The sequence below is a fragment of the Amborella trichopoda genome, chromosome 9 (assembly GCF_054954075.1).
Source record: "Amborella trichopoda isolate Santa Cruz 75 chromosome 9, AtrichopodaSantaCruz75HAP2 v2.0, whole genome shotgun sequence".
Taxonomy (NCBI): Eukaryota; Viridiplantae; Streptophyta; class Magnoliopsida; order Amborellales; family Amborellaceae; genus Amborella; species Amborella trichopoda.
In genome coordinates, this window is record NC_142344.1 from 32,364,051 (window position 1) to 32,436,139 (window position 72,089).

General features: G+C 38.0%; 1 protein-coding gene and 1 long non-coding RNA gene across 8 annotated transcripts; one reads left to right on the top strand and one right to left on the bottom strand.

The window, feature by feature from the left end:
• Window positions 1-9,729: 9,729 nt before the first annotated feature.
• On the top strand, window positions 9,730-13,429 carry LOC148780489 (uncharacterized). Its single transcript, XR_016041521.1, has 2 exons — window positions 9,730-9,900; window positions 13,078-13,429. It is a non-coding gene; the product is annotated as an uncharacterized LOC148780489 (long non-coding RNA).
• A 10,693-nt stretch (window positions 13,430-24,122) lies between these two features.
• LOC18426551 (polyadenylate-binding protein-interacting protein 12) lies at window positions 24,123-51,728 on the bottom strand. Of its 7 annotated transcripts, none has more exons than XM_088848092.1 (11): window positions 51,224-51,728; window positions 50,996-51,106; window positions 50,204-50,248; window positions 49,965-50,037; window positions 49,608-49,720; window positions 49,378-49,437; window positions 49,196-49,243; window positions 49,017-49,085; window positions 24,906-24,967; window positions 24,513-24,619; window positions 24,123-24,388 (listed from the first exon to the last, which is right to left on the bottom strand). In XM_088848092.1, exons 1-10 carry the CDS (start codon window positions 51,719-51,721, stop codon window positions 24,562-24,564), a joined length of 1,137 nt encoding a protein of 378 aa, XP_088704218.1. In that variant the 5' UTR covers window positions 51,722-51,728; the 3' UTR covers window positions 24,123-24,388; window positions 24,513-24,561. The 7 variants fall into 7 exon arrangements, with proteins under 7 accessions (XP_088704218.1, XP_020518204.1, XP_088704217.1 ...); XM_020662545.2 differs by having other exon boundaries at window positions 50,996-51,109; XM_088848091.1 differs by having other exon boundaries at window positions 51,203-51,728.
• Between the last annotated feature and the right edge of the window lie 20,361 nt (window positions 51,729-72,089).

Below are 72,089 nucleotides of genomic sequence, written 5' to 3' on the forward strand. Positions count from 1 at the left end.
AATTGAAAAGGATTTAAGTTTGGCTATAGATCAAAGAAAAATAGGAATAATTAAACAACAAATAGATAAGGAACTATGTAGTGATTTACCAAATGCTTTTTGGGAAAGAAAGAAGCATTTAGTCAGTTTACCATATGAACAAGATTTTGAGGATGGTCAAATCCCTACTAAAGCTAGACCAATTCAAATGAATATAAGGTTATTGGAAATTTGTAAAAAAGAAATAGAAGAATTACTTAATAAAAAGCTAATGAGGCAAAGTTCTTCTTCATGGAGCTGCTCTGCATTTTATGTAGAAAAAGCAGCTAAAAAGGAATGAGGAGTTCTGAGGCTTGTAACAAATTATAAACCTTTGAATAAAGCACTTAAATGGATACGATACCCAATTCCAAATAAAAAAGACTTACTTGATAGATTAGTAAAGGCATGCATTTTTTCAAAATTTGATTTGAAATCTGGCTATTGGCAGATCCAGATAGCCGAAAATGATAATTATAAAACAGCCTTCAAGGTCCCATTTGGTCAATACGAATGGAATGTACTGCCTTCTGGGTTAAAAAATGCCCCATCAGAATTCCAAAGAATTATTAATGATGTATTTAATCCATATTTTAAATTTATGATAGTTTATATTGATGGTGTATTAATTTTCTCTGAAACTCTTGACCAGCATTTTAAGCATATAAAAATCTTTAAAAAGGTAATTAAACAAGCAGGATTAGTTGTTTCCTCAAAAAAGTTAAGTTTATGCCAAAAAAAAATCCGATTTTTAGGCCATAATATCCATTAAGGAACTATTATTCCTATTGATCGAGCTATTCAATTTGATGATAAATTTCCTGATATAATTCTTAATTAAAAAGAATTACAACGATTTCTAGGTTGCTTAAATTATATATTTGACTTTTATGAAAATCTAGTTATATATGCAAAACCCCTTTTTGATAGACTGAAAGAGAACCCACCTAAATGGACAGAAGAACATACTACAACTGTTAAAAGGCTTAAAATTAAAGCCAAAGAAATACCTTGTTTATCTTTATCTGATCTTAATGCATATAAAATTATAGAATGTGATGCATCTGATAATGGCATGGGAAGCATTCTTAAACAAAGAATAGATAACACATAATATTTAGTGAGATTCACTTCAAAAGCTTGGAATATTACCCAGAAAAATTATTTTAATTACACGAATTTATATTTAAAATCTATAGGACATCAGACTATTAGAATAGAAAACCTTATCCAACAACCTCACGAAAAGATTGAGGAAAAGAAAAAGGCAGTATTATTTAAACCACCTCCTGAGTTAAATAAAAATAAATTCAATATCAAAGATAATCATAAGGATTTAATTGATGAATTAATATCAAAATTATCCAATCTAGAATTAAATGACAAAAACGGGAAAAGTCCAATGATAGAATCACAAGTCCTAACTCTTGAAGAACCAATTATTGAAGATACAATTGATAATATGGAAATTGCTTTCAAAGATGAACATACTCAAGATATCCATAAAATTTAATATGGAGCAAAATGGAGACCTGTAGCTCCAGCTAGAATGTATCACACGAGACCTACGCCTGTAGATTCAAATACTTGATACCATGAAACATATGACTATGTATGCCTCAGCCTGTAAAATAACAGGGAACCATGACCAGGAAGTAGTCAAGGCTATTGTACGTAGATTTACTGGCTGGTGGGATTTTTACATGAATGACATAACTAAAAATCAAATATTATCTACTACAAGACAATGGGTAGTAAAAAATGAGCATAACTAAGATATTATCCAAAGTGAAAGTGATGCGGTTAATACTCTTATATATACAATAACATTACATTTTGTAGGTAATACAACCTTACTAAAAGCTACATCGGAGGATCTTCTTTCTAATCTCAGATGTCTTACTCTATCTCATTATAAGTGGTATAAAGATGTATTTTTCTCTAGATTATTAATACAAGAAGACAGTAATAGCGATCATTGGAAAGAAAACTTCATAGCCGGCTTACCATCTTTATTGGCTAAAAAAGTTAAAACCAGACTAAAAAATAAAAATGCAGGTAATATCCCATATTCCTCTTATACTTTAGGTAAATTATCTGCCGAGATATGTGCAGAAGGATTGGCTCTCTGTATTGATTTAAAATTGAAAAAACAATTAGATAAATAGAGAATGACAGAACAAAGAGAATTAGGAGATTTTTGCGAATAGTTTGGTTATAGTGTCAATTTATCCCCTGATAAGAAATATAAAAAGAAAAAATATAAAAATGAAAATAGGGAAAAAAGAAATTATAAAAAGAATAGTAAAGAAAAATTTATAAAAAGATTTTCGCCTAAATACAAAAACAAAAGGGGTAAAAAGAAAATACCCGTTTGTTATAAGTGTGGAAAGGTTGGACATTATAAAACTAATTGCAAAATAAAAAGAAAAATTTATAATATAATCTTAGATGAAAATATCAAAAATAAGATATTTAATATTATCCAAATCTATAATGATAAAACAGATAGCAGTTCTGATAGTGAATCCAGTGAAAGCTCCTCACTTGGAAATATAGAAGATGAAGAATTCATTCTTAGTACCTCTGCAGAAGAGTCAGGCGAGGACATGAAAGATTGTGTTAAGATAATTTCTCAATAGTTGTAAACCTAATTAAATTTCCCAGTCTAAGAAAGTTGGTCCAAGAGTTGAATGTGTTGCCGCCGAGTCCATAAGACCGTTAAGGCCATGAAGAGCCGCTGAGGTCATCAGAGACGTAAGAGGTTGACTATAGCCTATCATCCGCAACTTTATACATGGAAAATTTTATTAGGAATCTGTCTAATAGGATATTACCTTCGTCTAGTAACTCTTTGAGAATAAATAATATAGAAGAAATATTAATATAAAATATGGAAAAAACAGATTGAAAATTGGAATATTCCAAACGTACCCATAACTACTGTTTATAAAAAGGGATCATTCGAACTAAAAAACTGGATATGCTATAAAAACAGTAGAACAAACGATATCTGTTAACCAAGAACAGGAAGATTTTCAATTATTATCAAATAAGATAATACAATCTCATATAACTAAAGAATACAAATACTTACATATAGGGTTAATTCAAATAGCAATTAAACCACTTACTAGATTAGGATTAAATAATTCAATATTATTGTGTCTAAGAGACAATAGACACAATAAATTTTCAGATTCATTATTAGGAATAGTAGAGTCCAGCTTCTGCAGTGGACCAGTATATTTCAATTGTTTCCCAAATTATTCTATCTCACTCAGTGATCCGAATATATTCAAAGTATTAACTCTTAACCTTAAAACCCAAGGGTTCGATATGAATCCTGGATCTCTTAATATAGCTCTGGTTTATAGAATATGTTACAAAGTCATGAATATTTTATGTCCAAATGTTGTACAAAAGGATACTTAAGGAAAAACAATATTTTTTCAAACTAATATAGAAAAATCTAATACAATTATTCCTAAGACAATAGAATGGTCTCACATAAGTTTACCAGAAACTTGGTCTATATATAATGAGAACCAACATTATCAAACTCCAAGTAATAAAAATTCAGATCATATTGTTGAACATCCATCTGGGGATATTGAAATTCAATTTAATAGCAGAAGAATAAGATTAGAAACTAAAGATGATTCTGTCATAACCCCACAGAGGCGTAATCCTGAACCCTCTCGTAGTTCTACGTCTTCCATATGACCTGAATCTAGATTACAGGGTCTAACCAGAACCTCTAGTAATATACAAATACCCCATTATACTCGTATTGATAAGGATCAAAATTTCTCTAAAGTAGATTTTCAAATTTTGACCTCAGAAGAAAAAGAAGAAATAGATTTAGAATATTTAAAAATGATTACTTAGCTAATCATAATACAGAAATAAGAAATTGGTATCTAAAAGAATTTTCAAAAGAATTATTAGGTATGTTCCATAAAAAATATAATAAATTCTTAAAGAAAGAAAAACGAAATATTGGGTTTTTTAATTGGCTTATTACTATACTAAAAGATAAAGATATTAAAGTCCCAAATTTTGAGATAAATGCCCATGAAAAACAATATCAAACATATAATTTGGTTGAAGGAGGACAGACAACTAGCATCCATCCTCCTGAGAAAAGTATAGAATAAAAAGAACTTCTCAAAAGGATGCAGAAGAAATAGTTACTTCAGAAACCAAAGCCACTCTATACAAAATGACTTCAGGTGATAGTACACTTAGGATAGAATTACTACCTCATAAGATTGAACAAAATAATTACACGAACTTATATTTAAAATTTATAGGACATCAGACTACTAGAATAGAAAACATTATCCGACAACCTCACGAAAAGATTGAGGAAAAAAAAAAGGCAGTATTATTTAAACCACCTCCTGAGTTAAATTAAAATAAATTCAATATCAAAGATAATCATAAGGATTTAATTGATGAATTAATATTAAAATTATCCAATCTAGAATTAAAAGATAAAAAGGGGAAAAGTCCAATGATAGAATCACAAGTCCTAACTCTTGAAGAACCAATTATTGAAGATACAATTGATAATATCGAAATTGCTTTCAAAGATGATCATATTCAAGATATCCATAAAATTTCATATGTAGCTCCAGCTAGAATGTGTCACACAAGACCTACCCCTGTAGATATTAAATTTGATGAAGACCTTATCTCCCATACAACTTCATATTCAGGAAGGACTATAATCAATTGGAATATAGATGGACTTTCCGAACACCAAATACTTGATACCATAAAACATATGACTATGTATGCCTCAGGCCTGTAAAATAACAGGAAACCATGGCCAGGAAGTAGCCAAGGCTATTGTATGTATATTTACTGACTGGTTAAGAGGCTGGTGGGATTTTTACATGAATGATATTACTAAAAATCAAATATTATCTACTACAAGACAATGGGTAGTAAAAAATGAGGATAACCAAGATATTATCCAAACTGAAAGTGATGTGGTTAATACTCTCATATATACAATAACTTTACATTTTGTAGGTAATACAGTCTTACTAGAAGCTAGATCAGAGGATCTTCTTTCTAATCTCAGATGTCCTACTCTATCTCATTATAAGTGGTATAAAGATATATTTTTCTCTAGATTATTAATACAAGAAGACAGTAATAGCGATCATTGGAAAGAAAACTTCATAGCCGGCTTACCATCTTTATTTGCTAAAAAAGTTAAAACCAGACTAAAAAATAAAAATGCAGGTATTATCCCATATTCCTCTTATACTTTAAGTGAATTATCTGCCGAGATATGTGCAGAAGGATTGGCTCTCTGTACTGACTTAAAATTGAAAAAACAATTAGATAAACAGAGAATGACAGGAAAAGAGAATTAGGAGATTTTTGCGAACAGTTTGGTTATAGTGTCAATTTATCCCCTGATAAGAAATATAAAAAGAAAAAATATAAAAATGAAAATAGGGAAAAAAGAAATTATAAAAAGAATAGTAAAGAAAAATTTATAAAAATATTTTCGCCTAAATACAAAATCAAAGGGGGTAAAAAGAAAATACCCGTTTGTTATAAATGTGGAAAGGTTGGACATTATAAAAATAATTGCAAAATAAAAAGAAAAATTGATAATATAATCTTAGATGAAAATATCAGAAATAAGATATTTAATATTATCCAAATCTATAATGATGAAACAGATAGCAGTTCTGATAGTGAATCCAGTGAAAGCTCCTCACTTGGAAATATAGAAGATGAAGAATTCATTCTCAGTACCTCTGCCGAAGAATCAAGCGAGGACAGGAAAGATTGTGCCTGCAACACATTGACAAATGAGCAAAACTTAATTATATAAATAATAGATAAAATTTCATATCCAGAGGAAAGAAAAGGAGTAATTGCTCAATATCTTAAAATAGCTAAGACAAAAAATAAGCCCAGTCCTTTAATAAAAACTCCAGATGAATATAGCTTTTTCGAAATATTAAAAAGAGTAAATAAAAGACACATGAATCATAAAGAGCCTACCATTTCTGAACTAAGACATTACGTGAATGAAGTAAAATTAGAAGTTCAGCAACTCAAAAACAGAATAAGAACTTTAGAATTATAGAATATACTTTCAGAAAATGGTATAGAAGGAAATGAAAAATTAGAATTTGATCAACTAATCAACTCTCATATACTTAAACCTGATACACCAGAATCTTCAAATACATAGGAAATAGAAAACAATAATTCCTTAAATTTGATCAATAGAATAATTAATCAAAAATAGTTTACATTAATAAGGATAGTAGTCAAAGATGAATATAGTTTTCAATCCTTAGCATTAATAGACTTAGGGGCAGATCTAAAATGTATTAATGAAGGATTAGTACCATCTAAATATTTTGAAAAAACAACTCAAATACTTAATACTGCTGATGGTATTAGATTACTGATTAATTATAAACTTTTTGATTCTGTTATCTGCAACAATGGTAATTGTCTAACCACACTTTCTATCATGGTTAAGGGATTAAGCCAAGCAGTTATCCTTGGGACACCATTCCTAAGTTTACTATACCCACTAACCATAGATGCAACAGGAATAGAATCAACTAAAGATGGACATCAATTGAAATTTGAATTTATTTATAAACCTAAGATAAAAGAAATAAACAATGTAAAGAGTAATATAGAAAACAAAGAAAAATTGTTGTGCCATCTTAAAGCAGAAATAACATACAAAACATTTGAAAAGGATTTAAGTTTGGCTATAAATCAAAGAAAAATAGAAATAAACAACAGATAGAAAAGGAACTATGTAGTGATTTACCAAATACTTTTTGGGAAAGAAAGAAGCATTTAGTCAGTTTACCATATGAACAAGATTTTGAGGATAGTCAAATCCCTACTAAACCTAGAACAATTCAAATGAATATAAGGTTATTGGAAAAAGCAGCCGAAAAGGAACGAGGAGTCCCGAGGCTTGTAATAAATTATAAACCTTTGAATAAAGCACTTAAATGGATGCGATACCCAATTTCAAATAGAAAGGACTTACTTGATAGATTAGTAAAGGCATGCATTTTTTCAAAATTTGATTTGTAATCTGGCTGTTGGCATATCCAGATAGCCTAAAATGAAAAATATAAAACAGCCTTCAATGTCCCATTTGGTCAATACGAATGGACTGTAATGCCTTTTGGGTTAAAAAATGCTTCATCAGAATTCCAACGAATTATGAATAATGTATTTAATCCATATTTTAAATTTATGATAGTTTATATTGATGATGTATTAATTTTCTTTGAAACTCTAGACCAGCATTTTAAGCATATAAATATATTTCAAAAGGTCATTAAACAAGCAGGATTAGTTGTCTCCTCAAAAAAGATAAGTTTATGCCAAACAAAAATCAGATTTTTAGGCCATAATATCAATCAAGGAACTATTATTCCTATTGATCGAGCTATTCAATTTCCTGATAAATTTCTTGATATAATTCTTAACAAAACAAAATTACAATGATTTCTAGTTTGCTTAAATTATATATCTGACTTTTAGGAAAAATCTAGCTATATATGCAAAACCCATTTATGATAGACTGAAAAAGAACCCACCTAAATGGACAGAAGAACATACTACAGTTGTTAAAAGGCTTAAAATTAAAGCCAAAGAAATACTTTGCTTATCTTTATCTAATCCTAATGCATATAAAATTATAGAATGTGATGCATCTGATAATGGCATGGGAGGCATTCTTAAACAAAGAATAGATAACACAGAATATTTAGTGAGATTCACTTCAAAAGCTTGGAATATTACCCAGAAAAATTATTCCACTATTAAAAAGGAAATCTTAGCCATTGTACATTGTGTAACGAAATTTCAAAGTGATGTTTTTAATATGCCCGTTTTAATTCGCACAGACTGCAACGCTGCTCGTGATATATTACTCAAAGATGTGCAAAACTTAGTTTCCAAATAAAAATTTGCCCGTTGGCGAGCTACCTTGTCCTCTTTTGATTTCCAGATTAAACATTTGAAAGGAACTACAAATTCCTTCCTGACTTTTTATGCCGAGAATTTTTGCAGGGAGGGCCGAGAGGTCTTTGAAGAAGAAGAGCTACCTTTACAATTACAGTTGTTCAATATCATTATGAATAATAGAAATATTCAGAATAAAGGAAAAAGTCCTACGGATATTATTCCAATTGACACTCCAGCTTCACCAATTCCAGCTTTACCAATAATAACCCTTCCACCATCTAGTCCAAATAGCCCAATGACTGATTATCCCGAACATTCAAGCCAGCAATCATTCTCCCAAATACCAACTTTTATACACTCACCTTTCCCAAGAAAATTACCTCCAGCTGGAAAAGCCCAATATGAAGAAACAAACTTTTTGACTGATTAAGTAACTGAAGATCATCATGCCATGGAAAATCCTGTGCAAGTTGCTAAACTATATTTACATAATAACCTTAACCCTTCTCATGGTATCAAAACCAGGGAGTGGTATGAGGCAATACTTTTAGAAACAGGCTCAGTCTCTATTATGCATTACTACGCAAAAGATGCCAATAATATAGCATATTCAAAAATATAGATTAAAAAAATATTATCATATACTGATTGGGGATCAGACCTAGCAAGAGCAAAAAAGTTGCAAAACCCAAATTTCCCAAATAAGTATTATCGATTTGCAGAATATGTTGAAGCCTGGCATAAAGCCTTATATGTCCAAATAGTTATCATTCTCACACTTGGTTTATCCAGTTCAAACTACCTGTAACTGAGCCATTCCCCAACTGGCTTGGTTCTCAGTCTGGGGATCTGGATCCCAAATCCTACCAGAAGATCTCCAGATATCTCAGGCCAAGTTTATAGAACATAATGGTAAAGACCCAAATATTGACTACCATCTGTACTTTATGGCCCTTTATCAAATCCCTTGAATAATGAAGTGGCCATATGCCATATCAGAAAGAAATCCGAATGAATGTGAATATGGATATATACCAAAAATCGGGAAGAAAATAGCTGTGAAATGGTGGGACATTTTTGTGTATGAAAATTTGAAACCAGATTATATAAAAATAAAAAAAATACCTACAACCCTTGGATCCTTTTCTTACAATAACCCAAATAGCCTGTCAGACTATATTAAACAAATGAGAAAGCGCAACCCAAAGGTTGCAAAAGAAGAATTAGAGAAACAACTGCTCCAAATATTTGAAGAAGAAGCAGAGGCAGCTAGTTCTCAAAATCCAAAAGCAGAAGAAGATGAACAAAGGACCCTCCATTACTGTTCACAAAAACAAACACTATATTAGACCCGAAATATGGTCCGAGCCCAACATATAGCCCGAATTACCTACTACCGACAGAAAGATTCCCCACTATCTAAAAGATAGCCACAGTAACCAACTAGGTGTAAAGAAAGATTCCCACTATCTAAAGAAAGTAACAGTAACCAGCCCAGGTGTACAAGAAGACAAGATCCATCTACAGCAAAGATTCCGACAACCTAAAAGCACCAGTCAGAAAAGCAACTCCAGTTGGCCACCACTACAATCCATCTATATTATATTGCCACATGTATTCCACCAAGCGGACCTCCAGCCATCTATTGCCACCTGTAAAGGACAACAAACCTTAGTTCATAAGCATTTGAGATCCGCCAGTTATAAAAGGAGAAGGAAGCAAGCATTTTAGGGGAGGTCGAAGATTTCTTACTCTTGGCATTAGAGCCTCCTTACCCTCTCTCTCTCTCTCTCTCGCTCTCTCTCTCTCTTTGATGTGCGATTATAATCTAACAAGACTTCCAAGTTATTGTCCATCAGAGTGGAAGATCTTTACAAGCTTCTGTATTTGTCATCTGTAAGTGTGATTTACTTTTTTTGGTTTGTTTGCAAGACAGTTTGTTTATTTGTTTGTAAGGCTTGACAGTTGGTCTGAAAGTTTGTTTGTAAGGCTTGACAGTTTGTTTGAAAGTTTGTTTGTAAGGCTTGATAGTTTTTTTGAAAGTTTGTTTGTAAGGCTTGACAGTTTATATATAATAAACAGTTTGTTTATCTATAAAGTAGTTAAAACTAATCTTCAGCATTAAGCAATATCAGACGACTTATACTACCTAGATTTTAATTGATATTGCTCCGTTTTCTGTTATTGTGATATTATATGTCTTAATTTATTTTGGATATGTTAGAATGTTTTATTAAACCATCCTTACAGTTAGAATAAAGTATAAAAGTGCTATATATATATATATATATATATATATATATATATATATATAGAGAGAGAGAGAGAGAGAGGCTGCAGTTTATGTAGAGCTTACCTTCAAATAGTTTATATAAAAGGTTGCAACCTTATATAAATGTTTTTCTAGTTATATATATATATAACATTGCAACCTTGCACCCTTAAAATGTAGAATTACAGATGCACCTATTGGAGAGGTTGTTTTAATATTGAAAAACCCTCTAATTGATCATCTCGACCTTAAGATGTATGAATATGAAAAAAAAAAGGTTTTTGAGTTCCATAAATAGTGCATCTTGCAACGCATTATCTAGACCGTTCATTTTTAAGATTTTTATATGTTCATAGATCTACTTGATTTTAACCATTTTTGGAGTTTTAAATTTTTTAATTAGATATGAAAATAGATTTTCAGATAATCCTAAGAATTTTTTACAACAAAATTACATGTTATGATAAAATTTGAAGGTGCGCCTTAAATGGATTGTTTAAGGTTGCAACCTTATAGAAACCACTATATATATATATATATATATATATATATATATATATATATAAATATATATTAGGGAGACAGTGCGAACGCACATGGGGCATTTTGGTCATTTTTGCTGCCCCTAGATACAAGAAACACTATCATGCAGTACCAACCCAAAATAAATAACCTTGAGCAGCACAAGATATATCTCAACTTTCCTGATACATTGTGTTGCCCCAAAAAAAAAGAGTGAGTGAGGCGCTTTTGTCGCCTAACCCAAATAGAGCGACACAAAGTGTGTCTCCCAAAAATACCAATCGTTGTGCTGGCACAAAAAAAATAAAAAAAAATACAACCCAAAGTGTGTCGTACAAAAAATTACCAAAAAAAAATTAAAAAATTCTACAAAAACTGCGTCGCACAAAAAAATTATTTGCATTTTTTTTAAAAAAAATGGCATCAAGTGTGTCGCAGAAAAAAAAAAAAGTGTCACACAAAAAAAAGAAATAAAAAGAAAACCATCTTCATATGTTTCATTTGGCTCAAAAACCTCATTCCACCATTCAAAGGCTTCAGAGGAACAACTATCTTCTTTCAAAAAAGGTTGATTTGTGACTTGAATGAACTTCAAAAAAGATTTTCAGAAAATGCTCTTTGGTGGCACGAGTCTAAACCGCTAACCACTTTCACATGAACAATCATTTCCATCCAAAACGTCTAGCCTTGTATGACGTTAAAATTCGGACGCATTTTAGAAACCTCTAGCCCTATATGACGTAAAAAGTCTGGTGTATTTTCAGAAAATGTCTATCCCCATTCAACATTAAATTGGCGGGTGCATTTCAGGAAACGTCCGCCACACATGACGTTAAATTTGTTGAGTTAATTACGTCTATCGATGCATGATGTTAAACTGCTTAGAAGGCTCCATGGTTGCATGAATTAGAACTATTGACTACAATTTGTTTTTCAAAAATATCTTCACCTTTTCAATTCTTTTTATATGTATTGTGTTTTAAAAATCTTAATTCCTTTGTTAAAACGGTACACCCCCCTAAACTTCTAGTTTTGTTTAAAAAATTCTTTCTGTTTTCAAAATTTCTTTAAAATATTTTCTAAAATAAGAAAATTGGGCACTCGTACATGATGTTATCGCGTTGCTGCTTCATTTATTCTCTCTAAAATTGATCGAGAAAACCTTTAGGGTAAGCTTTCCTAGTAGGTAAAGCCTTTTTCAAAACCTAGAAAGTCTTGAAGGAAAATCAAGAAAAATGCCAAGTTCATAAATTTGAAATACAAATCAGAACTCCTGAAATTAAGTGGCATGAATACAAAATCCAGTTTGAAGTCCAGGCTAGCTTGAGATAAACATCTCGAGAAAAACTCAGGTCGAAAAGCTTAGGGGCGAACTTGCACTAGATAGATGAGTGGGATGAAAGTGATGTCTCTTGTTATAGCCCTAGAAAAAATAATTGGTGTGTCCTCTGACAATGTGATATCATGATAAAGTCTTAAATGTCGACAGTGTCTATTTATTTGCATCTCACATGTCCCTCGAAGGATAGGGAGTGCCAAAGAGGGGTAACAATAGACATCCCATTTTGAATTTGACAAATTTTATTATTTTCCTGATTCTAGGGATACATAGATAACCCTTAGGACCATATTATTCCAAAGCACCTTTTGACCACACAACACCATAGTCTATAATCTTTATTCCATGATCGCTAATCCCTTTAAAGCCTTATCCAATTTCGAAAGTGATCCCAAAATAGGATAAAAATCGAGTTTAATTTTGAAAATAAGATGATAATTATCCAAAAAGTGCGTGAAATTTATTGAGAAAATCTGCGGATCTAAGACACTTTGATCCACACGACACAAAGCCCAGGCCACACAAAGTGTCGCCTAGTGCAAGACAGAGTTTGTCACCTCGTGCGACACAAAGTGTGTCGCCTAGTGTTCGCCCAGGTTATTTTGGGCCAGTTCATTGAATTTGGTCAATTTTTTCTCCAGCGACATGATCTATGTTGATTGGTCACGTTTGACTAGAGCAACTCACTTTGTGTTGCCAAAGCATTGACCATCAGATTTTTGAAATTTTAACTCTAACTGATTCGACAAGCTTCACAATCCAATTCCCAACCCCTCAAAGGTGTATAAAAGGACTTGAGTCTGACCATTTAAAGGTTATCCATTTAAAGGTTGGTCAATCAAGTCCTGATTGGAGTGTTTGAGTGCAAATAAACCCTTAACCTTCTAGATCCATCTTTCAACCATTTTGAGAAAACCTAAACTCAATCTTCAACCTGTAGCTCAGCAACCCACAACCCTATTTCAACCAAAGCCAAGCCAAGCCAAAGTCAAGCCACGAACAACGTAAACTCAACTGCAGTCCTGATACGGGCGAAACTCCAAAGCTTTGGGTGTCTCGGGCCAACTGGACCGGTTAGGCAAATCCTCTTTCTTGCATTTTCAATCATTTTAAGCTCTTAGTTAGATTCATTTGATAATATTTCTTTAAGTCATTTGTGTAAGGATTAATGCCTGCTCTGCCAATGATCTAAGTGAGGATCTATTCATATTTGAATAGATCAACCCCCACTTCTCTGTTATTCTAAATAACAAGTTTGTAGTGACAAATATAAGGATATTCATTTGGAGATCTCTCTGATTTTGTGTTGTAAATAATTTGCATCATAAATGTTACAATATTTGCATCACATACACAATTAGAGAGGAGGAGAAATCGGTTTAGAGGTATAGCGAGGGAGATAATGTAAAAGTTACTCACATATGCTTAAGCAACTGAAAAAACATTTCTAACTTTTATCCACTTTTTTTCTTTTTTCTAAAGATATGAAACAATTTTAATTTTAATTGGGTGAAGATACTGAGAAAATTTAACTGCATGAAGACCTGCATAATATAAAAACTTAATAAAAAGAAAAGGGTTATAAAGAATATCTTTATTTTTCTTGTAAATGCAAAAGAATACTCAAATTTTTTAAAATCTACATCCATATATATTTTTTTGCCCTATTTGGTCATCATCATCATCAAACATCATATCATCAAAGTATTTTTTTAACTATTTGGGGTTGGTCGCATGAATCCCGGTATGTCATTCTGCTCTATCAAGAGTAATACCCTTAGTGAGGTCATGATGCTTTATTACGAAGCTCCTATTCCTCACTCTCTTGGTCGTCTGGGTCATAAAAGGACCATCGCAGTCCTAATAGGACCATGATGGTCAAAGGGCTTATTCATGGACTGTCACAGTCTTATCAAAACCCTGATGGTCCTTTGAAACACAATGCACCATCATACTCTATGCGAGCATCATAGAGCCATGATGTTTCTTTGTATTTTAAAGGACCAACACGGTTATGTTAAGATGGTCTAATAAAAACACATTCCCCGCCCCCCCCCTCCTCTCTTTCTCAATATGCATCCCAGCCCACTCAAGCAGCTGAAATAAGAGGAAGATAATAGATGGAAGAATTTGATAAGTAGCTGAAATAGGTGGGGAAGATAACAACATGTATAATTGGTAAGAGATTCATGGATCAAATCCTCATAACTGAGAGAGAGTGTGTGTGAGAGAAAGAGATTACTTAACTTGTTAATTATTGATTATTATCCACAATTTGGGGACCATTCTATAGTGAAATTTTTTACCATCATTGATCATTGTCTCGTTTACACTTGTTTTAAATGAGAATAATATGATAAATGATAAATGTTTTAAGCAATGTTATCATCATCGATTAGGAACATTTATTATCATCTATCATTCACTTTAATGTGGCTTCACAAAATCCAGATTTTTCATATAAAAAGAGTGAGATTCTTTACTTTTTTTTATTCTCTAAATTTTTCATATTGTAAGCAAGCAAGCTTCTCAACGGGACATTTATCATCGTTGGTCATTCATAATTATAAGGCTTCAGATTTTTCATAACAAAAGGAAGCAAGATTCGTAAACCGGCATTAAATTTCAATATGATCCATACTTCAAGCGCAAATCAATAAAAAGCTTGCCATCACCTGTCAATCTATTGAGAACTTCTTTCCAAACTTTTCCATTTCCTTACTACTATATCTGAAAGCTCTTAATTTACTTTGCAACAAAGCTTTTGAATTGAATCTGAAAGGCCATTGTTGGCAAGTCGAGATTGTGTAGGTGAAGTTGATCAACTTGTGTTAAAAGCAATGGAATCATCTCTTCTCAGTAGTAACTCACTTGAAAACAAAAATTATAATATTTAGTTAATTATGTCCAAAACTCCTACACTCCTTCTATAGAATGATTTTTGGTGTCTTACATGTGACGGGCGATAATTTTACAAAACTGGGGTTTCCCTTTGGTAATGATTCAAAATAGTGTATTACTTTCTCTCTAGTACTTCATTAAAAGTCTTAAGTGACTAAAGCTGACATGTTTCTTGATTATCCACTAAGTTGAGATTCTTTATTTTGACAATTCTATTGATTGCATCCTTAAAATTAATCAAAGTAGATTCCTTATAATTAACCAGAATTGATATTTCTCTTACTTTTCTCTTAAATTTTTAATAATTTTATGATTTTGTAAACAATGAAGCTGATTAGATTTAAGCTACCTTGGACCACGTACTAGAAAAAAAATTTACATTGGATTGAGCTACCTTGGAAGTGTGCTATATAGCTGAAAACTCTGGTGGCAGTTTTCACCAAATATATAAATATCTCTCCTACGCTCATAACTTATTGGTTTTCAAAATATCTTGCCTCAGTCCAGAAAGAATTGTGGTAATAGGAAGCATAAGAGTCGTATTCATGATTTTCGCCATAGCAACCATATCACAAATATAAAATTTAACAAAAATTATATATATATATATATATACCGTTTAAAGTTTATCGCACGATCACAATTATCCCATAGTGTTTTATTTTTCATTTTTTTCTTACAAATCGGAATGATCTGAAATTTGGAGCATGTATACATCTTAGTGAGGTGCACTTAATAAAAATATAAAAATAATAATTCGATAAAAATTATTGATCAAAATACCCTCAAAACTTTTTAGGGGTATTTTGGTCAATTTTTTAATATAAAATATTTTTTTGATATTTTTTCGTAAATTCACCTATTTTTTATGAACACAAGCACCAAATTTATTGTCATTCAGATTTGTAGAAAATAAAAATGAAAAATGAAACACTACCGGACAATCGTGCCCGTACAATGAATTTGGACGGTGATGAGGGTAGGTGAAATAACTGTTCATTGTCGCCTATAGGCGTTGGGAAGAGTTATATATATATATATATATATATATATATATATATATATATATATATATATATATATATATATATATATATATATATATATATATATATATATATATATATATATATGAAGATACTACAAAACGCTTATAAGCGAAAATGAACAGTGATTTCGTCTATCCTCATCACCGTCCAAACTTCATCGCACAGTCACGATTGTCTGGTAGTATTTTATTTTTCATTTTGTTTTTACACATTAGAATGAATTGAAATTTTGAGCGTGTCTACATCTTAGTGAGACGCATCTAATAAAAATATAAAAACAATAATTCATGAAAACAATATTGACCAAAATACCCCAAAACTTTTCAAGGGTATTTTGGTCAAGTTTTTCATATAAAATGTTGTTTTTATATTTTTCATAGATTCGCTTATTTTTTATGAACACACGTTTCAAATCAGCTCATTCTGATTTGTAGAAAAAATATGAAAAATAAAACAATACCAGACAATCATGACCGTACAATGAACTTTGGATGGTAATGATGGTAGGTGAAATCACTGTTCATTTTCGCCTATAGACATTTTGTAGCATATATATATATATATATATATATATATATGGAAAAAGATGGGATTAGCCCACTTGCTCATACGAACATATGAGCCCAATGGCCCAGATTAAATCTGAGCCGATATAATGATCACAGATGCCTGGTAGTACTTGAATTTTAGTTTGTTTTTCTACAAATCCAAACCACTTAAAAATTTAGGAATGTGTTCTTCTCATCAAGACGCACCTAATAAAAATATAAAAAAAATTATTCGTAAACCAAAATAACAAAAATACCCTCCAAACCTTTTCAGGGGTATTTTGATCAATTTATTTTATGTAAAATACTTTTTTGATATTTTTCAAAGATTCACTTATATTTTATGAACACAAGCCTAAAATTTTAACTGATTTGAATTTGTAGAAAAAAAACTAAAATTCAAAAACTACCGGACATCTATGATTGTCAGATCGGCCTAGATTCAATCTGGGCCGTTAGGCTCATATATTCATATGAGCTAGTGGGCTAATCCCATCTTTTCCCTATATATATATATATATATATATATATATATATATATATATATATATATATATATATATATATATATATATATATATATATAAAATTTGACGTAGGCCCACTAACCTACAACTACATATGGCCCAACGGCTCAGATTCAATCTAGGCTGATCTGACAGTCACAACCTCATTTTGTATTTTAATTTTAATTTTTTGTTACAAGTTCAAATCACATGAAATTTTAGGCGTCTATTCTTTTCATGGCGCCTAGTTATAGGATTTTTGTCTTGTCGCACGTACATATAGGAGACGGGCTTGCCTCAGTTTTGCCTTAGGGTATCTTGTCTAGACAGATAAAGCTTCAAAACTAGCCAATGTCATCATTGGCAAGGCTCACCGATCCCCGATATGTGCCAGTTGAAAGTTATACCTCCTAATAAGCATGGGAAGTTGGTTTCGAAGCGAGGCAAGATTGACCAACGGTTTAACCTCTTGTAGTGATGGACGGAATCCTATTTCTTTTCAAAAAAGGATTTTGTAAAATGATGACTTTTTTATGAGAAAATAAAATGCTACTTCGAAAACTATTTTCAAAAGAGGGACGGGCTGGACAGTTGTTGCCACTTGTGGCTCCTTTGGTGATCATTTTCTTCATTTCCTTTTATTACTTAGTGAAGATGATGAAATGAATTCCTTTGTGAGGTCACAAGGGCCTGAAAAATTTGAAGTTTCCCTTATAGTCTTTGGAACTCTTTATTCTTTGTTTTTCAAAGTCGAGGAGTTATCTAGGTTTCTGCCGGACTTTCTTCTTAAAGAGGGTTCGACATTCTCCTTAGCATATGTCCAAAATGCTCTGGATCACCAAATTATGTTATTTTCCCATATCTTCCCATGGTTGCTTTTTTTAGGAACGTGTAGGGACTTTCATTAGGATGAGCCTTCATCCTCAAAGTTTGCTTATGCAGTATTGTTGTGGTTAGCAAACATCTATTTTGTACATAACCTTTTGGAGGTTTTCCTTTCATTTCAATTTTTTTTTTTTTTTACCAGTGACGCTTTTTTTGGGTTTTCACCACGTCCATTATTCTCCTTCTTCTTTTTTCTTTACCTGTGATACCCTTTTCGGGTTTTCACCACTTCCTTTTTCTTCTTTTTTTTAAATCCTATTACAGGTAGTACTTTTTGAGATATTAATGGGCTCATTGGTTCACACCCCTCCTTATTTTTTTTCTTATAAAAATTGCATGCATGCACTTGGGTTACCACGAATGGTCCCTCCCAAATAGGCTTGAATTTGCCCAATGGGTATGGATTTTCCATATTATAGAAAATTTTCTCGAAATATCATGTCCTATTCTCTGAATTGTTGGGAAACAACCTTCCTTTGATATGCTTTCTTAATTCTACGGTGGTAAACTACAATATTTTGTTCTGCCCATAACCATCGTTCATCTAGAGTATCGAGGGCAGTAACTCACGCTTCAGCTTTTTGTTTTAGGTCTACTTCTTTATGAACAAGCACTCAAGTATCTCGATTTCGATGGGTAGTAGGGCATCCATACCATAGACTAATGAGTACAAGGTCATGCCAATAGGAGTCTTTTTAGTTGTTTGATAGGACTATAGCTCATCATTTAGCGTCTCATGTCAATCTTTACCTCCTTCACTTATTTTGCCTATGATTTTCAGGAGCCCTCTGTTTGTGGCCTCAGCTTATATGTTTCCTTGAGGCCAGCTTTTCATTTTTACAATTGGTCCTATTGTCAGTGATGATTAACTCTGGAATGTCGAATCTGAACACAATATTATTCTTTATGAAATGGGAGACACGTTGAACTTCAAATTTGGCAAATGACATAGCCTCCACCCATTTTGTGAAGCATTCCGCAACTATTAATATATAACAGTGTCCATTTGAATATTTTAGCAAAATCATGAGGATGATATCAAGACCCCATATGGCAAAAGACCACACAGGCGGTCTTGAGTTAAGTGGTACAAATGGGGCATGGATGAGGTCCCCATAGAACTGACGTTTAGGATACTTCTTAACAAATTTCCAACAGTCTTTAGCCATGGTGGTCCAATAGTAACCTTGACGTCTAATTTTCTGAGCTAGAGCAATTGCTCCAGTGTGTCCTCCCTTATTGTGCAGTTCTGTTAAAACTTGGTCAATTCTGGCTGGTCGATACACCTAGGATGATGCCATCAAAGGATTTTCTAAAAAGATAGTAATCTCTTTTCAAAAAGCCCATGGAAAACCTTCAAAGGGCTTTTTTATCCTTTTTAGTGGCTCCATCGGGGTATGATCCTTTTTTTTAGCAGGAATAACACATCATGGAACGACTGCTTTGCTTTGACAGGCATCTGAAGCCACAACGGCCACTTCCCCATTGCTCTCACTATTTTGTTATATTTCCTTTTTCGATTTTTGGTGGGGATGGATCGCTTTTGTACTTGATGTAAAAAGGTTGCATGGTGACTTCTAAGGAAATGTCGACCATTGAAGCAAGGGTTGCTAGGGTATCGGCAAACCGATTATTTTCCCTAGTTACATGTTGGAAGGATATTTGTTTAAAATATTTGATCATGTTATCCACCTTCTCTTGATATGGTTTAAGCTTTTCATGTTTGACCTTCCAATTCCCTTGAACTTCGTTTATGACAAAGAGGGAGTCGCTAATGACTCGTATCTACGGCATTCATAGTTTCAGAGAGTTTTCGAGCCCAGCTATCATGGCCTCATATTCAACAATGTTGTTAGTGCATGGGAAATTCAATCTGACGGTTGTTAGCATCATAATCTTTTCGAGTGAGCTTAGTATGACACCTATACTTGCCCCATATTCATTCTATACACCGTCAGAGTATAACTCCCACGTTGGTCCTCAATTGTGAAGAAATTATCATCAAGGAGATCTGTATCAATGGGAGTATTATCTGGCATAGCGTGTTCAGCTAAGTGGTCAGTTATGGCTTATCCTTTGACTGACTTTTGAATAACATATTCGATTTCGAACTCGCTTAATAGCATTCCCCACTTTGCTAATCATATGCTAAGGACAAGTCTTTCCAATATATACTTAAGTGGGTTTCTTTTTTAGATGAGCCTGACTGTAGGAGACAAGGCGTAATGTCTACAAGTGTCAGATTATACCTCAATTCATAATCGCCATAGTTTTACTAATGTAATACATGGTTTGTTCTTTGCCTTGGTCATCATATTGTCCCAACATTGCCCCTATAGTTTTGTCTTTTACAGCAATGTACAGAAAGAAGGGTTTGTCGGGGCTAGGAGGACTAAGGATGGGAGGTTTGGTAAGGTATTCATTGATTTGATCAAATGCATTTTTTGACATTCGTTGTCCCATACAACGGGGCATCTTTTTTAAGGAGCCTATTGAAGTGTACACACATGTGTACCAGTTGTGAGATAAAACGCCTTACGGCCTGTATGTGACTTTGAAGCCCACAAATTTCTCTGATATTCCGAGGAGGGGGCATCTCAGCGATAGCTCATATTTTTAACGGGTTTACCTCAATGCCTCTTTGGCTTACTATAAAGCCTAGTAATTTGTCAGATTCAACTCCGAATGCAGATTTCTGTAGATTTGAGTTTGAGTTGACGTTTTCAGAGTCTTTCAAAAAATTATTCTGAGGTTAGTGAGATGGTTGGACCTGGCTTTTGACTTGACCAAAATGACATCAAAGTAATCTTCCATGATAGTGTGCATTACGTCGTGGAAGATATTAGTCATTGCCCACTGATAGGTTGCCCCTGCGTTTTTTAAGCCGAAGGGCATGAAACGGTAACAGCAGGTTCCACATTGTGTTATGAAAGATGTCTTGGTTTGATCTTCTTCCGCCATGAGGATCTGGTTGTATCCCGAGAAGTCATCCATGAATGGCAGCATCTCATGGGCCCGCAATATTATCAATTAAGGCATCTTTATTTGGTAGAGGGAATTTGTTTCTAGAGCATGCCTTGTTTAGTCTCTGTGGTCGACACACATTCGGATCCTCGTGCCTTTTTTAGGTATGACCACTACGTTGGCCAACTAATCAGAGTAATTGACGGGGGTGATGAATTTTTCATTGAGTAGTTTATCGATTTCTTCTTTTATTTTAAGCTCAAGGTGAGTCTTCTGACATCAGAGCTTTTGCTTACTGGCTTCGCCCCTTCCTGGAATACTAGGTGATTTTGCATCAAGTTAAGATCTAATCCTGGCAAATCATCGTATAATCAGGTAAAGACATCACGATATTCCACAAAGAAGGAAATCAAGTTCTCCCATTCCTCGAGTGATAGGGAGGTTCCAATCTTGATTAACCTTGGATCCTTCTCGGTTCTCAAGTTGACGTCGATCGTCTCTTCAACAATAACCGTTGGGATACCATCGAATCGCCTCCTGAACTGATCAACATGGGAAGTGAGTTCTTCAGGTTGGGGGATTTCTTCAAACTCTTGGTCATCTTGTTTTTCATCTGGGTTATCTAATTCATCTTAAATGTTTTGCACCGTTAATGGGCTATCACGTATATTTGTTGGTTTTGAAACTTCTTCTTTTTTATCATGTTTATCATATTCTGAATTTTCACCGGCTTTTGTGTTGTTGCAAGAGGTATCTCTTATGGGACTCACAAGAGGTATGTTAGGGACCGGACGCGCAAGGTAGTTTGGTGGCCACCCCGCGCCTATCTGCCAATTGATCATTAACTCAAATAGAAAGTTGTCTGTAACTAACAAAGGCTATTAATTTCTCATCATCATCATCATCCAAACCTTATTCCAATTATTTAGGGTCGTCTATATAAATTATGTTATTTCATTCTTCTATATCAAAGGCCATACCCTCAATAAGACCAAAAGTAATCATATCTTTTTTTACTACTTGTATCTATGTTCTTTTAGGCCTTCACCTTACCCTTATATATCCTTCCATTTGAATCAAATCGTGCCCTTATATAGAGCTACGTTGCACATGGCTAGCCCACTTAAGTCTATTTTTCCTCGTCTTGTCACCTATTGAAGCCATATGTAAATTACCTTCAATGTATTCATTTTAAATTCTATCCTTCAAAGACTATTGATTTTTATTAAATTGCAATTAAAAACAAACATCACCAAGCAACATTTATCACGAAATTTTCTATTCGTACTAGGTGACCAAAAGATGGTGTGCCGCCCACCTCAAAACTAGTACTCTAGGTTGTTGAAGAAACCCAAAAAGGCTCCAAATCACTTTCCTCCATTAAAGAAGCATCCAAAAACAGCAACAATAGCTCCATAACGCCCCAACTGTAGTAAACGCTCCAACCATATCGCTACTCCATAATTACATTTAAGCCCATCTATTTGATTTGAGTAGAGGACCTACTAAGGGTTTTGGACCCAAAAAACCTCCAAATGACTTTTCTCCCATTCAGAAACATTCCCATCAACAACAGCAGCCATAACAACTCATAGACACTCTAACCATATTGCCACTCCTCAGTAACATCTAAGTCATCCATTTGAATAGATGGTGAATAAAGGGGTCAGATCTTTTTCAAGAGTAGCTTTGATTTGGAATTAATTTGATGCTTTGTCCCTGATCCGCCTTGGAAACCATCTTTTTGAGGGAATTCGGTTTCCAAACACCATCCGCCAAGCAGATTTTGACGTATTTTCAGTACGAATGGTTTACATCAACCATCATGTGTCATGATTTATATTACTTGCAGCGTACAAAACAATCCGCTACAAGTATCAGGGATCAAGTTCTGATTCAACAAAGGACAAACATTTTCCCGGAACGGCATCATGCATCATGATATATTTCCGTTTCAAAATAGATTCTTAACAAAAAAAAAGTTTATATAGAGTCAAGGCTCTAAACAATCAAATTAGAGCCCACCTCCAAGAATTCACTAAAAGTGACCCAATATCCTCAAATTGATCATCTCGACATCAAGATATATGGAGATGAGAAAATATATTTTTAAAACTATCACAAAGATATCTAGCATTGAAACCACATTTCTTGACACTATTTCAAAATGTGCTTAGAGCCCCAGCTCTATACAAACCGCACCCTTTTAACTAACCGTGTTCTCTGCTTTATATGCAAGTATAAAGTTCGTGTTGTGTGCTCAAAGGGGCTTGGTTAGCAAACCCTTGAACCCCTCAAGTGGAAATGGGATGCAAATAATTTCGTCAACGTGGAACTTTGGGACTGCCATTTGGAAAACACACGTAATTTTGTAAATTTCTTTAATATGTTCTAAGGTTTTGAAAGATTTTCATGATTCCAACCACTTTGATGTTTATTTGAACTGGACAAGTTATTTTTTGGTTCCAGTTCAATTTTGTTAACATATTTCAGAATTCAGATAATGGAAATCATGGAGGCAACGGGCTATTTCCATTTTAAAAGTACCGACTGGGATATTCAAAAAAAATGGCATTAACGCAAGTACTGGAACATGACTCAACAACCACACATATTGCAAATTAGGGAAAATGCTAAAAAATTTGAAGACAAGAACAAATCAGCAAAAACCATGGGAGCATTGAATGGTAAATCGACCCTACCATTGAACAAGACCAATATTTTATAGAACAGTATTAAATAAGACCGCTTATTTTTGGCAAAAGGAGGTACCTAATTACCATTGACCATTAGATATGAAATCAAGCGCAGTGGGAATGATTGGCACAAAATCAAAATAAAATTTTTCAAACTGTGACACACCTTGCTGTCAGATTTCACATCTGTTGGTTAAGTATGTTTGTGACCTTGTAATTATAGTCTAAAATCCCATTTTCTCAAAAAAAAAAAAAAAGTCTAATCCCATATTTTACATCAATGGCCATGCTATGCAACTCACCCTACCATGGGTGACATTACCAATATATACCATCCAGGAACGAGCCTGTGATTATCAACAGCATAAAACATGTACTTCACCAATTATTTAGAGGCTCTCTGAGGGAAATCAAAATTTTCAACACAACCAAAGCCTAAACGAGAAGAAAGCACAGATAGCCATAATAACCAAGTAAACATGTACAGGTCGGGCGAAACATTCTCAAAAGACTAGCTAAATGAGAACTTTTAATATATTTACCCATTAGGAAATCCCTAAGGAATCCTCTCCATCTAAACATGCTTTAACTTAAGCAGCATAAACTGAAACCCAACACAGTTATCTCTGCCAACAATTCCAACCATCTTAATCTTAATATTCATCAGTCCAAAGCCTCGAAGTTCCAACCGACTCTAGGTGCCTAACACAAAAATTCAGTGTCCTATAGGTTAACAAGTGATAGACTCCTTAAGGAAAATATAAATTGAACGAGGGAGAGAGAGGACAAGGGATGGGGGGGCAGGTGTAGAAGGTTGTTAACTTACAATATATTTATGTATGTACTGATGTACCGATTAAGTTACGTGCTGCAGCTCAGTGCATCGATGGACGGGGAGCACGTGGTCTCACTGGTGTCTTTGATGGGCTTACCCTAAACAAATAACAAACTGCACCTCATCAGAACTCGACGCCCATACTGATAATGAGCTTCATTTTTCAAGCAAAAACATATGCAGAAGTACTGCTAGATTTGCGAAGATCTCACTTGATATCACAAGGATAAATAATATATGTTCAAATGGATGAAGCATTTAGGAGAGCGCACACGCATGCACTCACCCACAGGCACACACACATCCACACACACAAGCACGAAAGCACAGACACAAAATATAGCCTAATGCACAGGGCCATGGAAATCACAATCATATACTCACCTTATGGGCAAAGCTCCCAAGACAGCACCACTACAGTTCAAAGCAGCAATTGCACTTTCTGCCTGAAAGAATAAAAATTTCGCATGGCTGAATATTGAAATGATGACTGATAATAAGTGCCAGGTAATAACAAATACCAATGATTCGTTGATACCATTGGATGTCGGATAATGAATTAATCCAATAAAAGAACAACAATGTCGGCAAATGCAAGCCTATTGGCCTTCTCACATTCTTTTTATGTACAACCCAATGCCTACAATCTGTTAGTAATCATCAGTCTTAAAATACGTCTTTCTATGACCACATATATCCATTAGGAAACCCAACTATAAATGAACACTTGAGAGACCAGCTTTAAATAGTCAATATGAGCACAAAATTTGAGTGCAAAGATGCATATGACTACTATATTCTTTGCAATGTTCGGCTACAATGTCACTTTTGTACGAGGCTTTCCATGATAAAATTTTATGCATTCTTACTCTTTGATTGCCAATTCCAACACAAACATATTACTATTGCTGCCATTTGTTAGAATGTAAGGCAGCACAATGATATTCATACTAGGCCTTCCAATGTCGGATACAGATTCACGCTTCTCTCTCCAAATTATATGCTGATTATAATTCCTTTCGAAATTAATACCAATACAAAAACCAATAACATCAACTCTACAGTGGATTATTGAAAAGAACCTATCCCTAGATCATTACAAAATGGGGATTCCTTCTTTTTGTTGATAACTAACTCCTTGTATTAAATGGCAAAAATGAGGGGTGTGTGTGTCATGCATAAAATTGGTACTAGAAATGGCTATGTGCCTATACAAAAACTGGTACCTAGGGATGATGGTCGATTCACCCCTTCCCTTTTTCTTTTTCTTTTTTTTTCTTTTTTAGGTAGTTTAGCCGTAGAAATCGAACTTGAGATGTATCACAGCTAAATGCCAGCAGCTAACCACACAAGCCCAAGTGTAATTAAGTGATCACTAGCTATCGATCACTAGTTCACCCTTTCCCTAGCTAGGCAATCAACTATTGATCACTTAGCTTCTTGCCAGGTGTAATAAATGAGACCAAGAGATTCTCGCAGCGAGGGGGATTTGTTGGCCCAGGCTATGACATTTTGAGAGTCACCCTCAATGTTGATTGATGGGCCCAATTTCGATTCCAAAATGATGATTTATCTGTATTCTGAAATCCCACCCCGTATTGACTGCCACTCATATACTCAACATAGCCAGTGGTAATCGATTTCAATCTATATCTATTCTATTAAAAGCCAAGATAGAATTCAGCACTTGAATTTATTTTTCACTCACCACCTAAATTTACCGGTCATGACTCACCAGGAACACACAGAAGCACATCACAAGTTATTCTCAATGTTCTTTTCCTGAATTCTTTTTTGGTTCATATGGAAGAGTATCGGATCTTTTATTGACTCCCATAAGAAGCAGACCATGAGATGATTGCCTTTTTTAATACAGCACCTTTAAATTGAACTGCGCAGATCTTCATAGAACTAGACTGCCATTGTTTTTTCTCAATCTTTTGCCCAGTTTCCAAGATCAAGAGCTACTTTGGATCAATTGTTAATAAGAAACATTATTATCAGCTTTAAGTCAGTATTCAATCAAATTTAAGGAAATTTTTAGGCCCCATTGTTGACTCTTTTGTGATCCTTTTATCAGACAAATAGTTGCGGGAACTTTGGGGGTAAAGCCACAATCCCACCTTGGGAACTCGATCCCGCGGATCCTATAAGGATCTTAGAGGGAGTTGGCTTTAGAGAAATAGAGATCTCACTCCGTATAAAATGGGATCTCGATCTACATGCTTGTAGGATCCTTCAGAGGAGATGAGCTTTACTATTAACTGAATTATTGGCCCGCTCGTGGATATTATGGATTTATTTCTTTAGAATATGTTGACTTATGGAATATGTTAACTTATGGTGCATATCACCGTGGTACACTAGAAATATGGTATTAAGAAACTAGAGCTTAATATCATAGTAAGCCAATTTATGATATTATTAAATTGATTTATTGTAGTAAATTGGAGTACTATGACTATGGCATTCATAGGAAAATAAGGTGTACGATAGCGGATTGAGCGGTATTGCTTTGATCCTAATTTTATCATATAATATTAATTGATCTTGTTTTATGCATAGTGGAGCTTAAATCCCTTGAAGTCAAGACCTCAATCCCAGTGTCATGGAATCTCGCTCCCCAATATCCCAGGATTTAGCTACTTAATTTGTTGAATGTAGGGACACCAATCCTAACCCCAGGGAGCTTCCACCCTATGGCGTTGTGGCGTTTCCCGAGCCAATCCCGCTTCCAAACCCACTGCCACCTCAAACAACTATGATCAGACCCATGTACCGAAGATAATTGTAGCAATATTTGGCACCATTAGATGTCAAGTAGATTGGATAGCTACTTCTTCCACATTTCTCAAAGTTCTTTTCTGGTGCATTTTGATGGCTGCTCAATTTGTGTCTGCCAAGAATACCATATTCCCACCAATTAAAAGATACACAAACTCCAAACCATATGGGGGCTTCTTTTACATTAGTCAATGCCCAAAACTGTAGAAGTGTTACTTATTGTCAGTGGAATCGTACTGCGACTTATAAAACTGGATCCTTTAGTTGAAACCAATCAATGCTAAATGTTTGACGAAGAGATGATTGCCTTTTTTAATACATAGCCTTTTTTAATACATAGATACCTAAGGACCTAATTTCTGTTGGCAATGTGCAATCGATCAAACTTCTTTCATCAAATCACCATGGCAGACAGATCTACGAGACATCATGTAAAAAAGGTAATCATGTGCTCAGACTGTCCCACATGGAACGCTAAAGGGAAATTCAGTGAAAGTAAGGAAAGCCTACTCTTAACAATGTTTCGAAAGAAGTCAAAAAGGAAAATTCTCATCAGCCTAAAAGAGGAATAATATCTTTAAATATAAATCATACAAGCAGTCCTTATGGGCTTTGTCCACTGCAACCTATCAAAAAGGATAAGTACCTAAGTCTAGAGCCCTATTGGCCATCTCACAGGGCATTACAAGAGAGAGAGATCAGATCAGGTAACAACCGTTACTATGTTAATGAGCACGAGTTTAAGGAATGGGTGAGAGACTAAACAATTTCTTGGATCCTAATACTGGAAAAATTGAAAGGATTTAGAGCTCGTGCCCTGATAGAAAGTGGAACGCAACAATTCAAGTAAGATATAGAAATCCAAGCCATGTGCAAAGTATGGTAAGCCGCCAACGAGCAATCCAACATAAACTTTGATGGAATTTGAGGAATATTATGGTAAGCCACGAGCAACATGACTCCTTGATGTAAGCTCATCAAGAAGTCCAGAATTGGCACGAGTTTGAGGATTAGTAAGAGATTGCCAAGGAAGAGACCTTGTAAGGTATGTGAGAATTTTCCACTTTACCATGGTGAACTCAAAAACTCATCAAACATGCAATCGCATATGATGGATTTTAATATTTTGGATGAAAAAGAAAGGGAGTAGCAGTTGACAAGCCTATTGTTAGGGCTTGCCAAAGGCTTCACTGGGTTAAGGGGTATTTGTACAGGTAAGTCATGGGCATATATAAAAGCAGCAATCCATGTATCTTTCCTAATCTTAACAAGAACATTGGCATGCATAGTTTGTTTATATATTACTTATTTGTTTGGATTAAAACAAAATTGTCAAGAACTCTGACAATCACCTATGCAAGCACCTAGGATTACGAGGGAGGTGGAGTAGATGATGACCCAATAACTTGAATTACATCAATGACTAACTTCCCCAATGTGCACAACGAGCCTTAACTGCAACCACACATGTTAGCTAACACAAAAAAAAAACACAAGAAGATTATTTGCAGGATAAGATCCAAGAGCTTATGAAGCAAAGTTGAGCATAATGTTGACACATTTAGCTTCCAATGCAATTCACTTTGGGGTTAAATATCAGTTTTGGGTGATCCAATGCTCAGTTGAAGGTCTCATAAAACATCTACAACTGCTATTTCTATGGTCTTTCCACATTTAGGATTGGTTATTGTATTCTCTTCGCATTTGCATTTGCATTTGCATTTGCTTTTGCAGTTAGGAGTTGGATTCCCCATATTACTCCCTAAATTTATTAGGTTTCCTTAAATTTGGTTTCCTTTTTATAAGAGAAGCTTGGTCAAGTTATCGGTTTGCTTAACCTGCAAAAGGAAAGGATTACAAGTTGAGAATTACTATAAATACATGTAAGAGGCCTATGGCTGGAAATTGTTTTCTAGAGAGCTTTAATGGTACCGATTCTATCTTCTTTGCGTTGTCAATTCCAGAGGCCACATGAGATTCTATGAAACCCGGGTACTTTTTTCTTTTCTTTTTTATAATGTTAACATTGTATTACTATATAAAAAGAAAGGAATACAACAGATAGAGGGAGGAGAGGACCGAGAATACCCACGAGCGAGGTATCTCAGTCAAAATATTTAAGCCATAAACCCTATACAACCTATATCCTTTTGAAGTGGCTGTAACCAAAAGACTGAGGTCACAAAAAATTGGGCTTATAAGCACACCCTGTTACAAAAAACAAGAACCAAAAAATCTAGGTGTCCTAGAAGACCTCGAGGGTCCAGTGCAAAAAAGGACGTGGACCATTCATTGTCTTCCATGTGTGGTCGCATCGCACACCATCTTTAGCGAGGAGGTCGGCGAACTAGTTCGACGTCCGCCAAGTATGCGTCCAACCGACATTGGTATCCCTGCATAAGTGGTAAATTTCATCAAAAATTCTAGAAAGGTATCAAGGAGGGGTAGTGGTGCCTGCTGCCCATGATAGAATGTTTTTTGCGTCTCCTTCCACCACAAAAGATTGGCCCCAAGATGGATTAAAAAATTTCAGGCCCATTAAGAGTGCCAATGCTTCGGCAACTTGTGAATCTCCATGTCTGACATATTTTGAGTATGTCATGAGAACATTTCGATTGTGGTCACGGAAAACACCCCCTACTCCTGAAGGGCCCGGGTTACCCAAGGAACAACATCTAAGATAAGCTTTATGGCATTTTCTGGAGGAGGTAACCAGTTGTGAGGTCGTTGTAGCTTGAAAGGCTGGAGTCGAATAATATTGTCCCATTGCCTAAGAAAAGAACTCATAGGAATCCCACCAAAGATACTGTGGGTGGAAGCCCAAAAAGTTACGAGTGATGTAACCTTATGAAACAGCCCTGAAACTTCATTGTTGTGTCCTTGAAAGACCCTCTCATAAGCCACACTGCATTGTAGAAAAAGGTGGGGGTTTGACTCCTCTTTCAAGCACATAACACACCTGTTAGGGCGTGGCAGGCCTCTTGTTTGGAGCTGATCAAGTGTGAGGGGCCGTTGACAGCCAGCTATCCAATTGAACGACTGAACTTTTAGAGGAGCCATTGTGTTCCACACTTTGGAGAGAGGAGAGATGGGGTTTAAAGGGAAAGTAGGAGATTGGATAAGTTTCTTATAGAAAGATGCTACTGAAAACTTACCAGATGGGGAATAGTTTCCATACCAAAGAATCACTCCCTGATGGAGGTAAGAACACCGGGTGAAGAGCAGCCGTAAGAGTGGTGAAAGCTAATGTTTCCTCTTCAGAAAGATTCCTTCGAAACATGGGGTTCCAAGTTCTACCCCCCCTGCCAAGACCATTTCATCTTCAATACTGGACTCCTTGTCGGAAGCAAGTTGAAACAGGCAAATAAGTCCCTCAAGGGAGCATGTCCAATCCACATATCAGACCAAAAGCAAACTCTATTTCCTTGTTTTGGATGAAAACGAAGAGCTTTCTTGAACTGAGCAAGAGAAGAGGGGAGAGATTTCCAAACTCCTGAAGCCCTACTTCGTGATGGCCTCTCAAGTACCCAATTGTGATCCGGAATGTTATATTTATTCCAAATAACCTGTGCCTAGAAAGAGTTTGGTTGGGTGGCCAATCTCCACCACCACTTCCCCAACAGAGCGAGATTATGCTTTCTTAGATCTCTGATACCTAAACCACCATGGGGTTTGGGCCATCGGACTCTATCCCAAGAGATTAGATGATGTCTCGATTTTCGGCTTGGCCAGACCACAGAAAGTTCCTCATCAATTGATCCAGTCTATTAGCCACCGACATTGACATATGGAAGATGGACATTAAGTAAATAGGGGAGTTTGCCAGTGTAGCCTTAACCAAAGTAGAACGACCGGCTAGGGAAAGGAATCTTCCTTTCCAACAGCTAGACGCTTATCAACTCTATCAATCACTTGGGCCCAATGTCTCTTTTTTCGTTTCCCTAAACCTAAAGGGATCCCCAGATAAGTGGTAGGGAGGTCCTCAACTTTACAATCCCAAGAAGGAATCAGGGATCTGATTTCTTGAAGTGTGAGGCCCACTCCCATCATCTTTGATTTTCCATATTTACTTTGAAACCAGTGGCCTTCACAAAGCATTTGAGGAAGATTATGAGGTTCTCGATTTCTGAGGAACCGCATCTAGGAAGACTAGGGTATCATCTGCGTATTGCAAGTGTGATACCAAAGGACCTTGTGAGCTACAGAGGAAAGCCGAAAGTAGTCCTTCCTCGTAGAGGCGAGAGATAGACCTGCTGAAAACCTCAGCTATTATTGTAATAAGAAAGGGAGATAGAGGGTCCCCTTGACAGAGGCCCCTCGAAGCAGCAAATAATCCTTTAGGGCTACCATTTATAAGGACCGAAAAATGGGGGGTAGAAATCAACCATTAATCCATTTTCTCCATCGAGGACCAAAATTCATTCTAGCCATCGCCTCATCCTGTAATGACTAGTCCACGTGGTCATATGCTTTCTCCCAAATGGTTTTGAAAATCAAGCCTGGTTTCTTGGACAGATGCCTAGAGTGGATACACTCATGAGCAACCAACGCACCATCCAGGATCAACCTTTCTTGGATGAAAGCTGATTGGGACTGCAAGATGATGAAAGGAAGGACCTGCTTGAGTCTTGAAGCCAATACCTTTGCCAAAATTTTGTATGAAGAGTTGAGTAAGCTGATTGGACGAAAGTCCTTAAGCTCTTCAGCACCTTCTTTCTTGGGGACAAGGGCTATAAAGGTGGCATTGATAGCTTTGCTGAGGATCCCCCTATGATAGAATTCTTCAAGAAGCTCCTGAAATTAGGTAGGAAAGTACCCAGGAAAGATTTAAAGGGGGCCATGGGAAAACCATCCAGCCCCGGAGCATTGTCTTTAGCTAATTGGTCAATGGCGATTGAGATTTCCTCAACTGTAAACGGTCTTTCCAACTCGCTGGACCAATGATCAGGAACAGTAAGGAAATCCAAAGTGGTCATCCTTGGCCTGTGTCCCACAGGGGCAGTACAGAGGGACATGAAGAAATTTAGGATGGAATTTTCGTTTTCATCTGGCTGGGTAAGAAAACTGGTATCTACCTTAATTGTGGATATCAGATTCTCTCTCCTTCTACAGTTGGCTATACGATGAAAGAAGGCAGTGTTTTGGTCCCGTGATTTTAACCATTAGACCTCGGATCTCTGGTACCAAAAAAGCTCTTCTTTCTTGAGTGTAGAAAGGTATTCCAGCTTGGATTGGGTTCAAACCTGTACTTCAGAGTTTGAAAGGGGCATAACTTCCTCAATTTTATCAAGGGCATAACTTCCTCAATTTTATCAAGGTCTTGGATACAGTTGAGCCAAGAGCTTTTTAACTGAGAATAATTCCTTGGCCGAGACTGGCTCCAATTTTTTAGCAATTGGATTTTGGTTTGTAGCTTGAATCCCTCTCTACCCGAGACTTGGGAAGAGAAAGAATTCCACCAATTGGGGATGAGAGTCGCAAGGGACAGCTCTTCCAACCAAGCCAATTCAAACCGAAATGGTTTTGGCCCCCTACCAATCGCTTGTGTAGCAAGAAGAATGGGGCGATGATCTGAGGTAGGTTTAGGTAGGGTAAGTGCATGTGAACCAAGAAAAGCAACTTCCCAATCCAGGGACAGAAGGAAACGATCTAGGGAGGGTTGAGCAGAGTGATTGGACCAGGTAAAGGCATTCCCTTGAATTGGAATGTCTACAAATTCATGTCGAGAGATGAAGTTAGAGAAATCCAACATTCCCTAGGAAATATTGGTGTTGAAGTTTCTCTCATGAGACCATCGGGTGATATTGAAATCACCACCCAGGCACCATGCAAAATGTGGTAAGGCAGAGAATTTAAGCAGCGCACCATCGGTTGTTTTAGAGAGAATGAAGGAGATCGAGAATTCTCCTATGTGAGACGAGAGGAGATTAAACTTAGTTGGGTTCCAAATTACCCAAATCCCGCCAGAAGCCCCCGTCGCCGGTAATGATTCCCATTGACACGGCGTTCTGCCCCATACGTTGCGGATGGATTGCAGAGTAGGCTCTGGTTGTTTAGCCTCTATCAAGGCAAGGATCGATGGGGAAAGTTTTAAAGAAAAGTCTCTCACCGAATCCCTTTTGGACTTCTGTCCCAACCCTCTACTATTCCAAGAGAGTATCTTCATAAGTTATGAGGAGAAGCAGGGGTGGAGGCAGTCATGGGCGATCGCCTTGGAGTGGGGTAGGTTTGGGCAGTGGTGGGAGGAGGCTTGACATCAGTTGCGATTTGTCATAATCAATAAAAGAAAAAAGGTTAAGCAATTCGCGATGTCCTTTGAGATTCACCTTGAACCTGCTTTGGGCGTCCACCTCCAAGAACCAATGTGCCGGGCCTTCGGGTCCAAGTTGTTCAAATCCCATTACCCTGTACATCTCTTCATCCTGTCAACTTCTCGAGTGTTATCTTTCCCACCAGCTCTCTCTAGATCGCCTTCTACCGAAAGAGAAGAAGAGGATTGGCTAGGGGAAACAGGAGCAATCCCAAAAAATTCAGTGGAGTAGGAGAACTGGCTAGGGGAAACAGGGGGATGCAGGACAGACGGCATGGACACTGGTTCACCAAGGCTAAGAAAATGAGGATATAGTTTCTTCCTACCTGATTACCTCAGGTTTACAACATAAAGAAAATGGTGTTATGGAATGGCACAAGGAGAGATTTATTTTACTCATACTTTCTCAAAATAAAGGTATTGTTGAATTTCTGTCATTGAAAAAAAAAAATTATCAAGTGATCATCAACCCCAAGACAAAAATGGCATCCATGAGGACCATCTTCTCCCCAAGTGAAACAGATCAAGACATCTAGGTTCTCAACATTGCAGCCATACGTTTTTCTTTCATGGAACATCTGAAGCATGTATGCAAGTTAATGAAAAACTATACAATGTAAAGCAGGTACCAAGGCCTTCATACAGTCAAATTGCTCAATAAGTATGGTTTTCTAGCTGTAAAATTCAAGTTTCAGTTGTTTAATCTTGTCATCTATGTTTGCGTCATGGATATGTGTGTCAACTGCTAACACAAACACGTGTGTTAGAATGCCAATATCGAAATTGACCTTTTAAACGTAATACGTCCTTGCGGTATTAAGAATGGGGAAAGTCCGATATTGGGTCAGCATTTCTACAGTGGGATTTCAAGAAGAAATGTTGAGGTGCCTAGGCCTCTAAAGTGTCAAACGAGGATGTCACATCATTAGTGTGTCAACACATGCAAAAACATATACAAAGGAGTGTCCATTGTTTAAAACATAATTTGACAACTTGCCCAAGTTGACTCGGACTTTGGGCTTGTCACTCAGGTTCGGCAGCCTGCTGGGCCCGGAAAAGGCACCTAGGGGTAACTTGTACTACTCACAAGCGTAGCATACACTTTTAAAAAATAGAACGGGATGGAACCCCAAAATTGGTTGAGTTTCTGGTTTGGATTATCTAAACGAAGCTTTGTCAAGGATTGAAGGCATCAATTCGCAGTAAACGCAAAGACTAGTTGATTGGCCCCAACGCTTCAGGTAAATTAACTACTATATACTTTGGGATTATCTACAAAGAGACCATTTATCTTTGGTACATGGAGGTCACAATCATTTCCAATCGTTAGATATCAAATTAGATGGCTTGGGGTATCACGAAGTCCGAGAATTTTCTTTTTGGAACTTTGTGTCTATTCAATGACACTCTTACAGCCGCCCATTTTCAAATTTAAGGGACAAAAATGATTGTGACCTCCATGTACAAAAGATAAATGGTCTCTTTGTAGACAACCCCATATACTTTTATGTTTAACAATTTTTTAAAATATTTCTACTTTTTCTTAATTTTTCCTATATTTTTGGATTTTTACTACTGCTTTTCAAGACAATAAAATCAATTTTTCATATTTCATGGTTTATAAGTTTTTTTATTTTGTACATTTTTTATATGTTTACCATTTTTTTCAGATTTTTAGGGATTTGTCAGAAAATTTCCATTTTTTTGGTCTTTTCAAGCCCTTTGCCTTGGCTTGAGCGTGATTTGTCACCCAAGTAACTTGTCTTGGGCAGGGGCCGCGTCCGCTACCCAAGCAGGGTTTTAGAACATTGATTTGAAAACATCAAGTGATTTTATTACATATCAATATCCCATATCTCAAAAATTTATTACATAGCAGAAGTGCTACAATTTCAAGGGAAATTTTGATTAAGCTAGGTACGATTTATCAGTAGCTAGCCATTCACATCAAAATACTGGATTTAGGGAAAGCTCCTTACTTCAAGGATTACAATTAATGTTGCCACAGAACAATTTGGCATGGAGTGTAACCCATGTTAATACCCATATTGAACAAAATAATAAGCTCCAAATGATAAACCACCGATATGAAGATCACTAATTTAGCTCAGCTAACTCAATCTAGAATACACTTACAAAAAACACAAACCCAAACAGACCAAGTGATGCATGGCCCAAAAAAGAAAGAGGCTAATGTTGGTCGAGTGCTCAAAGAGTGAGTGCAGCCATGTGCGCATGCAAGTGTGCACACACGGCCACACAGAGTCCCCAATGGATGTCAAGCAACAGTGAGGGAGGAGCCACATGTGCAAGTGTGCATAAGAGAGAGAGAGAGAGTAGAGGCATCATCTGATGCATTCAAGGATGCAAGTCTCGACCCAAGTGCATTCAATTTGGGTGCATACAATGATTTTTTTCTGGAAAAAAGTTAGAACAAGCAACTTTTTTTGGCATGGGAAATTTATCAAAATACACCTAATATTTGATTATCTAACATTTTAGCCTAGGTGTAGTTTGATGAAAATTTATCAGAAAGTATACGTAAGATGTAAACAGGTCAAATCTCAAGTGTAGCTAATAAATTTAAATTTTGGCATTCAAATGCTTTCTCTTTCTTTTATTTTTGTTTAACATGTTCTTGCATATCTGATGCATTTAGAGACATCAAACCCCATCAAAACACATTCGAATTGAGTGTTAACAACGATTTATTTTCAATAAAAGCTGGAAATGAGCAATTTTTTAGGCATTGAAATGCTCTTTTTTTTATATATGCGGGTTCAGGTGGTAAGACAACTGAGTCACAAATTACTAGTTGGTATAAATTTCAAGCTTTAAGGAAGTCGCAAGCAAAAGAGGACTTTGACTTGGGGTATTTTCAAGCAAGAAAATGAACAGAAATGGGTTTTGGGGGGCATTTCCCTCCCATTACCCCCCACCCCCCCAAAATAAAAAAATAAAAAACACCCAAAACCACCAAATAAACAAAAAAGGTGTCGAGGAGTTTCGAGGCCCAACTCGAACCTGGATGGAGGGCAAATCAAGAGGATATGTACAGCTAGCAGAGTAGTAAATAGGGGAGGTTTATAGGCAAGGGGTCAAAATGGGCTAGCTCGAGCAGCGTGTGGGGAGGTTTGGAGGTGGGGGGTCCTCAGAGGCTAGCTCGAGCCACGTTAATAATGATATAACACATGAGGTTTGTTCAGGTCTACGAGCATGACGTAGAAGGGTGGGGCGAGAAGCATAGATTGGACAACCTCCTCAGCCCGCTCAACCCACCTGAAGCACATGGCCTGCACGCAAGTCAACTTTGACCCAATCCTTTTGAAGACATCATCATAAATAAGGACTTAGCATGTCCAGTTTCACTCAGAATCTAAGGATGCACACGAAGAAGGTTTTTGCAACGTTCTTCTATGATGCTGCCACTTTTTTTAAAATGCAAACAGTAAAAACTACGAGCCCATAATATCCATGAGAGCTAATGCAGGGCCTGGGATCAAGTACCCCCACTGCATATGAACCTAATTGGCCCTGCTTAAGTGAGGAGGTCGTTAACATTGACCTCTCCATTGATGATTATAAGCAAATCTGAGGAAAAACACCAGTGACCATCATGTCAGATGTCTGGAATGACATAAACTTGAGGACATTGATTAATTTCTGTGTATATTGTCCACTAAGGACAAATATCCTTAGCAGTCAAGATGATGTAGATAAAGCTGTTCAGTAGGAGTACATAGTCCAAATTTAGAACTGACAATGCCAAGAACTAACCAATGCAAGACAAGAATTTCATTTTGAATCTGTCTAGTCACTGCATTGACCTGATGCTTGAAGATAGTAGGAAACTTAGGAATGTTAGGACTATGTTGAGAAGAGGAAGACCATTACCAAATTCATATAGAATCATTCATGGATTCTAAATTTGAGGAGGCAATACAGTGAGGACAGCAATGTTGAAAAATCCAGCCGCTCGGCCGTCTAGGCGGGCCAGTTCGTAGACAACACCCACACGCTTGCTTTAAGTTGGGCGCCTAGGGGATGCCTAGAAGCAACTCGGCCAGGGGAAGAAAAAAATCCTGAGCCAAGCTCAAGAAAGAACTTTTTCCCTGCTAGAAAGGGAGAAAACTGTTTCCCCCCCCCCACCCCCTGGGAGTGCAGGGGGGGAACCACATATGCACCTAGTGCAATCCCTTAAAAGGAAAAAGGAAAAGAAATAAAGAAAAACATAAATCTCCTTTAAAAAAACAAAAAACGTTAAGGCCAATACAAATGGTTAAGGCCCTATTCTCTCTCGCTTACAGGCCCATGTGCTCCCTCTTTCTCTCCATATAAGAAGAACAAGAAAAAGAAAGATGGTCTCCAAGTGTTCGATGCGAGGCCCCTCTCTGTCTCACACACATAAGCCCATATGCTTTCTCTCTACATATAATAGGAAATAAAAGAAGAAGATGACCTCCAAGTGTTCGATATGAGGCCTCCCCTCTCACAAACTCATATTCTCTCTCTCTCTACATATAAGAAGAAAAAGATGACCACGTCCTCCAAGTGTTCAATGTGAGACCTCTCTCTCACACACACGGGCCGATATGTTCTCTCACACTCTATATATAAGATGAGTAAAGAGACAAGAAAAAAGAAGATGAACTTGAAGTACTGGATGCAAGGCCTCACGCACACGCACACGCACACGCACACGCACACGCACACACTATACGTGATTAGGACCCCTGGCTGCCTAAGGAGCGTCTTTGCTTTTTGGAACATTGGAGGGAAGGAAGCCAATTAGGTTAGCCATCACACAATTCGGTACCATGTCTTCTCCATTGATTTGATAATGAGGTCACAAGTTGAGCTTGAAACAAAATGGTTGCCTCAAAGGAATGGATAAATGCCCCTATCTCAAGGACTCAAGCTAAAAGAGAAGTTGAAGGGGTCATAAATAGCAAGAGGCTTTAGGATAGGGTGAGCAAATTGTAGTAGCTACAAAACCTTTAGTGCTAGTTTCAAAATGGTCAACTCGACGAGAAGCCTGTTATGGGTTCTTGTATGAAACAATTGATTGTGCAAAGCAAAGCTAGTGAAGCCACAAGCACATTGCATCAGAAAATCTAGGAGATAACAAGTGAGTAATGTAAGAAGAAGTTGCATTGCAAGATACATGTAGCAGATAGATGGTTTAACATTTAAAAAATTTAATTGTTATATCCATTTGGGTTTTGGAATTTGGAATTTGGATTTTGGATTATGGTTTAAGGTTCATGAAATTAATCATGGGTTCTTGTCTTAAATGTGTGTGTTATCTAAGAGTCTTCTTCAACACAGCATATTTTAAGCCCTAGAAAATCAAATCATCATGTGATCATGGAGGTGGAGAAATATTGCATCCAAGGATTGGAGCGAGATGGAAAAGTTGTAGCATGGAGCTCTGAATGATATACGAACGACTTTTCTTTTTTGAAAATTTTTCCCAACTTAGGGCAGTTATTGTTGGGGTTTGTGTCCTCTAAAGCCTATGAAAGCATGTAAATAAAAAAATTAATGTTAATACACTTCAGTGGGAGTGTGTGTGTTGGTTGACTGACATATTGTTAGGCGGACAGTGGCCCCAGTCATGTCCAACGACCCTTACCCCGACACTTACCCCTAGGCATATGGCACCACCATTGCGGGTTTTCCAAATGTCATCCCTTGTTGAGGTCGGAGAGATGCCCAGGGATGTTTATGTTTTTTGGTCAAGAGAGTTTTGTGGTCTCCTGTGTGCAATAAGAGGCATACAAAGAGTAAGGGCTAAATCCTCAACAAACTTCCGCACAGTGTGTACACATGACAGTCGCATTCTAAGAAGCAACCCTGCAAACGGATACATGTACATGTGCATAAAGAATCCCCCTTGCACTATAGTGATATGTGTAAGCACTTCTTCCTCAGGAAACGACTCGAGCGGATTTGAAGGCTCAGTCGCTTCCACAAGAACATGCTTCTTGCGCTCGTAATACCGCTAAAAACTGGATACATGCGCATATGCACAAAGAATTCCCCTAGCACTATAGTGATATGTGTATGTGACTTGCTCTTAAGGAAAGAATCTATAATCCATATTCTAGGACTATGGTTTTATTATTTATTGATTATTGTGACAAATCAATCATGAGCCCCTATGTGAGATTGTGGGTCATGGGTCTTATTGGGATGTTTTAAGAAAATAGTCAAGGATCATGGTTAACGAGTTGGGAGGATGCCCTGACAGTTAATTTTCTTGACCTATTGATACCAATCTACTTCTTGAAATTTTGTTTTCAACTTAAGAAATGGTTTTCTGCTTTCTAGACATTTTTTGGAATTTTTAAAATGATTTTCAGCAATAAAAAAAAACCCTAAAAAGGCATTTTCACAATTTCTATTTCTGTTGGGGCTCTGTGAGACCCACATGGGGGGGATGTGAGGCACACTAGGGCCACACGCCCCAGATGGTGATCACATTCCTCCTTTACTTCAAGATTGTGTTATTTTCTCTTTTAATAAAAAACAAAGAACAAAAAAAAAAAACACAAAAAAAGGAGAGAGATTATGAGGACAGCTTTGAAAAAGAATTGTGAGCGTATTTTGTGGGAGCAAGAGTAAAGAATGTTTTGTGTTTGGAAAATATTCTTTCAATCTTTGAATTTAACCAAATCTTTTTGACTTGAATTCCTACAAACGTTTTGTGAGAGAGAGGAAAATCTAATTAAAATCGAATATGAGATTTTAATAGTCTTATCTTAGGTTGACTAAAAGTGGATGTGAGTCAAAAGATTCATGGGATAAGGTTCCTAGATTCCTCCCTCAATCATGATGGTTGACTTTTGGGATGGATGGCTCAAATTTGTTTCTCACCTCACATATTACCTAGGAGTCCTATGGCCATGAGTACTAATTGAAATCGGCATACCTAGACCATTTGAAAGCTATAAATAAAGAGTAGCCCTCCTCATTCTAACCACCTGATTTCTTAGCCTCTGCATCTCCTTCTCTCCCCTCCACATCTCTCTCTCTCTCTCTCTCTCTCTCTCTCTCTCTCTCTCACACACACACACACACAGGGGTGGCGCGCACCACCCTAGCAAACTTGAAGTAGCACACCCACCTAAAACTAAGAGAGAGGGGCACCCCTTACCCACTTTGCAAAAGGCTGGTACCACTAAGGTGGAATGCAGGTTATTAAAAAATCCAGATCTAGACTATGCTCACTAAACCTCAGATCTGAAAAGGTCTTCCCAAAGGAGCTTCAAAGAATTCAGCATGGCCAAAACGATCAGAGTGTCTTCGGTCAAGTAATTGGGTATAGGGTATAGCAAGTCTTAAGGGAGTTACCCTAGGCAAAAGTCGAGTAAGTCTTCCTGGTTGTTCATGGTTTATTTTCAGTTATTATTGCTTAATTTATCGCCATTTCCAGGAACACTATATGCGTTAGAATCCATAGTTAAAGTTTGTATTCAGCCCTTGGATTGAGTTATATTTATCTTGCATTAAACTGAAAGATCCTAAGTTGTACAGTGTCGAGTTATATTTATCTGGCAGTAAAATGAAAGATCCTAAGTCGTATGTAGTGTTGATTTTCTTATTTACAGCATTGCTTTGTGGTACTTGTAAGTGGAATTCAGTTATATTAATAAAAGTAGAGAGAAATTTTTTATTTTATTCCCTAGAATTCCACATTGTCACTTCTTTCAGCTATGAGTTATGCAAGCCACATGTAAACAACCAAACCTCGGTTTTATTCCTCAACTTTAAAGTTTGCAACAAACCTCCTAGAAGATCTCGCACTCAGCTAGATCCCGATCATCTTTCAAGCTCCTATGGACCTATATTATAATTCCTTCTTTTTTTTTAAGAAGAAGAACTGGTGACCAAATATTAGTACATAATATGTCTTTTTACAAAAACCCACAAGGTTTGGGCATAGGCACCCACATGCCAGGTGCAAAACAAAATGTCAATCCAAAAGTCATGTAACACACCTTGAGTCTCAGAAATCATGGGCATAGAAGGTGGTTTGGAAATAGAAAGAGGTGAGAGTAGGAGAGCGAGAGCGTATAGAAGTAGATCTACAAAAGCATAGAGAAATTGGTTAGGGAAGAAAGAGATATACAGGAGACGGGGAGGAAGAGAGAAAGGCAGAAAGAGGAAAGACATAGAAGTGGTGAGGTAGAAGAAGAGGGAAAAAGAAGAAGTGGGAGAGGAGAGACAGGGAGGAAGATGTACGACCTGCGATTATCGTGGAGGAGCAAAGAGAAGCCTATAAAGAGAGAGACACCAAGAGAGAGAGAGAGAGAGAGATCATTAAATTAGGCATTCCACATATTAGGGTCTTTACTAAAAACACCAAGAAATAAAAGACAAAAAATATCCAGAAGTCATAGCTAGAAAGATGAGGTTTCAAGGGCGACTTCGTATTTCACGAGCAAATAAGCTATTGAGTTTGCCGCCCACCAAGTACGACAGAAATCAACTCACGGTGGCCTGCATAAATGAGCAATGTGATAAAAAATATGGGTTAGTTGCCAAGGAGATTGTAAAGTGCAAGATGCCCAAAAAGTAACCTTTTTGATGTCTGCTTCCACAAGCAAGTGGCTGCCCCAACATGGATTGAATCTCTAGAAAGTTTTAAGAATGGCATTTGCTTCATCCCAACGAGAATCGCCGAAACCAATTTGGGTGGAAAAAGAGTGTAAGACGGTCCCTTATGAGTCTCCAAAAATTCCACCAACATCACATAGACCCAGGTTCCCCATGGCTCATCCATCCATGTTGACCTTTATGACCTCTTGAAGGTCGTTTTTTTTCTTTAAGCCAAGAGGGGGTGGGGGGGGGGGGAAGGGGAAGTCCATAGTTCCATACCATGGACCATGACTGGTTGGTTGATTTGGATTGAAGCATGTCTCTCTAGTTGGATTTGAAATTTGTTTTGGAGAAGCCCTTGAGAAGCTTGCAATGTTGGCCAAAGGATCATGAGATCTCTAGCCCTACCTCTCTAACTACTTTTGGCTTCTCGGAAAGACAGGTTTATTTCCTCCCAAATGGACTAAGGGATTGATTAGATAGAGGCTCTCCAAAGATATAAACCTGCTGAGTTTTGGAAGAGGAGAAGAAGAGAGAGAGAGACAGAGAGAGGGGGGAGGCGGGGGCTGTGCGGGAATAGGAGGAGAAAAGGTATTTGATGGACCCTGGGGTGACCCATTGCCAATGGAAGACTTTGAAATGTTTGGCCCATAGTGGGGTTCCTTTTCCTCTCTGTAAATTCGGCATCTTTTTGAAAAGTTGAATGCTCTCCTCTGTAGCTCGTCTAAAGTTCCAGTTAGAGATAACAAGCTAGGCAAAGGGTTAGATTTTTGAGGGACTTTGAGTGAGCCAGGCTTTATAGTGAGCGGACAAAGGGTGGAGGCCGGGTCAAGTGCTTTATAGGAGGGCACTGAGAGAACCCCAGCCTTAGCCCATATTACACTTTCACACCCAAAACCCTTGATGAAAAGCGAGGCAAGATGGCTATGGAGAGGTATTAGGTCATCTCATTCATGGTCTTGGAGTGCTCTTCTAAAGGTGGGGGTCCAGGTCTGGCTACTGTCGTTGTAATGGAAATAATGGACAAAAGTGGTATCGGGGTTTATAGCAATAGCAAAGAGATTTGGCCAAGTTTCTTTGGGTGGTGGATTGCCTATCCAAATGTGGTTCCAAAAGAGAACTCTTTCTCTAGAATTTACTTTAAACCATACAAAAGGCCTGAAAAGCTCTTATTCAAAAAAAAAGGCCTGAAAAGCTCGCAAAAACTGTGAAAGTTTTAGAAAAATTCAAAGGAGGCTGCAGGCCTTGGGTTCCTCTCAGGAAACCAGCCCAGCAAATCAGTGCCTTATTTCTGAAGGAGTACTTGGCACCATAAAAGGTTATGATTTGTGGTGAAGCGCCACTACCATTTGCCAATAGGGGCTGAATTCATTAGCTTGGGACTCCTTTTTGGGCATGCAAACCTTATCCCAAGCAATTAGGTGGATTTTGTTAGTGGAGGTAATGCCAGACCAAAGGAAATTCCTCATTAGCCTTTCGAGATAGTTGTTGATGGTGGCAAGCATCTTGAAGAGCGACATAGCATAGATTGGCATATTGGACAAGGTAGCTTTGATGAGGGTCATCCTCCCTCCAATAGAAAGGCAAGTATTTTCTGGAATATTTCTGCAATGGGGTCCCATAAGGCCGTTCTAGGATTGCCCAAACACAGGAAGGACTACATACTTGGCCGGGAATTGGTCATTACCGCAGCCCCATCTACTGGCCTGAAACACAGGTTGATTTTCATACCAATGCCAGTCCATAGCATCTGGAAAAGAGCCAGTCCATAGCATCTAGATATGCTGATTTTCATATCTGGAAAAAAGCCAGTCCATAGTATCTAAAGGAAATTCCTCATTAACCTTTAGATATGCTGATTTTCAAACCAATGCCAATCCATAGCATCTGGAAAAATGCCAGAAGAATCAAATTAGTCGGAGTTGGCATCACAAAAGACCACGACGTCATCTATATATTGGAGATGCCAGATTAGCCCTAGAAAGTTTGAAAACAGAGAGAGTGCCCATGTTGTGCAGTCTGGAAATAGATCTACGAAAGATTTCATCCAAGGCAATGAGGAAAGCAGAAAAAGTGTCCCCTTATCGTAAACCTGTAGAGGAGAAAAAATGCTCTCCAGAAGAACCATTAACAAGTATAGAGAGAGGTGGAAGAAATGCATCCATGGAGATATTTTCTCCATGTTTGGCCAAAACATTTTTTCAGGAGGACTTGGTCAAGAATTGACAAGTCGAAATGGTCATCAGCCTTTTCCCAGTCTGGTTTCAACATAAGTTCAGGCTTTCAATCTGATGCCTCGAATGTACGGCTTCATGAGCAACAAGGGCACCATCAAGGATCTGTCTATTATTAACAAAACAATGGTTTTGGGAAAATAACTTGACCCAGGATAGTTCTAAGCCTCGCGGCAAGGACCTTTCAGATGATTTTACAGTTGGAGTTGAGGAGACTTGTGGGTCTGAAATCTTTAAGGTCAATAGCTCCCTCAATTTTGGGGATGAGGGCAATGAAAATGGCAGTCATTTCTTTGTTGATGATGCCTCTAGGGTTAAATTCATCAGAAAAGACCAACATATCAAGAGAAAATGGATTCCACAATCAAGAGAAAATGGCAACCAAGAGGCCATCAGCGGTCAGTGCCTTGTCTTCACCAATGTTGGAGATGGCTTGTGAGATTTCCTCCACTTGTAAATTGCCTTCAAAGCCACAAAGCAGAGATGGAGTTTAATGTAGGGAAAGGGAGGTCAGCAAAGTGAGAACAAGGCACTGATTTGGCCGAGAACAAACTTTAGGAAAACAAAACATTGGTAGCATCCATCACATTAGGTTCAGCAAACAAGCTTTAAGTAAATAGATATTTGGGTAACGCAGTGACTCATTGCCTAGAGCTAGTCATCTCATGGAAGAAAGCAGTATTTTTGTGGCCCACCACTAGTCACTTAACCCCAGATCTTTGACACCAGTAAGTCTGTTCCTTTTTGACAGTTTGGAGGAACTCAGAATTGGCATCCTTTCTCCTTTGAGTCTCGACAGCGGAGAGATTTCTGGTCTCTCCAAAAGAGTCAAGATCCTCAAGTTCCGTGAGAGGGGAGGTCTCTTTAGAAGAGTCAAAATCCTATAATGTTGCGAAGTCTTTTATAGTCATTTATGACTTTCTCCTCCTTTTTTCAAAGATTGGTTGGACTACATGGGACTGTGGAGCTCCCCACCAGCAAAGAATTGTGATCAAGGTGTTAAGTCAAACCTGTCCTGCAACAGGATGTAACCACTAGCCATATGCTAAAGAGAAATAGTTTGACTGCAGCCAAGCTTCAAAACCTGGTTTATAGCAATCACAACTGAAACCTCTAAAAGCGATAGTTGAGGGAAGTTGACTATGAATCTATCACATCATTGCAGAGGATGCAAAAGAGGAGTGGTTGGTAGAAGTGGAGAAGCTAGTTTTCAATAAGAGGGTGTGGGAAACAGAGTTCAGGCCAATCATGGAGGAAGAAGAGGAAGGTGGGAAAAGAGCTGTACAAGTTGGGAAGCAAGGAGATCATGACACCAATGCAGCAGGAACAAGGAACAAAGTTTAAGGATAAAACTAGCCTTGGAGACTTTGGCTTAGGAGAGGCTACACAAGTTACCGAACCATCATAGTCATTTTGGACCATTTAGGAGAGAGTTGGGATGACTATGATCCTCCCCATCATTCATATTGTATTGGTTGTAGTTCAAGCCATTCATAATCGTTGTTTTTTGAGTCGCTTTGGATATATATTTGTGATTTGGTGCGCTCCTATGAATGTGATTGTTGCTGTATAGTCCAACTCAAACCTTTGAATTTATGCTCAATAGTAACAACCTAAAAACTATTTAAAGGCCACAATAGCTTCAAGTTATTCTCTTCTTCTTTTTTTCCATTTTATCAATTTTCACATTTTTGAAATTTTCCTATTTTTCCTTATTTTTATGGGGAATCAAGAAGACATATAGAGCCGACTCAAACTTGGACCTACTCGAGTCTTGACCCGGTTCCAAGTTTTCAAACATTGTTCCCAACTATCTTCTTAACCTAATGGTGGCAATAGATGAATGCTTCCATTGAGATGCTTCATTTTCATTGATGATTAAAGTACTCCTAAAAGGTTTTACTGGAGTGAAGCGCTCCAAATATAGCACCATTTTCTCCTCTAACCATTGCAGCTAATCACTAAGGGAAGCTTCAAGAAACTCGTTTTATGAACAAAATGATGGAAACTAGAATAATGTGAATATAGTGAATGAGCATTGAAGAAAGTGAATATAGGGAACTTTCTTTGGGGGGTGGGTTGGTTAGCATTGAAGAAAGTGAATACAGGGGAACTTTTTTTTTTTTTTTTTTGTTGTTGTTGTTGGGGGGGGGGCGTGGGGTAGTGTTGCAATAGAAGCCACCTATCTCGGAAAGGCGGAAGACTATTTCTTATTCTGTAATTAACTTCTAGAGCATTGAAGAAATAGCGAAGAGGTTCAGAAAAAGTGAAGTCCTCTCGTTTTAGACAAAGAATACCAAAGGCACTTCATCCCCCTTACTAGAGTACCATATGTCTCTTATCAAGAAGTTCAATGGAGATTTTGGAGAAAATTTAAGGGCTTCCTATTGATTAACAGTACAATGCAATGCAGGGGATTTGATAATCTTCATGACATAAAAAACATAATGGTAAAAGAAGGTTTTGGTCGGCGATCCTTTCTGGGATCTCAAGTCTAAGGCCTCGGGAACCGATCTTCCAAGGATTACATTTTTTCTTGGAATTTGGGATCTCGATCCCTTTTTCAAGGGAATGAGTTCCTTTAATCATGTCATTCTGTTCCCGGCTTCTATCGGATCTATTTCCTCAGGACCAAGAGTCGTGGACCAAATTCCATTACAAGTTAGAAAGTATAAATGTTTAGAATCCAAAGTTCCTAGCTCACCTTGTTAGTCACTACAATAACTTATGCATTATTGCTTTCTTAAGGGCAATATTTCTTAAGTAAATAACTTGTGATAATTTAGAGTTTTACACACCTCATGAATAATCCACCCCATGATCCTCCATAACAAATAATCCAACCCATTATTTCATAAGCAATAACAAAAAGCAAGTTATTTCATATATATATAGTTTTGGGCTAAAAGATGGCGACACAAGGTTTCGTACATTACAAGAATCAACATTTAAACTACACAAACTATAGAAGACATAATTTACTAAATGAATTGATTTATTTAACATACTTATATAATTAACTAAGGAGAAATTTAAAGTTTCTTATTTTAAGGGAAATTTATCAAAATACCTATAAGAGATGCATTATTTGGCATTTTACACAATGGCAACTATCATCATCTTTACTTTCATTAGTATTTTGAAATAAAATCAAACAATATGGGTAAAATGTTAAATAATTTGTATCTTAAGAGAATTTTGATAAATTTCTCTCTATTTAATAAAAATGCAACATTACATATTATTAATTCAAGAACGTTGGCAACTATGTTGTAGAGCCAAGGAGCCCTATTTAAACTTACATGAGGACCTCATTTTTCAACTAAACGGCTCCTATAAAATTTATCGCTTGGTCCATAATATGTTGGATCATTTTTTGTATTACGCTCCACCAGTTGAGGATGTCAAAAACATGTGTTGGGGAACTTTGGATCTTAATCAAAGGATCTTGCCCCCCTATATAATAACACTCGATCCGATCTTATCTAATTAAGGAACTTCATCCCTAATACGCATGGGTTGTGTTCCTTAAGTTTGAGGTTGTCCATACATTGATCCCCAACATAGGGATCTTCTACGTAGCCTCGATCCGTCGATCCTGCCCCCAATCACATTCCCAACAACTATAAACAATACTAGTATACTACCAAGTAATTCTAGGCAAGCATAGTGAAGTGAAGAAACTCCATAGAGGAATCAAATTCATTGTGGGTGATGACAGAAGGTGAAAGTTTAAGAGGAGGTTATGGCAATCAAAAATTGGCTAGATACCTTCCTTTGGCCACATGGCTAGTGAATAATGACATTAGGAGGATGTCGCAATCAAAAATTGAAGAGATACCTTCTTTTGGCCCCTTGGCTAGTGAATAGTGACATTACCAAAGGGTAGAGAAATCCTAAGATAACTGAATACTTTTCCATTATTATATATTGGTGCCAATATGATACAAAAAAATAGTATCAGTATGGAAACTTATATAATATCATTGTAATTAACATATGCAATGTAATCACACTGCATACGGTGAACATAATAATCCATGTATCATATAAACTAGCTCACACACACGCAAGCGAATGCTCGCACAAACGTCTCAAATATGATACCCCTATCCATAATTCCATGTCTGCGATCTAGATTTAGCCCAAGTTGGGCAAAGCCCAACTAGCCAAACTGACCCATACTTTCAATATACCTAAGAGACAACCAATGAACCACAATCTAGAGCTACATCGCCCTGTATGTGTGGTTCACATCATGCATGTGGCACATACCCTTAATAGGAGAGAAACAATAAGTTCCCACTGCATCAATCAGAAAAGAAAATTTTAGGTTATGACATGCAACTCAAGTGCAATGCACAAATTATGCTATTATAGAACAATTCAGGAAGATGAGAAACAAAAACAGAAGAAGCAAAGATTAAAGTAAACCAAAATCACCCAAGAAAACACTCTGACCAGTACTTCCCCAAGAGATGCCACACAAACCCTAGGTTGATTTGAACCATAATTTTAACATGTGAATGCTACCTAAAAAAGGGAAAAAAAGGGAGAGAATACCTGTACAAATTCCACGAAGGCAATCCGGGTAGAATGATGATAATCTCCTAACAGTCTTAAGCGAAAAACCTGGAAGCAGTGTGGCAGAGATCAGTTTTTATTTTGCTCACTTCAGCATCTTGCAAAGGAACCATAACTTCGACCTCATTAGAAGAAAGTCAAAATTAAATACTACTGACCTCTCCACAAAATGTCTCAAAAAAAAGTTTAACTTCTGCCTGAGAAACCTATACACAAGGGGAACAAAGGAATTCAACAAGATAATTTTTTTTTGGATTGACTCATCAAGATTATGTTTCATGAAAATTGACACAATATCAGCTCTTATTACAGCATTCCAACATGTCCCAAGGTGGGTTACCTTCTTATCAATATTTGTACAGTAAATGGTTCTTGCACACATCTCCCTTTCATCCTCAGACTGCAAAACATGGACCAGTGAGAAGCAAATGACAAAAAAAAGAATCTAAGGACCTATGGAGGCCTAAGGCTGAATATTAGAGATAAACAAGAGCATTAAGATCTTTATTTTATGTACATTAAACCCGGGTGCCTATTTTGATAAGTTAGTATGTTGCAAGTCCATCTCACCTTCGGCAAAAACATTGGGTTAACCGGTGCAATTGCGGTTTTTGAAGGCAGCACTCGAACTGGGTAATAACCAAGCATGGTGCCAGCAAGACTTAATGCAGCCCTTGCTCCTTCTGGAGTTTCAGTAACAACGGTACATTACTATGTATGTCAAGGAGTTCATATATGTGCTCATTGCGAAGCAGATCAATGCTGACACATATCTGGTTAGGAAGATACAGATATGTGTGTGCCATATGTCCCATTAAAGTAATTTTGTAGTGAGATTTCAATGACTATGGTTAAAAGAAAAAGCCTAAGTTTCTATTGAGTCATATATAGCATCCTTATCTGACATTATAGAGAAGAAAATCTTACCCTCATCCGTAAATTCTACAAATGCAAACCGAAGCACAGAATTTGGATCACCACATACACGGCAGTCAACAACCTAAAGTCAAAAAGAACAATTTCTAGCCCATCATTCAAATGCATATTTCAAGGGACTACAAATCAATTAACAAGGAAATAATGAAAGAAAATATGGACCAACCAGATTTAGGAGGGATAATAATAAGTCATGGTGGTTAGACACTTAATCCCAAGATAGATATTACCTGTCCACAATTAACGAAAAGAGCAGCCAACCTCTCTTCTGTGACCTACATAACAGGGAAACAAAATGAAACCTTGGACATGATAGACACATAGTAGAAGAGGACACTATATGAAGCATAGCTAGATTCAAATTCAGCTTTACAGAAGATGAAGAAGCCTTACGAAACATTACCAGCTAATTTACCGTAACTGATGGAAAATAACAACTGAAAGCGAAGGAAATAGGCTAAGCAAGCATTACCATATTGATATATACTTATAACAAGAATATAAATCAGCTTCCCAGAAGATGAAGATGCCTTAAGAAACATAAACATCATTTAACATGAATAACAGAAAATAGCAATTGAGAGCCAATAAAAACAGCAAAAATAAGTATTACTGGATCAATATGGATTTCCAAAAAGAATAAAAGTAAGCTAGGTAAAATAATGGCATATAACAACTGAAAGCCAAACTAATCAAACAATATAAGCATTACCATGCCTATATAGATTTCGATCAAGAAAGGCAGTAGATAATTTAACATAAACAATGGAATGTAACAACTGCATGATAAGAAAATAGCTAAGTAAGCATTACCATATAAATATAGATACAAAATAAGAGGGTGCCTCAAGAAAAATTAGTGAAATTAGTGGGCAGTGTAACATAAACACTAGAAAAACTCAACAGGAACATAATAGAATATATTTACAGGAAGCGTCAGTCCAATAGATTTATTCTACAAAATGATAAAATTTAAGCCACCAGACAAACTACATATTTTCTTCAGCTTGATGACAGCTAACCTGATGATCAATGTCAGAAACATATACAGTTCTTCTAATCGAGTCCTCTCGCTGAGCCATACTTGTCCGACTATTTATCCTCCTTTTCCCTTGATTATAACTGCTGTTCTTCTTCTGAAAATACCCATTTATGAATACATGGAAATAGCAACAAAGAAAAATTACAGTGTCAAAAATCAACGAGGAGGATGAAAGGTTTTATAGTACCCTTCTTCCATTTCCATTTACATTATGAGCCTGCATCATATAATTGTTGGCAAAAGGATATGTATGGTTCACTAGCGAAGGAGGAACAAACTCCTCAGCCATTGGGTTAAGCTTAGACAGAAGATCTTCGAGCTCCCTCATATCTCTCTTAAACCCTTCCTGTAATCCCCCTGATACATCACCATTTTGACCACCATGCATACCGACGCCATTGATCCTCCTTGGTTTCATCATCCCCTGCAAACTTTGCAGTCCTGTGTGATCCAATTTTTGAGAAACCGGAACCTTGTGATTACCACTGTGCATGTGTTGTTGTAAATTAAACTGGTTGCTCGAAAAAGTTTGCTGGTTCTGAGAAAAATGCTGGTGATTTTGTTGATCAGGATCATCCAAACCATGAGAATCAGAAGTAGTCGTTGATTCATATCTGGTTCCTTGCAACTCCTCTTTACCGAAATTTCTACTTGATGAACCAACATTCAACCCTAAATCCGCACTGGAACTATCCACCACCGCCATGATCAATCACTAAGAATGATTTTTTTTCTTTGATATTTTCTCTTTATCGATGATCCTATTTCGACCCAAAAACAACTCAGCCAAGAAACCAACCACACACTCTTCTCCAATGGAGCATACCTCAAGTATCAGACAGACATGGCCCCGTCTTTCTCTCTCTAACCGTCAAACCCTAAAAATGGCCGAGAGAAACAAGAGAAAAACCCTAAAGTGCACACATAGTACACAGAGCTTTAGAGAGAGAGAGAAAAGAGTTTTAGAGCGAGAAAGGGAAAGCTCTGCAAAAGAGGAAGAAGACGGGTGAAGAGTGGAGGGCCATTGGATCGTCCGTTTCTTCTCTCTCCGCCCTTTTGGACCTTCTTCCTCAACGTCCTAAAATGGAAATGCCATGCCAATGGCCTTGCACCCATGCGCCCGTATACGTGGCGCCCATCCGAAGATCCCGCGGTCGCATGTGCATGCCTTCTTACTAATTTCAGCACAGTGAGAAGAGATCCACGATTTTGACGCGTGTCGCCTCCGCCAATGAGGGCCAATCGATGCCTGGTTTTTAAGCCGTCTCTATCCATTGCAGGAGAGAGAGAGTGGGGTTTCTCCTCGGGCGTTGAAATTGGACAATATAGAGCACTGAGGTTTAAGTGACTAAAACGGATTAGGGAGTAGGGGTGGCAGCGGGACGGGCCAGCCTTAGCCCTGGTCTAGCCTTGTTCCCGGGCCTTGTCCCACGGCTCCACCCCTGGCCCAGCTCGGCAAATGAAGAAAAAAAAAAGACAAAGGGCTCAGGCAGGCACTTAGGGTTGGCCCGGGCAGGGCTGCCTAGCCCATTGCCAGCCCTATTTTGTGTAATATATGTTCCGAGAGATGGAGATGCATTAGTATATGTCTCTTTGAGTGACTCGGTGAACTAATGACGGCTCGAAATTAGTGGTTTAGATGGATGGAGTGGATCCCCCACTTATCTAGATCAGAAAAAATAATAATAATAAAGAAATAATAAAATTGGCACCCATTGATTTTGGTCCAAATTGGTGGGGGATCGGCTTGGGGACTCAATAGGGAATTCGGATTGGGGACCAGGATCGCTACCCATCGTTTTCGATTTACATGGATGATTTCTAATACGGATCGCTATTGAAACACTCATTTACTAAAATTGAATTGGTGTGCTAAAATTCGGAAAATTTTTAACTCTATTAAAGAGCGTGACTTTCTTAATTAGCTTAAATTGGGTTGCTCTATAATGATGCTATCCAAGTGAGATGTTAGTGTCGGTTTCTTGAGTAATTAGAATACGTATTAATTTGCTTTAGCACATTAAGGGGTCGTTTGGGTACCTAAAAATCTATTACAGGGAAATATATAAAATATAAGATTTACCATGTTTTGGTACACTTCAACAATAAGAAAATGAAAATAAATTACATAAGATTTCTTCACAATAGGTGAAATCTATTACGTGTAGGATGGCTGGGAAATCCATTATGCGCTTAATCTAAGTATAGGCGTATCTTGCCGAAAAAAATCCTCTTTCTCTCGCCATTCAAAAAAATCATCTATCTCCCGCCATTCTCCCCTCTCTTATGCAAATCCATTCGCCCGTCATTCCTTCTTTGTGTTGCATATATCTATTTTTACTTTTTCTCTCTAAACTCTATTTTTACTTTCTCTCTCTAAACTCCACTTATAAGTGTTTGCACATGCTTCACACATCCACTTCTACACTCTCCTATGAACACATCCATTTTTACACTCTCATGTGAACATCCATTTCTACATCCCTCTATCCCAGATAAATTATTACTAAATCTTATAAAGAACAGAAAGGATTTTTTTAGGATTAGGGTTTATATCAAAACAAAAAAATTGATAAATTATATTTCATTTAAATTATAATGATTAGTCTTTTGAAGAAAAAAAATGATTTTTTGAGATTAGGATTTAGATACAGATAAAAGAAATGATAAATTATTTACAATATATTAGCTTATTCTTTTTTTCACATTGGCCTCCTTCAATATCTCAATCTAATTTTTAAAATACTTTACCATTTCACAATAATTTTTTTTAAAATACATCACTATTTACTATTTAAACGACAAATTAACGATATTTAAAGGTTGTGACTGAAATAGTTCACTCAATGTTTATGACCAATATTAATTCACACTAAGTTATTATTCTTTGAGGCATGACAAGCCTGGTATAGTCATGCTATCTATACATATGCATTGAATATTAAATAGGAATGTCTACAAAGAGACTATTATCTTTTGTGAATGGAGATCACAATCATTCTCAAATATTAGATGTCAAATTGGATAGCTTGAGGTGAGTCATGAAGTGATTTTTTTTAAAAAAAAAATTGTATTTATTTAATTACACTAATACAACCACCCATTTTGAAATTTAAAGCACAAAAATGATTGTGCGCACAAAATATAAATGGTGTCTTTGTAGACAATTCCATATTAAAGCTCTATGTCAGTAAGAGCAATGTAAGAGCAAATTTCCCATATTTTTTCCAGACATAGCCAAACAGTAACAATGTATTTCTCAAGTTGCATCTAAATACATCCCAAACAATAACAATTCACTTGCATATAATGTATTAAGCTAGTAATATATTTCAAAGACAATATATTTCCAGGTATCCAAACAATCCCTAAGGTAAATTAATATGCTAAAGTATAAGTGTGTAAGAGCTCATTTGCCTCCATGTATTAACAAACCTATGTCTTGAATCAAAATCTTATTATGTCAAACATTGGATATGTTAGAGTATGGTTACTCAAGTAGGACTTGTTTGGATGGCTCTGAATGGTACCGAGGTTATGCAAATCTTATGTTTGGATCATCTTTGTTGTATAACCTGGTTTGTTATTGCATACAGATAGATAACACATCAAACTTGAAATTTTGTGGTAGTTTCTCTCTCCAAAAATTTTGAGACAGATTCTCTCTCTAAAATTTGAAATTTCATATCTTGAAAATTTCTCTTTCCAACAATTTTGAGATAGTATCTATCGCTAAAATTTTCATGTAGTCTCTCTAAAATTGATTTAGTTTCTCTAACTAAAATTTCAAGCTACTTTCCATCTCTAAAACTTAAAATTTGATATAGTTTCTCTAAAATCTCTTTCTCTCTCTAAAAAAGTATAGGTCATTTCTCTTGTTAAAATTTGATATAGTTTAATTTTAAGGTACTTTCTCTCTCTAAAACTAGAAATTTAGTATAGTTTATCTCTCTAAAAATTTTGAGATAGTTCTCTCACTAAAAAGTTTCAGATATTTTTTCTCTATAAATGTTGATATAGTTTCTCTTTCTGAAACTTAAAATTTGATATAATTTCTCCCACTAAAAAAATTGAGATTATTTCTCTCTAAACAAAAATTAGATAATTTCTCTCTCTAAAATTTGATATAGTTTGTCTCTCTAAAAATTTAAAATGCTCTCTCACTAAATCTTGAAATTTAAGATAGTTTCTCTCTCTAAAAAAATTGCAATAATTTATCTCTTTAATTTTTTTTAGACAGTTTTTCTCTCTAAAATTGGACATAGTTTATCTTTCTAAAATGTTAAGATATTTTCTCTATCTAATACTTGAAATTTTGATATAGTTTCTCTCTATAAAATTTGATATAATTTCACTGTCTAACATTTTAAAATACTTTTTGTCACGATCCCGCCCCATATCATACTCGCAAGCTAAAATCGCGTTCGCCGAAGGACAGTAGGGTGTGGGACCACGACCACATGTAGGGAAAGCCATTCAGGTGTAGTGCGCTTAACGCTTTGAAAAGAAGGAATCAGAGCCAACCACGAAAGAAAACAAAGCACGAAGTACATTGGTTAGGTGCCTCGATCTCGCATTCCAGGTCGGGTTGATCTGATGGCTTGGTTTCCAGGTTCGAGATGACTCAGGACCTGAGATCGCTATCTCGGGAACCACGTAAAGAAGACGCAGGCATGGGTACCAACCGATGAGAGAGGAATTAGGATCGTAAGGTGAGACTTACATCACGTGGGTCCGTGACACACTCGGGCTGGCTCGCGTGGGTGCCCTCTTAGATCACGTTGGAAAGCCCCCTGGCCTATGGCCTGTTTGGAATCACCTCCCTTGACCTATTTCTCCTTTCTTGCAAACACACACACACACACATTAGAAGTATAAACGAATGGGGCATAGGTACCTTGTTACAGGGTGAAGTGAAAGTGAGAGAAAAAGTTTGACTAGGCGGCTAGACTAACGCAGTGGCTAGACCAGTAGGTGATTGACACTGCATGGTAGCAAGGCGGGAACGGTAACCCTTACTGGCACAACAACATTACTACTAGATGATGGAACCAACACCGACCAATCTGGCACGATGGCTAGTCTGTCATAGCAGTAAGACGGGTATGGTAACTCAATCCGGCACAACCGCATTAAGGCTAGACGATAGAACTAGCATGACAACACGAGGCTCAGCCTGCCCTATAGTCAAACAAGCGATGGAGAGAAATAGTGAAAGTGAAGACTAGCTTGACTCTCGCTAGGTCTTCTAAAAGAGACGAAAGTGAAAATAAAAGTGACGGTGAGATAAAAAGGTTGGAAAATGAGATGAAATGAGAGAGATGAATTAAAAATGAAAATAAAATAGAATTAGCAAATGAAAAAGGAACTAAACTAAAATAAAATGAAATAAAGTAAAATAAATTAAGAGGGACAGAAGAAAATAAAATGAAATAATTAATGAATGAAATAAAGTAAGGTATGGTGGTGATAAAATAGGTGAAGATGAAATGAAATAAAATAAAATAAAATAAATGGGGTAAATAAAATAAAGAAAAATAAGATAAACTAAAATAAATAACTAAATAATAAAAAAAATGAATGAAGTAAATAAAATAAGATAAGGGAGTATAAGACAAAATAAATGGCATAAAATAAAAATAGCATTGAATAAATTAAAGTAAAATAAAATAAAATAAGTGGGATTATGTAAAATAAAATAATAAAAAAATAAAAAGTTGGTAAGAGAGGGAGAGAACTCGTTTATTATGTTATTTAGGTGAGAAAGTGAGTGAAGTTGGCTATTGGGTTTTTGTTAAGGTGGGTTTAGACGAGGCATACAAAAGGAACAAAAAGGGGCAGGTGAAACGAAAAGACTAGAAACGAAAAGCAACGAACGAAAGAAAGAAAGCCGGGTATTTCGTTGGTGTGGGGCGTGGGCCTGGGCGGCAGGCGTGGGCGTGGGCGTGGGCGGGGGACGTTGGTGTGGAGCGTGGGAGGGCGTGGGCGCGGAGGGGGGGGGGGGGGGGGGGGGGGGCACGGAGCAAACTACCACAGTGGGAGATGACTAAGAACAGGTGGTGACAAGTGGACAACAGAGAACATGGTGGCAGGGAGCAGGCGGAGAGAGAGTAGGTGTCATTTTTTTTAGAGAGAGAGAACATCACATTGGCAGAAAGAAGCGAATGTTTGGATCATGTTTTTAGGGCACGATCATGCATCTTGAAATTTGGATGAATCTTGAAACTTCAGATCGATAGTATGGTCGGTCCTTGATGTTTTTCTAGGATTTCTTTACTGGATCACACTGGTCTTGTCATCACGATCGTGTGGCAACAAATGCAACCCGATTCCGTGTCCAGACGAAGATTTTGCAACTTTGGAGTTTTGGCTAGAATTTAGAATTTCGGTGTCGAAATTTACAGTCACTTCATCGACTTCGTGTGCAGAATCCGACTGTTCATCATGTACGGGGTTCAGACTAGAGATAGCCCTAGGCCTTACGCAGGTGATAGAACTAGTTTCACATCGATCGGGCTCACGAGCTGCGTGATTTGGCCGCTCGAGCGAGGTGCGACGCTACTGATTTTCTTGCAACTTTCTTCACAGATCAGCAAATTCTCTCTAGCTTTTTTTCGTGCTCGGGCATCATCACGGGGAGTACCACATATCAAAATGCTCGTCTCTATGGAACAAACATGCTCACAAAATTTGAGCACGATCTGACTTGAGAAGGGTGAGATATGGGCGTCAAAAGTCATTGTTCGTGACCTGCCCCTATAATAGAGTTTAGTTGGGGGTGGTCGTAAGGGAATAATGTGTCTCTTCCTATTTCGATCTTTCTCCTATAACATTTTCTTGGAGGGGGGGGGGCACGGAGCAAACTACCACAGAGGGAGATGACTAAGAACAGGTGGTGATAAGTGGACAACAGAGAACATGGTGGCAGGGAGCAGGCGGAGAGAGAGTAGGTGTCATTTTTTTTAGAGAGAGAGAACATCACATTGGCAGAAAGAAGCGAATGTTTGGATCGTGTTTTTAGGGCACGATCATGCATCTTGAAATTTGGATGAATCTTGAAACTTCAGATCAATAGTATGGTCGGTCCTTGATGTTTTTCTACGATTTCTTTACTGGATCACACTGGTCTTGTCATCACGATCGTGTGGCAACAAATGCAACCCGATTCCGTGTCCAGACGAAGATTTTGCAACTTTGGAGTTTTGGCTAGAATTTAGAATTTCGGTGTCGGAATTTACAGTCACTTCATCGACTTCGTGTGCAGAATCCGACTGTTCATCATGTACGGGGTTCAGACTAGAGATAGCCCTAGGCCTTACGCAGGTGATAGAACTAGTTTCACATCGATCGGGCTCACGAGCTGCGTGATTTGGCCGCTCGAGCGAGGTGCGACGCTACTGATTTTCTTGCAACTTTCTTCACAGATCAGCAAATTCTCTCTAGCTTTTTTTCGTGCTCGGGCATCATCACGGGGAGTACCACATATCAAAACGCTCGTCTCTATGGAACAAACATGCTCACAAAATTTGAGCACGATCTGACTTGAGAAGGGTGAGATATGGGCGTCAAAAGTCATTGTTCGTGACCTGCCCCTATAATAGAGTTTAGTTGGGGGTGGTCAAAAGGGAATAATGTGTCTCTTCCTATTTCGATCTTTCTCCTATAACATTTTCTTGGAGGGGGGGGGGGGGGGGGGGGGGGGGCACGGAGCAAACTACCACAGAGGGAGATGACTAAGAACAGGTGGTGACAAGTGGACAACAGAGAACATGGTGGCAGGGAGCAGGCGGAGAGAGAGTAGGTGTCATTTTTTTTAGAGAGAGAGAACATCACATTGGCAGAAAGAAGCGAATGTTTGGATCGTGTTTTTAGGGCACGATCATGCATCTTGAAATTTGGATGAATCTTGAAACTTCAGATCGATAGTATGGTCGGTCCTTGATGTTTTTCTATGATTTCTTTACTGGATCACACTGGTCCTGTCATCACGATCGTGTGGCAACAAATGCAACCCGATTCCGTGTCCAGACGAAGATTTTGCAACTTTGGAGTTTTGGCTAGAATCTAAAATTTCGGTGTCGGAATTTACAGTCACTTCATCGACTTCTTGTGCAGAATCCGACTGTTCATCATGTACGGGGTTCAGACTAGAGATAGCCCTAGGCCTTACGCAGGTGATAGAACTAGTTTCACATCGATCGGGCTCACGAGCTGCGTGATTTGGCCGCTCGAGCGAGGTGCGACGCTACTGATTTTCTTGCAACTTTCTTCACAGATCAGCAAATTCTCTCTAGCTTTTTTTCGTGCTCGGGCATCATCACGGGGAGTACCACATATCAAAACGCTCGTCTCTATGGAACAAACGTGCTCACAAAATTTGAGCACGATCTGACTTGAGAAGGGTGAGATATGGGCGTCAAAAGTCATTGTTCGTGACTGCCCCTATAATAGAGTTTAGCTGGGGGTGGTCGTACGGGAATAATGTGTCTCTTCCTATTTCGATCTTTCTCCTATAACATTTTCTTGGAGTTTACTGTCGTACAGTTTAATGTCTTGCTACAAGGACGTTTGACATTTTTACTCGTGATGACCAATAGGGGAGGATCAACAAGCCTGTCATTTGAGAGTGAATACCCTGAAGGTTTTCACCACATCCCTTTTATTTTGACAATCTTGCCCATAGTGCCCTTGCGGGTTTTCACTATGCCCGTCTTTTTTTCTTTTTGACTTATTTTGCCCATGGCGGCCTTTTGGGGTGCACACCATGTCCGTCATTCATTTTTGTTTTTTTTTATATTTCTACCCATGACGCGCTTGCGGGTTTTCGTCATGTCCATCTTCTTCTTCTTCTTCTTTTTTTTTGTGCGGAAGTGTGTTTAAGGTCTTGCCACCATGATCATCAATTTGGTGTGTTTTAAGGTCATCCGCCGAGACTTGAGGCCATGTTTAAGGTCTTGCCTTCGAGAACATATGTTGTGCAGTTTAACATCATGCCATTAGGACGTGTGCTATAGTTTAGGGTCGTATAGCTTGGACCGTGCAGTTTAGGGTCGTGTAAATAGAGCTCCATTATAGTTTAAGGTTGTATAGTTTGGACCATGCGGTTTAGGGTCGTGCATCTAGACCATGATGTTTGAGCAAACCTTCAATTTGAACTGCCTTGTCGACCACTTTGGCAAATGTATTGGGCCATGATGAAGTGACTTAACGAGCCAATTCTAGGTGCATCCCGTCGATGCAGTACTTTATCTCTTGTGGCTCACCTATCAGTGTGGCGTGGCTAGATTGAGCCACCTTTCGATGTACTCGATCACTGGCTCATGTGGCTTTTGTTTCACCTCAAAGAGTTCAAAGAGTTGCACTTTCTTTTATATGTCCCAGAAGCGCTTGAGGAACTCTTCCTCCATTTGTGCCCATGATGAGATTGACCCTGGTAATAACAGAGAGTACCATTTGGATGCTGCTCGTGTAAGGTTCCCACAAATTGCTGAAGTAGTAGGTGCTCATTATTCGTTGTATTGCCACATGTTGCAATGAAATGGGCTATGTGTTGCCGCGATGAGCCAGTGTCGTCAAACTTGGGGAAGTCGAGTCTTTGATAGCCTGGTGGAAATGGAGTTGGTCAACATACGCTAAGTAAGGCTTTTGATAGCGATTCAGCACTTCCATCACTAGGATACTATACTTTTTTCATGCCCCAAGGGGGTATGGGACACCAATACCTCTTGGCACAAAGTTTCCATTGTTTCATCTTTTGACCTCATCTCTGCATGTAATCGCCTTAATGTGGCATTGAATTGTTCAATATCGTCTCCGTAGGATTTTAATACTTCGTTGATCACTATAGCTTCAATAGCTGCCATAGTTGAGGACTCTTCTTCTATTTGCCCGTTACATGCCTCAAAGCTTACAATATTGGATTCAACTGTTGTTGCTTCAACAACATCATTGGCGAGGGTCATTGGGCCTTCCCTCAGGCCTACTTCATTTTGCAAGACTTGGGTATCCTCTTCATCTAATAAGAATGTGAAACTCTCATAAGACGATGAGATCACATCATCATCATTGAGGGAGGATTTTTCAAGATATCGGAAGAACATGCGATCGTCCTCATAATAAGCCACGACACTTTCAAGACATACAACCCATATGTGGTCAGCCTCATAAAGAATCATGACATCTTCGGGATCTGGAGGTGCTAGAAGGGAATGTTGACCATCTCATCCTCCATTAGGGAATGATTTTCCGTCAATGAGAGTGATGAGCTCTCGTCAGAGGTAGGATTCATTGAGTGGATGAGAATGAGGGATGTCGCCCTATTAGAATTGAGCTCTTCATCAGCTAACAGGAATGTGAAAGCCTGATAGAACAAGGCTTTATTGTCATCATCAAGAGTGCACATGTAGCACACATGAGATGGGAGAAGCATGCAGCTGGCTTTGTGGGGAATCATGGTGCCTTCAAAGTATGGAGGAGCCATTTAAGTGGGGCTGCCAGCTGGGGAAGTGCAACTCATCCCATCCAGTACTGGGGAGTGGCTTCGAATGAGAGTGGCAAACACTCATCAAAGGTAAAAATATCTGGATGAGAGAGGGTGAGGGAGGCCACATCATTAGAACCATCCAGAGGGGACTGGAGTCCATCCCTTCTTTGAGATTCTAGGGCGAATCCCGATGAAGGCCGGGAGAGGGTGAACGACAGCAAAGTCCCATTCTTGTTTATGAGATCAATCTCAACAATGAGCTTTTCAGCCCTTTGAAGAAGCTCAACAGTATTGGTTCTCTTTTCAGTTCCCTCTCGGGGAGTTGGGATGTTGAGGCAAACTTTGGGTGGAGCTGGTGGACAACTTTCTTGCATCATGGGAGGAAGACCGGTCCCTTCATAATTCGAACTTTCCACCACCAAGGGGCCATGGGCAACACCCTCGATGAGTGTTCGGCTTCCGTCTCACTCGAGTCACCGAGATTGCCCCACGGCAGTGCCATCCGGCTCGTCAAGAGTCTAGGGGAAACTGATTCGGGTCTATGAGCTGCCCCGAGTTCAGTCTGCTCGAAGAAGGCTTTGCTCTCTGTGCCCCTACTTGAGAGAGGCTTGGGAGTTTGATCAGGTGATGGCTCAACTGGCTTAGGGTCACTAGCTCTACTCGCCTTTGCCCAGAGTCAAGCTTGGATCTTCATAGATAACCGGCTTCATCATTCCCCGATAAATTATTTTAGTGTTCATCTCATGTCAGGCTTTTCCAACATCATCCGCATCAAGGGGAATGAGAGGGGGAAAAGGGCTCGCATCTTTGAGAGGGAATTATTCAATCACTTTTTCTTCTTTGCCCCTGAGCTGGGCTTTTAATGTCTTGGTCTCCCGGCCCTATTTATGGGCTTGACCATGATTTCCCTTCTTCATGACCAGGTAGTAATGCCTTTGAGCAAAGGCGAACTGTTCTTCCAACCCATTGACATGATTACCCTTGGAACCAGCAGGAATGCTAGATCCATGCGTGCGTGCACAGTGTGAAGATGTGCTCTGGGTGGGCGGGGGGAGTGACATGTGTACGCCCTCTTCAGAAGGACTTCGGGTGACCTAATGGTAAGCCCGGGCTTGAGTAGCGTGTACAACCTTAAGAGACCTGGTGTCGTGAGCATGTGCATGTGATAGAATGGCCGTGTGGCCATCCCTCACATAGTGAGCAAGCATGTGCTGGGAAGGGGTACTAGGAGGTTTCCCTTCGTATGCTCGGGTAGACGCAGCAACCAGGCTGCCCCAAGTGGTGTAGTGCATATGCAAGGGGTGTGCAAGGCCAGTCCGAAAAAGGGTGGAACCCTGATGGTGTCCAGAGGTAACCTGAAGGTTGCCCCGAGGGTGTGCAGGCCAAGTTCAAGAAGACCCGAACCATGACAGTATCCAGAGGTAACCTAAGGATTGCCCTGAGTGGTGCAATGTGCATGAAAAGAGGTGCAGGGCTAAGTCCAAGAAGACCTGAACCCTGATAGTGTCCCGAGGTAGGTGTAGCTATAATGGATGATCCACTAGCTCTCGTGGGTGTGTGTGAGGTGGTGGCTTCAGAGACGCCTCCTCCTGGTGTGGAGCATCCTGTTACAGAGGCCTAAAGTGATGGAGAATGGGGGGTCACGTCCTGGTGACCCGCAGGAGCAATGACAGAACTGTCAGTCGCAGGAGAGGGAGGGGCGGCTTTTGGACTGCCCTGAGAAGTGGGACCAGCACGTGAGTAGCCAGTAGCAGGGTGCATGCTGTGTGTGGTGGCATATGTGCCACCAATGCAAGGTGCGTTGGCAGCATGTCCACCATTGCAAGGAGGTAGAGAATGAGGAACTTGTTGGTCCATCCTCGCCTTTATCCAGGTGATAACCTGAGAGCGAGACACAAGGCTGCTGCTCAAGAGAAGGGCGGGAACAAGGTTCGCGGAACCTGTTCCTGATGAAGACTCATGAGTGTGGGGATTATGAAACCCCCGATTCGGATGAAGGGGTTAAGCAACCCTGAAGACAGATGTGTGTATAGTGAGCATTAATAAAAAAGAAAGGAAGGTCAAACAAGAACGATCTAACGATAGGGTAGCGTATCCTCAGTGGAGTCGCCAAGCTGGTTAGGTGTCTCGATCTCGTCTTCCGAGTCAGGTTGACCTGATAGCTTAGTTCTGGGTTTGAGATGAACCCAGGACTTGAGATTGCTCTCTCGGGACCACGTAAAGATGACGTGGGCAAGAGTATCAACTGATGAGAGAGGAATTAGGGTCGTGAGGCGGGACTTACCTCACGTGGGTCCATGACACACTTGGCCTGGCTCACGTGGGTGCCCTCTTAGATCACGTTGGAAAGCCCTCTTGGTCTATGGCCGGTTTGGATTCACCTCCCTTGTCCTGTTTCTCCTTTCTTGCAAACACACACACATAGACACACATTCGAAGTACAAACGAATGGGGCATAGGTCCCCACCTTGTTATAGGGTGAAGTGAAAGTGAGAGAAGAAGTTTGACCAGGCGGCTAGACTAATACAGTGGCTAGACCACTAGATGATTGATCCGAAGTGGTAGCAAGGCGGGCACGGTAACTCTGACCAGCACAACGACATTACTACTAGACGATGGAACCAACACCGACCAACCTATCATGATGGCTAGTCTGTCGTGGCAGTAAGACGGGCACGGTAACTCAGATCGGCACAACGACATAATGGGTGGACGACAAAACCAACATGATAGCACGATACTCAGCCTTCCCTCTAGTCAAACAAGCTATGCAGAGAAAGAGTGAAAGTGAAGACTAGCTCGACCCTCGCTAAGTCTTCTAAAAGAGACGAGAGTGAAAATAAAAGTGACGGCAAGATAAAATGGTTGGAAAATGAGATGAAATGAGAGAGATGAATTAAAAACGAAAATAAAATAGAATTAGAAAATGAAAAAGGGAGTAAACTAAAATAAAATGAAATAAAGTAAAATAAATTACCAGGGACGAAAGAAAATAAATAATGAATGAAATAAAGTAAGGTATGGTGGCGATAAAATAGGTGAAGAAAAATAAATAGAATAAGATAGAATAAAGAGAAATAAAATAAAATAAGTGAGATGAGAAAAATAAAATAAAATAAATAAAGTAAAGTAAATAAAATAAATAAGATAAAGATAAATTAAAATAAAATAAGTGGAGTAAATAGAATAAGGTAAAGGAATATACGACAAAAGAGGTAAATAAAATGAAATGAAATAAAATAAAATAAATGAGGTAAATAAAATAAAGAAAAATAAGATAAACTAAAATAAATAACTAAATAATAAAAAAAAGAATGAAGTAAATAAAATAAGATAAGGGAGTATAAGACAAAATAAATGGCAAAAACGAAAAATGGCATGAAATAAATTAAAGTAAAATAAAATAAAATAAGTAAGATTATGTAAAATAAAATAATAAAAAAATGGAAAGTTGGTAAGAGAGGGAGAGAACTCGTTTATTATGTTATTTAGGTGAGAGAGTGAGTGAATTTTGCTATTGGATTTTATTTAAGGTGGGTTTGGACGAGGCATAAAAACGGAATGAAAAGGGGCAGGTGAAACGAAAAGAACAGAAACAAAAAAACAACGAACGAAGAAAGAAAGCTGGGTGTTTCGTTGGGGTGCACGGTGATAGGTTGGAGGGTCGCACGAGACGGCGATAAGAAGGGAGATTTGGGAGATGGTGGTCACACGGGACCACAGATTGTGAGAGTGAATAAGGGAACATGAGTGTACACCAAAAAGAGGTGAGGTGAGGGTGCGTAGAAAAAGAGAAGAGAGAAAGGCGTACGAGGGACTACCAAGAAAAGGAGAGGCAAGTGAACCCGAGGGTGCACAGGATGAAAGTAGTCATGGAGGGGTAAAAGGAAAAGGAAAGTAAGTTAGTGGTCATGTGGGACCATGAGAGGGAATGAGAGAAAAAGATAGGAAGAAAGAGTGAAGCATAGATGGTGATAGGTTTCAGCCGTCTGTGAAAGAGGATAGAGAAAGAGAGGAGAGAGAAAGAGAAAAATGTTAAGCCCAAGGGTACCAACCCAAAAGTTTTTCTCTCCTTCCTCTCTCCCCCAAGATGTGACCCAACAGTAGGCAAGATAAAATTTTTATTAAGTAAGTGAAGGGCCTGCATACAATGGTAGTACGTGGTATATATTGAATTTGTCCCAAACATGGGTGGATTCTGCATACAATGGTAGTACGTGGTATATATTTAATTTGTCCCAAACATGGGTGGATTGATCAAAATTAAACCTAATTACTGAAAATTAAGATTTAACTGAATTAAAAGAAATTAGAAAATAGGGTGAAAAATGAAAGATTTACCCGTTCCTAACAATTTGTGGAATTTCAAAACAGTCCCTGTGCTGCCTTAGAACGTACGTGATTTTCGTGGATGATCCGAGGTTGTCCTAATGCCCATTTGATCAAAAGATGATTGTTTTCTTGTAGGTGTCCACATGGCGATCGATTTGATATCAACTTTGAGCCATGGATTTGGCCTGATCTTGCGTATTGAAATTTGGATAAATATTGAAACTTCGGATCGATAGTATGGTCGTTCCTTGATGTTTTTCTATGATTTCTTCGCTGGATTACACTAATCATGTCGTCACGATCGCGTGGGCACTAAACGCAGCTCGATTCCGTGTCCGGACGAAGAGTTTGCAACTTTGGAGTTTTGGTCAGAATCTGGAATTTCGACGCCGGAATTTGCAATCACTTCACCGGCTTCATGTGCAGAATCAAACCGTTCATGTACGAGGTTCCGACTAGAGATTGCCCTAGGTCTTACGCATGCGATGGAACTAGTTTCACATTGAGCGAGCTCGCAAGTAGCGTGATTTGGCTGCTCGAGCGAGGTGTGACGCTGCTGATTTTTCTGCAATTTTCTTCACGGATCAACAACTTCTCTCTAGCTTTTCTTTGCGCTTGGCCGTCGTCGCGGGGCGTGCCACATATCAAAACGCTCGTCTCGATGAGATGAACATGCTCAAAAAATTCGAGTGCGATCCGACTCAAAATAGGTGAGATATGGGTGTTGAAAGTTATTGTTCGTGACTGCCCCTTTAATGGAGTTTAGTCGCTGAGTGGCAGCACGAGAATAGTGTGCGGCTCCTCTTATTTCGATCTTTTGCCTATAACTTTTTCATGGAGTGTCTGTTTAAGCTGAAATTTGACTCTTAAGGATTTTCAACCATGTCGGATCTAATGGCTACTATCCCACAGCAATTTGATGCACCGAAAATATAGTTCTAGTTATAGGGTCCCTATCAGGGTGCTAGAGGCTAATTTTGCGAATTCGTTTCTTTGTCTGCACTGCCTTAGACATGTTGGAATGCGATGAAACTTGACAGGAGACTTTTGAGAGTCCTTATGAAGATCTTGACTAGTTCGAGGACCACATGGGCCTTTATCACATAGTATATCTCAAAATCATGCACACATATCACTAACCATATGAGACTTTATCACATAGCATGTCTCAAAATCATACACACATATCACAACAGAACATGTATCATAATTGTGTACACATATCATAATAGAGCATGTCTTACTACATGTATAACAGAGCATGTCATACTACATGCATTCATATCATAACTGAGCATGTCTTTTTACATGCATTCATATCACAATAGAACAAATCTCATTATCATGCATTCATGTAATACAAACTGAGCATAAATCATTATCATGCATTCATATCATAACAGAACATGTCTCACTATGATGCATTCATATCATAACATAACATGTCTCATTATCATTCATTCATATCATAACAAACTGAGCATATCTCATTATCATGCATTGATATCATACAAACTGAGCATAACTCATTATCATCCATTCATATCATAACAGAGCATGTCTCATTATCATGCATTCATATCATAACAAATTGAGCATAACTCATTATCATGCATTGACACATGTCTCATTATCATGCATTCATATCATAACAAAACATGTCTCATTATCATGTATGCATATCATAACAAAACATGTCTCATTATCATGCATTCATATCATAATAAACTAAACATATCTCATTATCATGCATTCATATCATACAAACTGAGCATAACTCATTATCATGCATTCAGATCATAACAGAGCGTGCATTCAATTCATAACAAATTGAGCATATCTCATTATCATGCATTCACTTCATAACAAACTGAGCATAACTCATTATCATGCATTCATATCATAACAGAGCCTGCATTCACTTCATAACAGAGCTTGCATTCATTATAGCGCACATAGTTCTCATTAGCAACAGGTTAACATGCTCACAGAAACATGTCCACATGAAACATCAATATGTCCAAAGCATGTTATGCATGTTATCATATCATTAGACTCATTAGCTCAAAAGACCTCATCATGTCATTTTTTTGGGTTTTTTCACACTGAACCAGTTCATGTAAGGACCGAGATTTTTCCCGGCTTGATGGAGTGTGCGCGCGGTGGAGTGCGAGCGATGGTAAGAAGAGAGAGGCACGGGTGGTGGTAAGAAAAAAGAGAGACGCGCAGCGGTAAGAAGAGAGAGACACGCACGATGGTAAGAAGAGAGAGACACGTGTGGTAGAGTGCGTTCACGGTGGAGTGCGTGCGCAATGGTAAGAAGAGAGAGACACTCACGACAGAGTGCATGCATGGCGGTAAGAAGAGAGAGACGTGGACGGCGGTAAGAAGAGAGAGACATGTGCGGCAGAGTGCGCGTGAGGTGGTAAGAAGAGAGAGATGCGTGCGGTGGTAAGAAGAGAGAGACACACGTGGTGGAGTACACATGCGGTGGTAAGAAGAAGCAAAAAGAGTGCCGCCTTGCACAACATCACCGTGGGTAACACCGTCGAGCCTGTGCATGCCACTTGCCTGCTGCATGTTACCACACCCACCACTTGTCCCATTTGCATGAAAGCATGAGTGCTACCTGGTTAACCCTAGCTGCCACCTCACACTTTTGGAGTACATAAGCCTCTTTTTCTTTCCCTCACGCCATGTTCTCACTCTTACAAACCAAAACACTCAAGCATTTTTAGCCTCCTTTCTAGCCTTTGTTAGAGCCTAAATTGAGAAGCTGGAAGAGTGAGTTGTGGGAGGAAATTGAGAACACCAATGCACTTAAGGTAAGTGGGTCACTACCTTGTAGGTCCTTAGTCATGAAAGCATGAATTAAGAATGAATCAGGCATGAATCAAGCATGGAGTTGAGCATGAGCATATGCATAAACAATGGCTGCATGTGTACCCTGTTATGCCATGTTTTTCAAAAATTTAGGCTGTTATTGCATGTCAAAATGAGCATTGAAATCCTTCTTGATTGCCATGAGAATTTGTGGAAGGATGTTCTTATGCATCGAATGTCTAATGCAAAAATGGTTTATGCTGAAATCTAGCATGATTTGGGGAATTATTGACTGATCTTTGGGTCATGTTTTGACCACATTGTGAAATTCCAAGGAGATTTCATGTTTTTACAACATACTTTCGACTAAGCAAATGACATCCAAATGACTCCAAATCACCCCCATTTGAAAGATACATGTGTCTACTATGATTTTTGTATTTAAATTCTTTATAAATGGGGAGCTATACGTCAATTTGTGAAGCATGTCACTGTTAGCAGATTTCACTGAAATTTAGAACTGTTGCCTCTGTTGCCATGAGCTTTTGACTGACCAAATGGAGTCCAAACGCTTTCAAACTGCTTTTATTGGAAAGATATGTGTTTCTACTTGAACTTTGATTTTGAAACCATCTTAAAATTTCCAATAACTTGGGGGTTATACTCCGGTTGGTGTGGCATGTCATTGTCATAAATTGTCAAAAACTGGTGCTCTAGTTTTGTTGAGCTTTAACCGGCCAAATGAGATCTAATTGCTTTCAAACCACTTCCATTTAAAAGATATGTGTGTCCAATTTGAAATGTATTTTGAAACCATATCAAAATTTCATATAGATTGGAAGTTACGCCTCTGTTTATGGAACATGCCACTGTAAGGATTGACAGAAATTTCAGAACTATGATCTATTTTATACTGAGCTCTTGACCAATCAAATGATGTTCAAATAGCTTCACATTTTCTTTGATTGAAAGATATACATCTCTTTTTTAAGTGATGACTAAAATTGTGATGAAATTCCTCATGAATTGGATGCTATGCCTCATTTCGTATAGGCATATTACTGATGGAAATGGTAGAAATTCCCAAACTATTATATGAATCACACAAACACTATTCACTGATGTTTTTAAATATAGTTTAATCCCTTCATAATGAGATTGAAATTATCTGTCATGAGATACTGAAAAATGCAAGCTTATGATACTATGAATGTTCTTAAATTCTTGAAATGGCAAAGCATGAGCAAATGAATGCTTGCGCATGTATGTACGCAATGCAACTAAATGTGATGCACTGTGATACTGACCACTACGCAATGGGTCATCCATTAGTAGTGGGATACTGTTATCCTGTGATTGTGATATACTGTGATACTAACCAATACTCAAAGGGTCACTCATTGCTAGTGGGATAATATTATACTATTATTGTGATATACTGTGATATTGACCACTACGCAATGGGTCACCCATTGGCAGTGGGATATTGTGATGCCGACAATCATTAACTATGCTCCCACTTCAATGATAGGAATGGGGTTGGGAGGTGAAATTGAATAATAGGGAGGATCGCGCCCCCCTGAATTTAAATAGGCACTATGCGTTGGGTCATCCAATGGTAGTGTAATGCCCTTTCGCTTAAAGGCATTAGGAGAGGATCGTGTCTTGCAAGGGCACTACCTAACAAAAACCCCAAGCGTGCTAGAGATTGTGTGCGTGAGTAAGGACATTATGAAATGGGACACCCATTTGTCATTGTCCTCCCTCCTGAATGAGGGTAGAAGTTCCAAGTTACGGGATTGACTTAGCCTGATCGATGTGACTTCTACTTTGAGAGTTGACAACTCTAGACTTTGCCTGTGTGCTTTGTGTGTTCTTTATGGGTACTGACCTATTACTGTGATAAGAGGTAAAATAATTGTTAGTTCATACAATATGTACTGCCTTTATATTTGAATCATATTTCGTTTTACACTGCTAATGAATTGTGATGCATGACTCCACTTTGTGATTCTTGTATAAATTGTGGGCCATATCATTATATCATTACATATGTACAGGTCGGAATGCAATGGTATTGTTCTACTTACTAGGGTTTTAGCTCATTCCATATACTTTTCCATCTATAGAGAGTGATAACCGACCATCCGAGAGTGGACAACTGGATAGTGGTGGCAAGCAGTTAAAGCTTGGGACTTGGTAGGGGAAACCTTTTGATAGTAGGTGTCTGGTGGAAGTGCCATATAGTTGTTTCAATGTAATATTGAAATTTTGTTGTCAGCCTGTAGCGCCTTGAACAGAATTGTAAAGAAATTTTTGGAGAATGCATATGTATGAAATGGTTTATTTTGTCCAGTTTTTGGAGCATGATGTTTGAGTTTTTATTTTCTTTTATGGTTTGCTTTGATTCCTCATTTCTAAATACGTTGAGCCACTCCCACTTGAGTGACGTTCACGACCTCTGGTCGCAATCCCGCACTCTATCGCCCTCCAAAAAGTATGGTTAGGGTCAGGGGCGAAGGCGTTACAGTTATGGTATCAGAGCAGCCAGGATTGGATTCATGACCTAGAGAGTCTTAGGAGTGTATCTAGAATAGTGTTGAGTAGGTTGGTAATTGGGCTCTCCTGTTTTTAGGTCAAAGATGCTGAGGACTCGTGCAAATAATGCGACCTCCAGCAATGAGAATTCCCCGCCCTCGGTATGCCGGCCCCAACTACCCTTGCCCTAGAACTGACTGACAGTGGGTTAATATAAAGATTTAGGAGGCTAGCACTTCTGACGTTCTTGGGGCATGGGGGAGTAGAGAAAGTTGAAAACATTTTTGATGTGTTGCACTGTACTAATAAGTAGAAGGTCAAGCTGGGAACCTTCATGTTAGAAGGAGATGCTGAGCAGTGGTGGGGCTCAATGAAGCAATCTTAGGAAAGGACAGGGATAGAAGTAGCTTGAGAGAACTTTTTGGAAGCATTTAATGAGAAGTATTTCCCTGACTCAGTGCAGGAGAGGAAGGAAGTAGAGTTTATTGAGTTGCAACAAGTCAGTGGAGCAATATACGACCAAATTCGCCGAGCTATCAAGGTATGCGCCGCACATCATTAACGCGGAGGGGCAAAAGGTGAATAAGTTTGAGAGAGGCCTCAAGCCAGAAATAAGGGGGAAGGGTGATATCGGCACCTCAAGACCTTCTCCCCTTTAGTGGACCTTGCCATGAAAATTGAGGGGGACTGCGAAGAGTCCCTGTTAAGAAAGGAGGGAAGAATGGGGCTAGCCCAATTTGGGAGCCTTGGAAGGAAGATTTGACCACCTCCAAGGAAACATTTCGGGGGAAGGAATAATCAAGGAAATATGAAGCTTTATAAGACCTTCCTGGGCGACTTAAGGGATATGGGTTGAATAACCATTTGGTGGCTGAGTGCTACAGGAAAGCACAGTCAT

Coding starts and splice junctions, on each gene's coding strand:
- LOC18426551 (XM_006833194.4), bottom strand. CDS start 51,721: ATGGCGGTGGTGGATAGTTCCAGTGCGGATTTAGGGTTGAATGTTGGT. Junction 49,086..49,195: donor TTGAGACATTTTGTGGAGAG/GTCAGTAGTATT, acceptor CACTGCTTCCAG/GTTTTTCGCTTAAGACTGTT. Junction 24,968..49,016: donor CCTTCGTGGAATTTGTACAG/GTATTCTCTCCC, acceptor TTATTCTTTCAG/GCAGAAAGTGCAATTGCTGC.